At 45.8% G+C, this 72,089-nt stretch overlaps 2 pseudogenes across 2 annotated transcripts; both read right to left on the reverse strand.

The window, feature by feature from the left end:
- Window positions 1–23,495: 23,495 nt before the first annotated feature.
- On the reverse strand, window positions 23,496–25,605 carry LOC308676044 (homeobox protein Hox-B2-like; annotated as a pseudogene). Its single transcript has 2 exons — window positions 25,201–25,605; window positions 23,496–24,131 (listed from the first exon to the last, which is right to left on the reverse strand). The product of its transcript is annotated as a homeobox protein Hox-B2-like (transcript).
- Window positions 25,606–35,059: 9,454 nt separating this feature from the next.
- LOC308676845 (homeobox protein Hox-B3-like) lies at window positions 35,060–42,503 on the reverse strand (annotated as a pseudogene). The gene is made up of 3 exons: window positions 42,353–42,503; window positions 41,724–42,194; window positions 35,060–35,734 (listed from the first exon to the last, which is right to left on the reverse strand). The product of its transcript is annotated as a homeobox protein Hox-B3-like (transcript).
- Window positions 42,504–72,089: the final 29,586 nt, after the last annotated feature.

Here is a 72,089-nt window from a genome sequence, read left to right on the forward strand (position 1 = left end):
GGAACTCTGTTGCTGTGAACTGGGCCCCGTTATCCGAGACTATGACGTCCGGCAGCCCATGTGTTGCAAAAAGCCACCTAAGCACCTGGATGGTCCTAGCAGTAGTCATAGTTGATGTGGGAATTACTTCCAGCCATTTGGAGTAGCTGTCAACCACTATTAGAAATAGTTGCCCTTGGAAAGGGCCAACGAAGTCAGTATGGATCCTTGACCACGGTGTATGAGTCTCCTCCCATCTGTGGACTGGAGGCTACAGCATTTCTGTCCTGGACTGTTGACACGTGTAACACCCATGTACCTGGGCCTCAATAGCCTTATCTACAGTAACCCTTCATGGATTACTGCCTTGTCGTGGCGAAGGGGCTTGTGTAATTCAATGAAGCTATGAGCTATGCCGTGCAGGGCCACCCAAGATGGAAAGGTCATAGCAGAGAGTTCTGACCAAACGTGATCCACTGGAGAAGGAAATGGCAACCCACTCCAGTATCTTTGCCATGAAAACCCTATGGACAGTTCCAAAAGGCAAAACGATATGACGCTGGAAGATGAGTCCCTCAGGTCAGAAGGCGTCCAATATGCTACTGGGGAAGAGCAGAGGGCTAGTACTAGTAGCGCCAGAAAGAATGAAGCGACTGAGGACCCAGATTGTTGGGGGCAATTAAGCTGACTTTGTAATAATGCCGCTTGGGGTGTGTGTGTGAAAGCCCTAATAAGCAGGCATATACATAGAATGAAGGCTACTGCTAAGCTTGTAAGCCGCCCTTAGTCTTCAGAGAAGGGCAGGATATAAATGGAATTTAAAAAAAAAGCCGAAAGGACACTCAGCTGTGGATGTGTCTGGTGGTGAAAGGAAAGTCCGATGCTGTAAAGATTTTTTCTCCATAGGAACCTGAAATGTAAGATCCATGAATCAAGGAAAGCTGGACGTGGTCAAACAAGAGATGACAAGAGTGAACATCGACATCTTAGGTATCTTAGGAGGCGGTGGTGAGGCCCCTTCTCAAGAAGCCTGCCCTGGACCCAGCGATTTTAAACAACTATCGTCCTGTCTCCAACCTTCTCTTTTTGGCGAAGGTTGTGGAGAGCGTGGTGGCACATCAGCTTCCTCTGTTCCTGGAGGAAACTGATTATCTGGACCCGTACCAATTGGGTTTCAGGCCCGGGTACAGCACGGAGACGGCATTGGTCGCACTGGTGAATGATCTCTGACGGGCTCGGGACAGGGGTTGTTCCTCTGTCCTAGTCCTATTAGATCTCTCAGCGGCTTTCGATACCATCGACCATGGTATCCTATTGCGGCGTCTCAGGGGGTTCGGAGTGGGAGGCACTATTTTGCAGTGGTTCTCCTCCTATCTCCTGGGCCGTTCGCAATCAGTGTTGACGGGAGGGCAGAGGTCTGCCCGAGGCCTCTCGTTTGTGGAGTCCCTCAGGGGTCGGTTCTCTCTCCCCTCTTGTTCAACATCTATATGAAGCCATTGGGCGAGATCATTCGTGGTTTCGGGGTGGGGTATCATCAGTACGCTGATGATACCCAACTTTTTCTTTCCACCCCGAACCAACCCAGTGATACCCTCGCTGTGAGGCGGTCCAGGTCTGGATGGGGAGAAACAGGCTTCGTCTCAATCCTGCCAAGACTGAGTGGCTGTGCATACCGGCATCTTGGACTAACCAGTCTATTCCACCTTTAATGATGGGGGGTGAGGTGTAACCCCCCCGTCGATAGGGCTCGCAACTTGGGTGTCCTCCTGGACTCATGGCTCAGTTTTGAAGACCATATAGGAGCCGTGACCAGGGGGGCTTTTGCCCAGGTTCGCCTGGTGCGCCAGTTGCGGCCCTATCTGGACTGTGATGCCCTGCGCACAGTCACTCATGCACTCGTGACCTCCCGATTGGACTACTGCAACGCTCTCTACAGGGGGCTGCCCTTGGGGACCACCCGGAGGCTTCAGCTGGTGCAGAATGCAGACGCGCGGGTTGTGATGGGGGTTTCCCGATACTCCCATGTAACACCTCTACTCTGCAAACTGCATTGGCTTCCGGTTGCCCTCCGGGTGAGATTCAAGGTGCTGGTGATGACCTATAAAGCCCTAAATGGCTTGGGTCCAGGATATCTGAGGGAACACCTGCTGCCGGCATCAAGCTCCCTTCATCCTGTGCGCTCCCACAAGGAGGGTCTTCTCAGGGTACTGCCGATAAAAGATTGCCAGTGGACAATACCCAGGGTGAGGGCCTTCTCTGTGGGTGTGCCTGCCCTCTGGAATCAGCTGCCTGTAGAGCTTAGGACTGCCCCTGACCTTCGCTCATTCTGCCGGGACCTGAAGACATGGCTCTTTGAGCTCTCTGGCCTGGTCTGAGCATATTAATTGGGATTTTAACTGTTTTTAACTGGGGTTTTATTGCAAGGTCTATATAATTCTTTTAATTGAGTTTAAGTTTTGTAACTGTTATATCTTTTTTTTAAAAAACCTTGTGAACTGCCCTGAGTCCTACGGGAGAAGGGCGGTATATAAATTGATTGAATAAATAAATAAATAAATAAATAAATAAATAAATAAATAAATATCAGCAAACTAAAATGGACAGGAATGGGTGAATTTAATTCAGATGACCATCAGGTATACTACTGCGGACAAGAATCCCTCAGAAGAAATGGAATAGCCTTCATAGTCAATAAAAGAGTAGGAAAAGCAATATTGGGAAACAATCCTCAAAATGACAGAATGATCTCAGTTTGAATCCAAGGCAAACCATTCAATATCACAGTAGTCCAAGTCTATGCCCCAACCACCAGTGCTGAACAGGATTAAATTGACTGGTTCTATGGTGGTACCTTGCTCAATAGTAGTAACTGTGAGAGGGATATCGGAGTCCTAGTAGACAATCACTTCAATATGAGCCAGCAGTGTGCTGCAGCTGCCAAAAAAGCCAACACAGTGCTAGGCTGCATTAACAGAGGGATAGAATCAAGACCAAGTGAAGTACTAATACCACTTTACAATGCTTTGGTAAGGCCACACCTGGAATACTGCATCCAGTTTTGGTCACCACGATGTAAAAAAGATGTCGAGACTCTAGAAATGGTACAGAGAAGAGCAACAAAGATGATTGGGGGACTGGAGGCTAAAACATATAGGGAACGGTTGCTGGAATTGGGTATGTGTAGTTTAACGAAGAGAAGAGTGAGGGGTGACATGATAGCAGTGTTCCAATATCTCAGGGGCTGCCACAAAGAAGAGGGAGTCAAGCTATTCTCCAAAGCACCTGAAAGCAGGACAAGAAGCAATGGATCGAAACTAGACAAGGAGAGAAGCAACCTAGAAGTAAGGAGAAACTTCCTGACAGTTAGAACAATTAACCAGTGGAACAACCTGCCTCCAGAGGTGGTGAATGGTCCAACACTGGAGTTTTTTAAGAAGAGACTGGACAGTCATTTGCCTGAAATGGTATAGGGTTTCCTGCCTGAGCAGGGGGTTGGACTAGATGACCTCCAAGGTCCCTTCCAACTTCTTCTTCTTCTTCTTCTTCTTCTTCTTCTTCTTCTTCTTCTTCTTCTTCTTCTTCTTCTTCTTCTTCTTCTTCTTCTTCTTCTTCTTTGTTGTTGTTATTATATTATTATTATTATTATTATTATTATTATTATTATTATTATTATTATTATTATTATTATTATTATTATTATTATTATTATTGTTATTATTATTATTATTATTATTATGCCCTACAGCACCTTATAGAACTAACACCAAAAAATGATGTCCTTATCATCATGGGGGATTGGAATGCTAAAGTAGGAAGCCAAAAGATAACCGGAATAACAGGCAAGTTTGGCCTTGGAGTACAAAATGAAGCAGGGCACAGGCTGATAGAATTTTGTCAAAAGAATACGATGGTCATAGCAAACACTCTTTTCCAACAACCCAAGAGACGGCTCTACACATGGACATCACCAGACGGTCAACACAGAAATCAGATTGACTATATGCTCTGCAGCCAAAGATGGAGAAGCTCTATAGAGTCAGTAAAAACAAGACCAGGAGCTGACTGTGGCTCAGACCATGAGCTTCTCGTTGCAAAGTTTAGGCTTAAACTGAAGAAAGTAGGGAAAAGCACTAGGCCAGTCAGGTATGAATTAAATCATATCCCTGTTGAATATACAGTAGAGGTGACAAATACTGTAGATTTAAGGAATTAGATCTGATAGACAGAGTGCCTGAAGAACTATGGACAGAGGTTCGCAACATTGTACAACAGGTAGCAACCATAACCATCCCAAAGAAAAAGAAATGCAAGAAAGCAAAATGGCTGTCTGAGAAAGCTTTGCAAATAGCTGAGGAAAGGAGAGAAGCGAAAGGCAAGGGAGAAAAAGAAAGATATGCCCAATTAAATGCAGAATACCAGAGAAAAGCTAGAAGATATAAGAATGCCTTCTTAAATGAACAGTGCAAAGAAATAGAAGAAAACAATAGAATAGGGAGGACCAGAGATCTTTTCAAGAAAATTGGAGAGATGAAGGGAATGTTTAATGCAAAAATAGGCATGATAAAGGACCAAAATGGCAGGGACCTAACAGAGGCAGAAGAGATTAAGAAGAGGTGGCAAAATTACACAGAAGAACTATACAAGAATGAGCTTAACGTCCCAGATAATCACAATGAGGTGGTCACTGACCTCGAGCCAGACATCCTAGAATGTGCAGTGAAGTGGGCCTTAGAAAAGCTGAGCAACAACAAAGCTAGTGGAGGTGACAGTATTCCAGCTGAGCTATTCAAAATCTTAAAAGACGATGCAGTAAAAGTGCTACACTCAATTTGCCAGCAAATTTGGAAAACTCAACAGTGGCCACAGGATTGGAAAAGATCAGTTTACATTCCAATTCCAAAGAAAGGCAGTCCCAAAGAGTGTTCAAACTATCACACCATTGCACTCATTTCTCATGCTAGTAAAGTTATACTTAAAATCCTACAAGCTAGACTTCAGCAGTATGTAGATAGAGAACTACCAGAAGTACAGGCAGGATTTCGAAGAGGCAGAGGAACTAGAGATCAAATTGCCAACATATGCTGGATCATGGAGAAAGCTAGAGAGTTCCAGAAAAACATCTACTTCTGCTTCATTGACTATGCTAAAGCCTTTGATTGTGTGGATCATAACAAACTGTGGCAAGTCCTTAAAGAGATGGGTGTACCATACCATCTTATTTGTCTCTTGAGAAACCTATATGCGGGCCAAGAAGCAACAGTGAGAACTGGACACGGAACCACTGATTGGTTCAAAATTGGGAAAGGAGTCGGGCAAGGCTGTATACTGTCACCTTGCCTATTTAACTTATATGCAGAGCACATCATGAGAAAGGCAGGGCTAGATGAATCAAAAGTTGGAATTAAGATTGCCGGAAGAAATATCAACAACCTAAGATATGCAGATAATACCACTCTAATGGCAGAAAGTGAAGAAGAACTAAAGAGCCTCTTCTTGCGGGTGAAGAAGGAGAGTGCAAAACTTGGGTTGAAACTTAACATTAAGAAAACCAAGATCATGGCATCCGGCCCTCTCAATTCCTGGCAAATAGATGGGGAGGAAATGGAGGTAGTGACAGATTTTATTTTCCTGGGTTCCAAGATCACTGCAGATGGGGACTGTAGCCAAGAAATTAAAAGACACTTGCTCCTCGGGAGGAAAGCTATGGCAAATCTAGACAGCACACTAAAAAGCAGAGACATCACCCTGTCAACAAAAGTGCGTATAGTCAAGGCTATGGTCTTCCCAGTTGCAATGTATGGCAGTGAAAGCTGGACCATAAAAAAGGCTGAGCGCCAAAGAATTGAGGCCTTTGAACTCTGGTGCTGGAGAAGACTCCTGCGAGTCCCTTGGACTGCAAGGCGATCAAACCGGTCAGTCCTAGAGGAGATCAACCCTGACTGCTCTTTAGAAGGCCAGATCCTGAAGCTAAAACTCAAATACTTTGGCCACCTAATGAGAAGGAAGGACTCACTGGAGAAGAGCCTAATGCTGGGAAAGATTGAGGGCAATAGAAGAAGGGGACGACAGAGAATGAGGTGGCTGGATGGAGTCACTGAAGCAGTAGGCGTGAGCTTAAATGGACTCCAGAAGATGGTAGAGGACAGGAAGGCCTGGAGGAACGTTGTCCATAGGGTCGCGATGGGTCGGACACAACTTCGCAACTAACAACAACAACAGCAAACCCAGGCCACCAAAGGTAGCTCCGTGCCAATGCCTTCATTCGGACAATGCCCGGATGACCCTCATGGAGAGGCTGCAATACACGCTGCCTTAATGAAGTGGGGACAACGACCCTGCTCCCCCACAGGATGCACCCCTTATGAGCTGAAAGCTCATGTCTGCGAGTAAAATAACTCTGGAACTCAGGTCCACAGCTATTTTCTAGCCACCCTATGTGAACCCATGCCAGAACCCTGCTCAGAACTTTGTCTGCAGCAGTTTCTGCAGCCACATCCCCTGCATGTAGAGGGAACTCAGGCAAATCTTGGATTGACAAGATGTGAGAGGCTGGAGCCGGATCTGACTCCACATGAGGCAATGGTAACCTACCTAGGCCATCAGCATGGCCCATGTCCTTTCCAGGTTTAAATGTTAGCCTAAAGTTATAGGCAGACAGGAAAATGGACCACTTTAGCATTCTGGGTGAGAGGATTTGAGGGGTCTGTCTGTCAGTAGTGAACAGCCCCAATAATGGTTTGTGATCAGTGAATTTTGTGAATTCCCTGCCATTCAAGTAATCGTGGAATTTTTTCACCCTGGCCACGATGGCCAGAGCCTCTTTGTCAATTTGAGCGTAATTTTGCTCAGCAGCTGACAGGGTGCATGAGTAGTATGCAATTGGGACTTGAGTCCCATCTCTGGACAAATGGCTTAGAACAGCCCCCACCCCATAAGTTAAAGTTTAAGTTTAAGTTTATTATATTTGTATACCGCCCTTCTCCCGAAGGACTCAGGGCGGTGAACAGGGCACATATAAAATGCAAAATACAAAAGTTAAAAGAGAATTAAATAGGAGCCCAAGCTAAAACAATAAATAATGGTATAAAAAAAACCCCGCAATAAAACCCCCAACACATCCCCCATCAGGCCAGGCCGGCTTGTTCAAATAAATAGGTCTTCAGATCGCGTCGGAAGGAGCGAAGGTCAGGCGCTGTCCAGAGCTCAACCGGCAACTGATTCCATAAGTCCGGGGCGCCCACCGAGAAGGCCCTCCCCCTGGGGGCGACCAGCCGACATTCTCTGACCGGTGGCACCCTGAGGAGGCCCTCTCTGTGGGAGCGCACAGGGCGGAGGGAAGTTGACGCCTGTTCTGTACCAGCCTGCTACCGGCCCTGCAGAAAAGGCAGGGACAACCCCTTTTACAAGAAGGCAAGAGGCTGGAATTACGCCTGCCAAATTTATTGCTACAAAAACAAACAGAACAAGACACGAACCAAGAAACAGGAGCTTTTCAAGTGGTTGCCTTCAGCAAACCAGCCCTCCCACGCATTCCCCCTTAAATACAGTTCAGGGCATGGCTTCTCTCTGCCTCCTTCCGAGGAGCCCCATTGCCTTCCTCTGTTTACTCCTGATTGACTGCCTCCTGCGTCAGGCGTCCTTGAACAGGGCCAGCTGTGGGTCATCTTCATCCACGCTGTCAGGCTCACACAGCTGGGTCTGCGTTGTGACCAGGTGGGAGGGGCCTGGCTGAGGGCTCTGTGGAGCCTCAATATTATTCTCAGCAAGCTCTTCAACACCCCCCTCCTCCTCCTCCTCTGAGTCGTCCGACCCAACTGCCGAACCCACAGGCTGACCCTGAATCACAACACTATCCCGCACCGCAGGGCCCTTCCCCCGGGTCTGCCGATCCGGATGCGGTCGAGATGGAAATTGTTCATGAAAAGCGGTCACCAACGCAGGGGCATGAACGGCGGTCGCGTCTTCCCAGGTGAAGTCCTCTGGTCCGTAACCTTTCCATTCAATCAGGTACTGGAAATGACCTTTCAGCCAACGGGAATCCCTGATGCTGACGACCTCGTACTCAGGGGTGCTGCCTCCATCACGAGGTCCTGATGGGGGAGGTTCCGCTCAGCCGAGTGGACAGGCCGGTTGCTCGGGGACCAACAGAGACCGATGAAAGACTGGGTGCACGCGCAGGGAACGTGGCAGAGTTAAGCGATAGGCGACCGGATTGATGACAGCCTCGACTGGGAACGGTCCTAAATATCGGTGATCTAACTTTCTCACCGGCCGTGTTGACGGTAGGTTCCTGGTGGACAACCAGACCCGATCTCCCACCGATAGTGGAGGCGTATCCCGTCTTGACCGATCAGCAAACCTTTTGTAATCGGCCTTGGCCTTCTCTAACTGACATCGCACCAATCGATGGATCGCCTGTAACTCTGCCATGAAGTCGTTTGCTGCCGGCTCCGGTGAGTCCACGGGAGAAAGGGGGAAAAACCGGGGGTGATATCCCACATTGGCCAAGAACGGTGTCATCTGTGTGGAGGTGTGCTGCGAATTGTTAAATGCAAACTCAGCTATGGCCAGATAGTCCACCCAATTGTTTTGCTGCAGATTAACGTAGCAGCGCAGATATTGTTCCAGGATACCGATGACCTTCTCGGTTCCCCCGTCAGTTTGAGGATGATGCGCGGACGAGAGGCAAATCTTGATATCCAACGCATGCATCAACTCCTGCCAGAAGCGGGCTGTAAACTGGGCCCCCCTATCAGAGACCACTCTATCAGGGAGGCCGTGCAGCCGAAACACCTGCTGAATGAACATACGACTAGTGGCACGGGCTGACGGTAAGCCGCAACAGGGGATGAAGTGCGTCATCTTGGTCAGCATGTCCACCACCACATACACTGTCATAAAACCAGAGGATGGGGGTAAATCCGTCAGAAAGTCCATGGACACAGCCCCCCAGGGTCTTTTGGGTGTCGGCAAAGGCTGCAGTAATCCAGGCGGGGCCCCTGTCGCTGACTTGGCCTGCCTGCATGGGATGCAGGAGGTAACATAGGACTGGACGTCGTGTCAGACTCGGGGCCACCAGAAGGTACGGGAGACCAGGTTCAGGGTCTTGAACAGGCCAAAATGCCCCGCCGCCGGGTTATCGTGACACTGGCTGAGGATGAGTCCCCTGAGTGGCCCTCCCGGAATGTAGAACCGGTCACGATAATACAAGAGTCCATCCGTGACCATCCAAGGAGAATCTGGCCCCACCTCCTCCTTCCGCTGAGCCACCCACACCTACTGCTGCTGTGCCTCCCAGATCCGAGCCCGTATATCAACCGGCTCCCGCACCGCAGCAAAAGACTCGATGGGGATCACTGTCCTGGGCAGAAGCTTGTCTTCCGCTCGGGAATATTCGGGCTTCCTGGACAGAGCATCCGCTCTTTGATTGTGCCCACTAGGTATGTACCGAACCCAGAAGTCGAACCTCACAAAGAAAAGAGACCACCGGATCTGGCGTTGGTTCAAATTCCAAGCGGTCTGCAGGCTTTCCAAATTCTTATGGTCCGTCCGGACCTCGATTTGATGCCGCGCTCCCTCCAGATGATGCCTCCAGGCCTCGAACGCCACTTTGATGGCCAGCAGCTCCTTCTCCCAGATTGTATAATTGCGCTCCGAAGGGTTCAGTTTTCGTGAATGGTACGCGCAAGGGAAGAGGGTACCGCTGGGCATCATTAGCTGGAGTAACACCGCCCCAATGGCAATGTTGGAGGCGTCCGCCTCCACGACAAACGGCCGTTGCGGGTCAGGATGCTTCAAGATGGGCTCCTTCATGAAGGCTTCCTTCAAAGTGTGGAAAGCCCGTTGTTCTGGAGCCTTCCACTGAAACCGAGTCTTCTTTTGCAGGAGCTGGGTGAGGGGGGCTGTCAAAGCAGCAAACCGAGGGATGAAAGCTCGGTAATAGTTGGTGAACCCAAGAAGTCGCTGAACATGCTTCACATGACGTGGGGGTTGCCAACTCTGCAAAGACTCAACCTTACTCGGCTCCATGGCGATGCCCTCAGGAGAAATGCGGTGACCCAGGAAATCGATGGTCACCCAGTAGAACTGGCACTTCTCCAACTTGGCAAACAGCCGATGTTCTCGGAGTCACTGCAGGACCTGTTGGAGATGCTGATGGTGCACCTCACGCGACTTGGAGTAGATCAGGATGTCATCCAAGTAGATCACGACAAACTGATCCAACAAATCCCGGAAAATGTCGTTCATGAAATGCTGAAACACGGCGGGGGCGTTGGTCAGGCCAAACGGCATCACCGTGTACTCAAAATGTCCATAACGAGTACCAAATGCCGTCTTCCACTCATCACCCGGCTGAACCCTGACGAGGTTGTAAGCTCCACGCAGGTCCAGTTTCGTGAAGATCTTAGCCTCCCGGAGTCGGTCCAAGAGTTCGGGGATGAGGGGCAGCGGGTAACGATTGCGCACCGTGATGGTGTTGAGTTTCCTATAATCGCAGCAAAGCCGCAATTCGCCTGACTTCTTTTTGACGAAGAGCACGGGTGCAGACACTGGCGAGGACGAGGGCCGGATGAAACCGCGAGCCAAATTCTTCTCCAGAAAGTCCCGCAATGCAGCCAACTCGGGGTCCGACATGGAGTACAAACGCCCCACTGGGAGAGGCGCATCAGGGACTAAATCAATGGGGCAGTCATAGGGCCTGTGCGGGGGTAATTGATCCGCCTCTGTCTCGCTGAACACATCAGCAAAGTCGGACAGTTCGGGAGGCAAGGAAACCCCTGGGGAACCCTCCACCTGGCCGGCACAGATATGGCGGGAGTGGTCCACACACTGCAAGCTTGGGAAGGTGACCAAGTTCTGTGACCAATAGATCTGTGGGTCATGCGCCCGGAGCCACGCCAGTCCCAAGACCATGGGGAAATGCAGATCTGAGGTGATATAGAACTGTATGGCCTCCACATGGGAACCGATGGCCATACATAATGGTTGCGTGGCGGCCGTAATTGGCCCAGACAGGAGCACTCGACCATCGATAGTCTCCACTAACATGGGCGGTTCCACCGGGCACTGGGGAAAAGCCCATTTGGCCACAAATGCTGAGTCCATGAAATTTGTGGTGGCCCCAGAGTCAATTAAGGCATGGACTGGAATCCCCTCTGGCTTGCCAGGAAGGATCAGACGTGCCTCCAATATCAGATGCCGTGGAGGTCCACAGGCAGCATCGGAAAGACGTCGCTCAGTGTTGTTGTGGGACGCCCGATCTATCACACCGTCTAGATCGGGCTCGGGGCGTTTCCCGACAGAAAAGTAGGGGACTTTCTCGGGGCAGACTCGGTCACTGTTGCCCGCTGTCGCTTCTTTGGGCAAAAAGCAGCCAAATGTCCAGGGTCCCCGCAGTAAAAACACAACCCCTCCGATCGTCGTCTGTTCATTTCAGCCACCGATAGACGAGACCTGGCGGCACCCAGCTCCATTGGCTCCTCCCTTTGAACTGGGGTCTCACGCACAACAAGGGCTGCAGGGGTCTGTGGGGTGGCACGGCGACTCCTTCGCTGCTGCAACCGAGCATCGATCCGCAGGCAGAGATGGATCAGCCCATTCAGGTCTGAGGGAATATCCACACAGGCCAGCTCATCCAACATCTCCTCCGACAATCCATCCTGGAAGGCATCCACAAGCGCAGCCTCATTCCAGGCAGAATCCTGGCTAAGCAGCTGAAAATTGCTGATATAGCCCTGTAGGGGGCGTTGACCCTGCCTCAGAGCTTTCAGGCATCGAGTAGCAGTCTGCGTCTTTATAGGGTCCTCATACATCAGACGCATATGATCACAAAACCCCACAAAGTTGTCCAACAATGGACCAGGTTGAGCCAGCAGAGGCGTGCCCCAACGAGCTGCATCACCCAAAAGAAGGCTTAACACAAACCCCACCTTATCCCGGTCAGTGGGGAAATCAGCTGCTCTCACGCTGATAAAGAGCTGGCATTGTCCCAGGAAAGCAGGAAACAGTTCTGGATTGCCAGTAAATTTATCCAGCATCGCAACTTGGCATTTTCTCCTGGGTGGGGTTGATGGTGGGGGTGCAGCATTTACCTGAGCTTGCAATTGAGCCACCTGAGCTGCCAACAAAGTGAGTTGCTGGGCGAGCTGGGCATTCTCAGCACGTAGCTGCTCCATAATAATAGTAAGGGGTAGGAGGCTGAAGGCAAACTGTTCTGTACCAGCCTACTACCGGCCCTGCAGATAAGGCAGGGACAACCCCTTTACAAGAAGGCAAGAGGCTGGAACTAAGCCTGCCAAATTTATGGACACAAAAGCAAACAGAACAAGATACGAACCATGAAACAGGAGCTATTCAAACGGTTGCCTTCAGCAAACCAGCCCTCCCACGCATTCCCCTTTTAAAGAGTTCAGGGAGTGGCTTCTCTCTCCCTCCTTCCGAGCTGCCCCATTCCCTTCCTCTGTTTACTCCTGATTGACTGCCTCCTGCGTCGGGCGTCCTTGAACAGGGCCAGCTGTGGGTCATCTTCATCCACGCTGTCAGGCTCACACAGCTGGCTCTGCATCGTAACCAGGTGGGAGGGGCCTGGCTGAGGGCTCTCATCAGCAAGCTCTCCAACACCCTCAGCAACCTCTCCAACACCCCCCTCCTCCTCCTCTGAATCGTCCGACCCAACTGCCGAACCCACAGGCTGAACCTGAATCACAACAGGTGAGCTCTGTCTTCCACATCCGATTTTGCATTGCTGGGGGACCCTGGAAAGAGATGAAAGTCACCCTGTAGGGGTGACCAGCAAGGAAGGTGTTATGTATGCAGGCACCTGCATAGCAACAGCCACCAGGGGGCGTTGGCCTGAACGGTTTTGGCGGGAAACCCAGTTTTGGCGGGAAACCTAGGGCCAACCCCATTGGCTGTCCGCTTACCTGGCTAGGTATTTAAGGAGGCCAGGTAACCCTCATCCCTCAGTATGCTACCCCCCTTCCAATAAAGAGCTGAACTCGTACTCCGGCTGGCGTCTCTTTCTTGTGTCGGACCCACTACACAATAGTGGCGATAAAGGTGGGATTGCTGCCGACAAGGAGCTGAAGTCACTGGGGGAACGCTCCGCGAGCTGAAGGGAAAGGCATTTTCCTTCCTTCTTTCCCCCCACGACCCCCAGTAGACACCGGTCATCGCATCCGCGACCAAGATCGCACCAGCACCGCGATGGCAAGAGCCAGACAACCCCGTGAATTCGACACCCGCCACCCCGAGACATGGGCCCGTTACCTGGCTCACGCCGAACTGTACATGCGGTTCAATCAGATCTCGGAGGACGGCACGAAGGCGGCCACCCTGCTCTGCATCGGGGGACCAGAGCTCCTGGAGATCACCGCGACCCTGTTCGCCCAGGAGGCCATCAACACCGTCGCGTACCGGGACCTCATGGCCAGGCTCAACGTCCACTTCAAGCCCCGGCGCTCCAAAGTGGCCGCGCGGTCACAGTTCGAAAAGAGGGACGAGCGCCCTGACGAGTCCGGTGCCGAATTCCTAGCCGCTCTACGAGAAGCCGCCGTCGCCTGCAGGTTCTCGTACTTGGAGGAGCGGCTACGGGACTGGCTGATTTGTGGCCTATGAGACAGGTGGCTGCAAGAGCTCATGTTCGAGAGAGAGGAGGTTTCGCTCCAGGAAGCCGAGGACGCCATCCTGGCCCACGAAGCGGCCTGCGGGGCCGTCCAAGCAGTCCAGGAAACCCGGACCGGCAGCCAGGCGGCCAGCATCCACCGGCAAATCGCTACAGGCGAGGACGACCAGAGCATCGACCTCCTCCAGCGGAAGTCGACCCCCGACCAGCGAGCCAGACGCCCAGACAAGCCCAGGCCTCCCAGCAACGCCACCAACCCTCAGAGGTGCGCAGGGTGCGGTGGGAACCACGTGCGCAGCCTCTGTAAGTTCCGGTCAGCCACGTGTCGGGCCTGCAAGAAAACAGGCCACATAGCCGCGGTCTGTCGTAGCTGCCACTCCCGAGAGGAGATCCATGAGCTGCAACCGGAGGAATCACCGTTCGAAGGTACTGGGGCCTTGACCAAAACACGAATTGGCTATGTTGAGAGCCGGAGGGCCATTAACCACACGAGTAGCCGCCGGCTGCTCAAACCCAAAATTAGACTAACAATCTGCTTGCAAGGCGTCCCTTGCAGCATGGAGCTTGACTCCGGATCAGTGGTCTCGATCTTTTCGGACGAGACCCTTAACTACATAAATAGCCAGAGCAAGCAGCGGATTAAATTACGGCCTACAAATTTAAACCTGACCGATTTTCAGAACTCGCCGGTCAAGGTAAAGGGGAAGGCTACCGTCTCGGTGAGGTTTAAGGGTCGCGAAGAGCACTTGGAGGTTGTAGTGGTAGAGGGCCGGTGGGCCAGCCTGGTCGGCCTAGACTGGTTTGAGGCCCTGGGAATCGCCGTCTCCGGGATCCACCGGATCCAGGGGGACTCCGTCGAGGCCGTCTGCAAGGAGTTCGCAGACGTCTTCGACAGGACGCTAGGCAGGTACACAGGCCCCCCCATTTCGTTCAAGCTTAACTCGAACGTTCCTCCCGTTAGGGTCCGGCCGCGGCGAGTCCCCTTCGCGCTCAAACACAAAATAGAGCGCGAACTAGATAAGCTGGTGGCCCAGGGAATCTTAGAGCCCGTACATGGGGGGGGAGTGGGAAACCCCAATCGTCACCCCCCTCAAATCCAACGGGTAAATTAGGATCCGCGCCGACTACAAGTGTTCGGTGAACTGCGCCCTAAACCCGCACGCTTACCGGGTCCCCACGGTCAGCCACGTTCTCGCTTCCCTCCAAGGCGGCACCATCTTTGCAAGGCTCGATCTTGCGCAGGCGTACCAGCAACTCATGGTTACTAGGGCAACAGCTGACATTCAAACCATAGTAACACACAGGGGAGTGTTCCGGGTGAACAGGCTGCAGTTTGGGGTCAGTGTTGCTCCTGGCATTTTCCAGGAAGTTATGGAGAAGACACTTAGGGGCATCCCTGGAGTCTGCCCCTATTTTGATGACATCCTGATCGCAGGAGCATCAGCAGAAGAGCTGGCAGGTAGGCTCAGGGAGGTACTGTCCAGGCTGCGCACAGCAGGCCTAAAACTAAAGAGGGAGAAATGCAGCATAGGTGTTCCCTCCACAGAATTCTTGGGATTCAGGGTAGATGCCAAGGGAATCCACCCCACAGAGTCCAAGGTGAGGGCCATCAAACTAGCACCCACACCCAAGAACAAGGCAGAGCTACAGGCATTCCTGGGCCTGCTGAACTTCTACCACACATTCCTCCCACACAAGGCAGCCATTGCAGAGCCACTCCACAGGCTACTGGACAAACAGGCAGCATGGGTCTGGACTCCCGCCCACGACCAAAGCTTCAGGGGTTTAAAAGCACTACTGTCGGATAAGTCCACAGTAACCCATTTCATCAAGACAAAGCCCATATGCATCGCATGCGATGCATCCCCTTACAGTGTGGGCACAGTACTCAGCCACCTCGAGCCCAATGGGGCGCAAATTCCCATAGCATACTATTCTAGGACGTTGTCTGGAGCAGAAAGAAACTACGCCCAAATAGACAGAGAACCCCTGGCAATCGTGGCAGGAATCAAAAAATTCCATGATTATCTGTATGGCAGGGAATTCACTGTCTACACGGACAACAAACCACTCCTAGGCCTGTTCAGAACGGACAGGCAGACCCCCCCCAAATCCTGTCCCCCAGAATGCTCCGGTGGTCCATCTTCCTTGCCCACTCCACGCCAAGGACATTGCCAGCAACACAGCCACCGACAACATCATGAGCAGGGTACACTCATGGGTTTGCACAGGGTGGCAGGACAAGTCCCCGGGGCCTGAGTTCCAGGCCTATTTCACCAGGCGCAACGAGATCTCCACGCACAGGGGTTGCCTTCTCTGGGGAAGCAGGGTCATCATTCCCACCGCAGTACGGGGCAGGGTATTGGACTCCTTTCACGAGGGACACCCGGGGGTGGTTAGGATGAAGGCACTGGCCAGAAGCTACCTCTGGTGGCCAGGGCTGGACAAGGACATTGAGGAATGGGTCAAGGCCTGTTACACGTGCCAGAGATCCAGGCCAGAGATGCCACACGCACCCGTGCACAGGTGGGAGGCCACACACACACCCTGGTCTCGCATCCACATTGACTATGCAGGGCCATTTCAGGGCCAACTGTTCTTGGTAGTAGTGGACAGCCACTCCAAGTGGCTGGAGGTAGTCCCTGTTCCCAACATGACCTCGGGGAGGACAATCCAGGTGCTCAGAGCTCTCTTTGCCACACACGGTCTCCCCGAGGTAATTGTGTCTGATAACGGGCCTCAGTTTACCGCTAATGATTTCCAGGCGTTTTTGAAGGCGAACTGGATTAGGCACGCCACCTCCGCGCCCTTCCATCCATCGACCAACGGGCAAGCGGAACGGATGGTAAGGACGACCAAAGACGCACTCCGGCGCATCATTAGCGGAGACTGGCATCACAGACTGTCGAAATTCCTACTCGCCCAACATACTACACCATGCGTTGCTACCGGGAAGAGCCCAGCAGAACTGCGGTGGGGACGGCGTCTCATCACCAAGCTGGACTGTTTACACCCAGACCGAGTAGCAGCCGAGGCGGTTAGGCCACCATCACCACCATCATCATCATCATCTTCATCGCAATCATCACCAGCGCACAGAGTTCTCAACGTGGGGGACCTGGTCTGGGCGAGGAACTACGGGGCAGGGCATCCATGGGTTCCAGGGACAGTGGTGGAGAAAACTGGACCCCTCTCTTACATCGTGGGGGTGGAGGGGGACAGACACATAAGGCAACACATCGACCAGCTCAGAGGAAGGGTCCCTGAGCGCACCACACACGCCCAACAGGAGAACCACACCCCAGGAGAGGTCAGTCCAACCAGAAACAACACAGAGCAGGAACCAGAGGAGGAGGGCCTCCTGAACCCAGCTCTGTTCAACCCAGCACAAAGGCCCCAAGAACCAGCTGTCCAAGCCCAGGGCCAAGCCACACCCAGACGGTCCACCCGGCCCCACAGGACACCTGCCTACCTGGTGGACTATGTGTGCAAGTGACCTCCACACAGTTACATTGTTTTTTTTGTTGTTGACATACAGTGTACATAGTTGTAGCTAGTTGCAAATTGTTATCGTTGTTATGTGGTTCTTCTCTAAGTGGGGAGGGGTGTTAAGTATGCAGACATCTGCATAGCAACAGCCACCAGGGGGCGTTGGCCTGAACGGTTTTGGCGGGAAACCCAGTTTCGGCAGGAAACCTAGGGCCAACCCCATTGGCTGTCCGCTTACCTGGCTAGGTATTTAAGGAGGCCAGGTAACCCTCATCCCTCAGTACGCTACCCCCCTTCCAATAAAGAGCTGAACTCGTACTCCAGCTGGCGTCTCTTCCTTGCGTCGGACGCACTACACAATAGAAGGGATCCCCACTTGATCACAGGATGGCGGTAGCCCTTCCACCAGATCCGGTGCAGCCCTCCAAACCGGCGGACAAAACACCGGCCATAGAAATATGGCTTGTCACCAGGCTGCAGACAGCCAAAGTCAAACTTACTACCAGGCACCTACAAAGCAGCGTGGATGAGACTGGGTAAAATCTGAACCTCTCTTCAGTCCTAACTATCTTTTCCACCTGTATAAGCTGCCTAAAGTATTTTTTCCCCTGTGGAGAGAGGGAGGGGAAACTCTATCCCACTCTCTAATAGCGGCGACTGACTAGGGGAGTTTAAAATGTTGAAACAATAACCTGATTTTAATTGGATTTCTATCTTTCCAAAACTTGAGGACTAAAATATTTCCTATTTTTATTGAAAATTTGGGTTTTTATTTACAAAAAAGAAGTAAGATTGGAAAAAAGACTATAAAAATCTTGGTTGTTGTTGTTGTTTTTTAAATCCAAAACAGTATGGGCAACATCTTGTGGCTAAACCTGATATTACAACCTGTTATTCTCTGAAAGACTATAGATAAGATTTTTGTGACCTTGCCAATCAGCTATGAGAAGCCCAGCTGTGTTCTGTACTCAGTAATAAAATTATTTTCATTCTATGACTGTAAAGCTTTTAAACCACACCACTAAGAGAACATGGACGAAGATCAGAAACAGATTTTATTTATGTTGAAAGCAATTCATGAAACTATTCTTAAAGCCACTGATGAAATAAGAGGCTACAGAAAAGGACAAGATGTCAGCCTAGACATATGAACCCAAACTTTGATTACACCCAAAGAATTAACTACACAGAATATAATAGAAGTGGAGCAATTAAATACTATGATAGAAGACTCAACTGATCAACAAACACAGTTAATAGAAAACTCAGAAAAGGGATTGATAACTTTGAAAATGGAAATGACTTTCTATATAAACCAGAAGAAACCTGAGGATCAAGAAAAAGAACAGACCGAAGGGAAGATAAACATTTCAGGACAACTATGCCGGGAGAGAAAAATAGAGAGACAATTTGTTAGCTCCTTCAAAAAAATGCTGACTGGATGGCCTTTCTTACCTCAAACAATGTATATAATAACAGAGGGAGATCTATATGATGATTTAAAAACACAGATATGGAAGGCAAGTTGGCAAAGAAAGAAAGCTAGAATAAGGCTGAAGAAAATCGGGGCCTTGATTTATTAGTAAGGATTAAAATAGAATATACTCAATTTGACAAGATACGTACTTTGACCACTAGATTTTGTTATGAACTGAGATAAAGAAAACTTTGGTTATTTTAAAATTTGGAAGTATAAATATTAAAAGTTAAATATGAATATTGAATTGTTTATAAAGGTTGAATGTAAAGCTAATTAAGATATACATAAGCTAAAAATATATTGATAAATGTAATAAACATGTTTTTACTTAGCTGATATAATAAAAACTGTATTAGTTTAAATATGAGATAATAGACATTAAGAGAAAAAGAGAGGAATTATTTGATGCTGAAGCAAGAGAAAATTTGGTTATTAAATTTAAGACGTTTGGAAATTAATAGAAAATAAGAAAGTTATATCGTATTATTAATTAGTTGATGTAAGATGGTGAGAAATAGAATATATTCTAATAGATATGTATTCTGAATATTAGACTTTGTGATGTATTGTGATAATGGGAACTTTGGTTACTTAAAACTTGGAAACTAGAAATATTAAATGTTAAGTTAAATATTAATGGGAAATTAAAAATTGGGGAAAACTAATTAGGACATTGTCTATAAAGACTGAATGTTAAAATAATAATGATATGTATAAGCCAAAAATTATTGATAAATGTAAGAATGACATTTTTATTTAATTGATTTAATAAGAATTGTATTAGTTTAAACAGGAGACACTAAATTCTATGGGGAAAAGAGAGGGAAAATTTAATGTAACAGCTTGAGACTTGCACTAAAAATACTTCTATGTCATTGTATTATCCCTTAACCCAGCCACCACATGTCTTTTCAAGTACTTAAATGTAAAATTAGAAAATCAATAAAATATTTTTTAAAAAAAACATGGGGCGAAATCAACTGAATTCTTTGAATAAATTACAATAAATACTGATAAAACTGTTAATTTCCTTTTTTAAAAAAAGTGGTCAAATAGAGAAATAAGATGGAAGCTGTATACATTACTAAGCAATATTTGTGTATCCTTGTATGTTGTCACATAAAGATACCAGTTACACTCATATACTGTAGGTCCTTATTTTTATGCTCCCTTGGAAACAGTAGCTTATATACTTATGCTTGTCTGTATAAGACAGAAGTATAGAATCTTTTTTGAAATGGGAGCCACACTTAGCCTCTGAGTGACATATCAGGAGCCATTCTCCAAACAGTGAAAGGAGACAGGATGAAATAAAAAATGGTGCCAAGACAAAATGGAATCTAAATTGTTCATATGATTTATCCCTGTGTAATTCACCCTTTCTGCTGCAGCAATACTTTTATAGCAACTTTGGGAGTCCCTAAGTATGAGACCTATATGCTCGGGCTCCTATTCAGAGTCCAGTGGCAAACAATTGTCTTCACAGAGCTTCTCAAACTTCTCCAAAGTGAAAAGGGGAGGGGGGAAAGCTGCTTATATCAGGCCATCTCTACCTAGAGGACAAAGAAGATGGTAGGTTAGAAGCTTCCCACGCTGTAGGGAAGCTAAACTTCACAAACACTTCACATGTACAAGGTTTTAAAACTGATTCAGACTGGAAATTCTCTTTGCCCAAAAGCACCCAGAGAGACTTTTAGTAGCCACTTTCAGTTTCACCTACCTCAAGAATTGTTGCAATCTGCATGTGTTTGGAAACAGTCAGTTTTGAAGGGAGAAGAGTCAACACTGTTTGCCATAAGAGGACTGAAGGAAAGTTGGAATATAACAAAATAGGACATGGGGAGTTTACCAGTTATGCAAGCTCACAAAATGCATTTGGAGAATCAGTTTGATTTAAATGTTCCAATAGTATTGGGCCAAACTGCTGGATTAAACTGATTCTATTTGAATTGATTCAAATGTTTAAAATGCAATTACCCTGCATGGAAAATGCCTGAATTATTAGATTCAAATGCATCACTTTATTGGTATGATTTCTGACATGGATTAAAATGTTCACATATTCACATTACTGATGCTTCTAGAGTGCTAAAGAATAATGGGATCTGAAAAGAACACCCCACAATCTTTTGTATTGCTGAGAACTAGTGTTGGGGCCAAATCCTGTTACAGATGTGCCAGATTTATCTCCATTGAGTGAGAATCTTGTTTGCTCTTGTACTCAGCTGCTAAGATTTTCCCAGAGCAGGCAAACATCATGGTACTTGTTTCCATGGAAATGATCATCCCATGCATGAACAAAAACACAGATGTCATACTTAAATCCATACTTAATCCATACTAATGTAAAATAAAATAAAGACAGCAACCAGAGTAAGACTCTCTCTGTGTATGTCTCTCTATGTGAAAAGGTTGGTTTTAATAAGGTGCTGTTTACCTGGGAGATAAGTGAAATAAGACAAGTCTTCCTTTCTCACTGCTTACCTCTGCCCATCTATAGAATATATTTCAATTTGTTCAGAATAGAAAATATGAATTTATCCTGCTACTTACCAATAACCAGTGCAAAAGTACTTTATTGTATTTGCCTGGGGCATCAATTGTGCTTGAAAATAATTTAATTTAAAACTATTACCAATGTACAAGAAGAGGGCTTCAGAGAATGCACATCCAGGGATTTGTTCTTTCCTCCCATAAATGTGGACCCCATTCAATTAGGCTTTCTGGGGGAATTCTTTAAAAACATGCAAGAAAGGAGACGAAATATGTCTATTTTCCGCGAAGGGGAAATGCCTATCCGTCATACTCAAAATACAATTTAAGAAAGAAATGCTTAGATAAAGAGCTCATTGCATAATTATGTGATCTTGCTGAGCTACAATCTGATGGAGAATTTAGGATGTCAGAAGCTCCCACCTTGGTCAACCACAGCCTCCATTCCTAACTGCCCACGCTACCCCCGCAGTAAAAGAACAATTTCTGCCATCTATAATGGCTGCCTGGATCTGCAATGTAGCCCCCCCCCCAATCCTCCCGCGCAGACTGACATCCCTGCGCCATATTGAGTTTCCATTTCTCTTTCCCTCCACCTTCCGGCGTCGGTCCTTCGTCCTTCTCCCCCTATCTCGGGTCTCTGCGCATTACTTTGGCCATCCGTTGCGACTTGAATGCGTCCCCAAATTCTGCCATGTTAGGGAAAACACCCGTGATTTAACAAAGACATAACATGGTTTATTTGTGTGTACACGCCCGCCTGTGTGTGAGAGTATAACAATGTTTGTCACAGCGCTTCTGTTTCTTTTCTTCCCTAGGGCTTCTGTCGCATAATCCAGCAAATTTTCCTAAACGTAAAACATTTTTTAATCACTCTTTTGGCTCTGGTCTCGGAAATTTGGGCTTGTAAATAATAAAGTGAGTCCTGCTGGCGGAGTGGCATATTCAAGCCAGCCCTCCCCAAGAAAGAATATAGTCTTTTGTTTCGATTTGTTTTATCTTGAATTGATCGTGAGAAATCTTGATTCTTCACGGAAAGTGTTGAAAATCGTGGTTTTATGTAAATAATATTTCTTCTTTTCTCCCCTCCCTCTTTTGGTTCATTTACAACATCTTTGTCTTCCAGAATGTTTGCACATTTGAAAAGTTGACTTCAGAATTCAACAGTCGACACCATTCTCCTACTAGGATTTCCATTCTTCCATTTTCCTTTCATTCCGTTTCTTTTATGAATTAGAAATCCATAGACACAAAGCAAAGTTAGCAAAAATAGAATACAAAGATTCCAAACAACCAGGTAATATTGTTGCTGTGTTGATTATAATGGTGGTGATGATATACTTCCGTTTTAAGAAGAGTTTTACAAATATTGCCATTTTTCATTCTACCCTTTCTTTCTGATTTATGCTAAGTGTATTATAGAGGCATCAAACTGGTCTGGCTCCAGATATTTAAATTCTTCCCAAATCTAGAGGGGTGTGTGTGTGATCTCCAACTATTCAGCCTGCTTTTAAAATATTTTCTTTTACTTGTTACAAATATTCTAAAACATCTCTGATGTATTGTAATCTTACAGAATTAACTGATATGATCACAGTCTTTTTTTTTTACAAAAATCGCAGAAAATAAAATAAATTTTAAATTACAGGACAGTATAATTCTTTAAACCCTGTTAGGAATAAAATCTCAATGAACCGGGACAGGATAGGAACTTAAATTAGATTCTTTATTTCGATGCCTATAAAACAAGAATATGCATTTTAGAGACTATAAAGCCATTTATTTAATCTATGAAAATAAAGTACAAGAAATATTTTGCATTTTATTATTAAAGCATTTTAAACATTTAAATTAAAGCATTTAAATAAATAGTCTACTTTTAAATGGAAGGGGCAAAATCTTTATTTTTAAATTAAGACAACTAAATGTTGTTTTGGTTCCTGAGAATTTCGTTAGGACATTTTCTTGTCCTGCATTTGTTAGTGTCTACTTGGTAGAAATGGGGGCATAGGAGGAGAAAGAAACTGTTTTTTAAAAATGTTTCAAAGTCTAAACGAGATATTTTCTTGAGCTTAAAAAATAAAAACCTCCTTACATAATATTCTGTATTTTTAACACCTAGGGCACCAGCTTTACCCCAAACCACACATTTGCAGTAAAATCCAAATTTTATTGACCTATACCTTCCCTTTGGAAAAAAAATCTGACCGTAATTATTTAACGCGATAATTTCACTGAAGACATACACCTTTCTCTCCAAGGTTACCTTTTTCCCCATGTAGTACTATGAGAAAATGGGAGGGTGGTTAAAAAGCAGTGGTTTGAAATGACTGGGCTTAACTGGGGATGGTGTGTGCATACGCTTCTCTGTATTATTTATAGGGGCATATTACCCAAGGCAGATAATAAACGGGGAAAGGGCGCGAGAGGTTACTGGAAATTGAAATGGGGCAGATCCAACGCACACATCGTGCTGATAAAAAAGTTCAGGTCTTCTAGGGAGAAACTTACAGGGCTATCTGCGCAGCCCTGGAGGCTGGACGAAACCTCTCCTGAGGCCTGTGGGCAGGAATTCGCCGAAAAGGTGCTCGCGTCCAGCGGCAACAAAGGGGACCTATCATTTTCCGAGAATGCTTCGCCCGGAGAGGAGGCAGAGGAGGAGGACGAGGCGAAGGAGGTGGTGCGAGCGTCGGCGCTCCCTCTGGGCTCCACGGTCGGAGCTCTGCCCTAGCTAGGCGTTGGGTAAGGCTCTGGAGCCCTCCGAGCCTCTCTGCTGTGGTTGCTGGCTGGGTAGGGACAAGGCATCTTCCGCGCCCCTCCGCAGGAGGAGAGGCTGTCTTCGGCTTCCCCCTCTTCTTGGCTGTTGTCTTGGTCCCCTTCGCTGGGGTCTATGCTGTGCTGTGTTTGCCTCTTGTGCTTCATCCGACGATTCTGGAACCAGACCTTCACTTGCCTTTCAGTCAAGTCCAACAAAGCCGCGATCTCCACCCGGCGGGGTCTGCAGAAGTATTTGTTAAAATGGAACTCCTTCTCCAACTCCAGGAGCTGCGTGTTGGTATAAGCCGTCTGGAGGGGGAAGACAGCAGAATTATACAAAGTAACACCAACCGGCCGCTAAACGAAGGGTTCCGTCATCGTTTTTTTCTTGGGGGTGGGTGCGGGACTACGGGACGGGAAAGGGGAGGGGAGAGAGCCATTTTAAATGGCTTGAGCATCTTGCAAAGTTTTGTGGGGCACTCCCCGACCACCCGGATGCCTCTTCACCCAGGGACACACAGCGCAAAACGGCTCGGTCTTTCCACTTTGTCCAAGAACCAGAGAACAGTATAGAAACAGGACAAGGTTAATGCCAAATGCGTATAGGGACTGGGGGGAGTGCATTTTGGAAGAGCTCCCTGGCATTCAGCTATAGAGGAATCCACATTCAAGAGTGAGTGTTGGTTTGTTGTTGCTTATCCTTGCCTTTGTGTTGTGTCTTTCTATGTATGTCCTCTGTAAGAGGAGGATATTCCTTAACTAAGTGACCTAAAACCAACTCTGAGCAAGCAAAATAACATAAACCATGAATACCAAAAACAGAGAAAAAGGCAAGCTCGCCTTGAAAGTTGTATCTCCCTATCACCAACCTAAGAAATGAAAAGCCCCCAAAGCTAGCCTGTACTGTCCACTAGCCTGAACTAGAGAGGGGAAAGGGGAAAAAAGATTGGGTTTTCCCTCTGCCTTCTTTCTGTTCCTCACTCCACTACACTGGAAATAGAAGCAGAGTACTGTATACCACTCCCCATGCTTCCCAAAGCACCAGTAAGAGTCCAAACACAGTCACAGAGGAAGATGCCATATAACAGAGCTGAAAACATTGTAGAATAGGGGAGATAGAAGTGGAATTATTCACTTCTGAACATTGGCTGAGGCTGGAGAAGGAAGGAAGGAAGGAAGGAAGGAAGGAAGGAAGGAAGGAAGGAAGGAAGGAAGGAAGGAAGGAAGGAAGGAATCATCCATTCTAATCTTTCAGTAATTCAGATTAGAAATGGAAAATGGGTATTCCTTTGCCTCCTTTTCCAAGACCATGAGTTTTGAATAGCAGAAAATTTGTCTCTTCCCTCCACCCTGCCAGCCACCCAAATGTTCACTCTACCCCACCCCCTTTACTGTATACATACATACCTGCAAGACAAGTGTGGGAGGGGGGGACAGATCCAGGCACAGAACAGGTGGGAGACAAAGAGGCAGGGCCCTGGTGGGCTTTCATAAAAGATTTCTTCTTCATCCAGGGAAATTCTGCACCCAGGGCAGAAGGCTGGAGCATGGCTTTCTGGGCCTGCTTTAGCCTTGCTCTCTTTTGGCTAGGCGTAGGCTGGCTACTGGAACATGGATTCAAGCCAAGGAGGGTTTGTTCCAAAGGAAGAAGAATTAATGTTGGTGGTTTCTTGATTGATGAACTTTGAAATGTCTCCAGGACAGTGGGAAGGGACGTCAGACACTCTGCTAGCAATGGCTGGCTGTTTATGAAGCCTATTTCCCTCTCAAATTCAAAATTCATGGCTTTTTCCAGAGGCCCAGTGCAAAAGGGAGGGAGCAGGGGATGCGAATGGGTGGGGAAGGAGTGCTGGATCTTTCAGGTCCTTCCAATATTCTATATCCTTTTTAGTATAAGTATTATTTGCAATCTCCTCTCCCTCTTCTACCCACCTTTTTATTTTTTAATATCTTATATTGCTGATAAAACAGGCATATGGGGACCTTGCTCCATTAAACTGCTGAACAGGGATAAATTGCAGCCAATTCCTCATCATGTGACCTGGCTGGCCCACTAGCAGGGCCAACCTAGTTGAAAACAGAGGGTTGGGGTCCCCCCCCACCTCACCATCATGGCTAATAATAATAGCAACCATGACAATAATAACAGTAATACTCCCACTTGTCAGATTTTTGGAGATTTCTAGTGCTGATTACAAAAGCTAAATCCAGAGGAAGGTGCTCTTGAAGGTTTGACTGAAGAGACAATAGTGGGGGCTAAGCAGGTGGTAATGGTTACAGTTTACCTTTTAAGTTCATCTGGCAAATGGATTGAGTGGCAGGCCCAATCCAAAAGAATGAATGAAGGGGGGCAGGGGGGGATGGGGTTTTGAAAGAGAGGACAGACATCAGGTATACAGAAAAAATACCCCAGGGAAAATAAAGACACTTCTCATGTTCAACCAGCCACACTGAAATGGAATGAAACAAACTCATGAGAAACAGCTGTTTTGAAACTTATCTGGATTAAAAATATTCCAAACTGTTCAATTCAAATCAGTTTGAAAGGACTTTCAAAAGCTAACACATTCTAGAGCAACCGCTTAGAGACCTTGGAATGTTTAAGATGATGGGGAAAGAAGATATAACTTACTAAATAAAGATCTGTAAAAAGTTTCTTTAAGAATAAAGGGAAGAATTCTAACACTTTTTCCCTCCCCATAGTTTATCTCTTCTCCCCTCTCAAATGTATATTTTCTGGGATCATAGATTTAATTTTTAAAGCCCTTTTTCAAATATAAAAACTGGTTCTTAAGGATGTGTCTTAGAATGTTTCCAGGTATCCATCCCTCCCCCTTTTTAAAGTTGCCCACAAACTGAGTGAATAAAGAACAGAGTCTGAAGGGGAGAGGAAGGTGATCAATCTTTTCTCACCAAAGACTTCTGACAGCCCAGGCTTTGCTCACTACTTAAAGAATTTGAATGTTTATCAGAATATCTGAAAGATGATTTTTTTCCCACAGATTTGGACTTGATTGGTAAAGTTATAAAATAAAATATTTTGAAGGCTAGCAGGTGGGAAATTGAGATGGGGATAAGAGAGATAAAAAACAAAAGAGCATCTTAAAATCTAGAATGCTGTTTGCCATTTGTTTGTTCAAGTTGCATTTCTCTCTAGCCTCCACTATACTAGAAAATAGAGATGGAAATCTTCAGTAGAGGAAAGAGGCAAAACATAAAATCTTTGTCAGTTCAAACTTCCATGTGGGTGGCATGAAAACCTTAAATCTGAGAGAAATAGATGGCTTGTAAGGAAAAAAGAATTCCAAAAGCCTATGTGGGCAGAACTACAGGTGAAACTCGAAAAATTAGAATATCGTGCAAAAGTTCATTTATTTCAGTAATGCAACTTAAAAGGGGAAACTAATATATGAGATAGACTCATTACATGCAAAGCAAGATAGTTCAAGTCGTGATTTGTCATAATTGTGATGATTATGGCGTACAGCTCATGAAAACCCAAAATCCACAATCTCAGAAAATTAGAAAATTACATGCAATCAATAAAACAAGGAGTGTACATAGAACAATATCGGACCTCTGAAAAGTATAAGCATGCAATATTCTAATTTTTCGAGTTTCACCTGTAATTGTACAGGTGAAACTTGAAAAATTAGAATATCGTGCAAAAGTTCATTTATTTCAGTAATGCAACTTAAAAGGGGGAACTAATATATGAGATAGACTCATTACATGCAAAGCAAGATAGTGCAAGCCGTGATTTGTCATAATTGTGATGATTATGGCGTACAGCTCATGAAAACCCCAAATCCACAATCTCAGAAAATCAGAATATTGTGAAAAGGTGCAATATTCTAGCTCAAAGACTTCCGGTGGCTGCGCGGCGCCGGAGACAGCCTTCCCGGGCTGCCCGCGGCTCAGCTGAGTGATTTTCGCCCGAAACAGCGCCGATCAGCTGTTCGGGCGAATTTGAAGCCCCCTCCTCGGGAGAAGAGGAGGGGGTGAGGCCCCAGGTAGGGGTCGAGTTCTCCGGGGCCGCCTGAGCTTGCAGCTTGGGCGGCCGAAGGATCGAACTCCCCCGTAGCCTGGGTCGCTCCCAGCTGGCCAGCGCCTCTGCTCCTGACTTCATGGAGCAGAGCCAGGCGTCTGCGACCACCCCTGCCTGAAGGAAGGACTATGGAATAAAAAGAGCAGGCAGAGCGGTACAAGAGGAAAAGGTGAAGAGGATTATTTTATTCTACTCTCGAGCTTGATGGACTTTTTAAACTTTAAGTGAAAGTGCGTCACAATTGAAAGTAAAAGATGGCGGCTAAACCTCCCCCTAAAACTCTTCGGAGTGCTGGAACTTCTCCGGTGCAACAATCATCATTGCAGGCATTGCATCCTCCTGATGTATTGACATCGAAGGACTTACAAGATGCTCTTGAAAAACATACCCAGGTAATTTTGGAATCAATGGGTGATAAATTTGCACAGATGGAGGAGAAATTGAAGAAGTTGGAGGAGAGAATGGAGGAGAGGATGGAACAGAAGTTCAGGGTGATGAAGGTAGACATTTTGTCTTCAGTGTATAAAGTGGCTGAATGTGTGGAAGATTTGGATGAAAAAGTGGAAGATTTGACTCAAAAGAATGCCATATTAGAAGCAAAAGTATTGGAGAATGAAGATTTAAGAGACAAAATGGATAGAGAATTGAGTCTTGCTCAATATTTCCAGATGCAGTTTGCCATTAGAATCAGAGGTTTAAAGGAGAATATTAAGGAAGATCTAAAGCAGCTGGTTTCTGAGGCTCTCGAAGTGGTATTGAATCAGCCAGCATCTGAAATAAAAGGAGGCATGGATAAAGTGTTTCGTGTGAACTCATGGATTGCTAGACAGAGAAAGTTGCCTAGAGATGTGGTGGTTTATTTTGCAAAAAGGGAAATTAGAGATGAAGTTATACAAGCTGCCTATGATACTAAAGTCGTGATTGCTGATCAAGAAGTTCTGGTTCTAAAAGAAATTCCTCCAAAGATTTTAAGGAGAAGGAAGGATTTTACATTTCTTGTGCAAGAGCTCAAGCAACGAGATATAAGGTTCAGATGGGAGATCCCAGCTGGGTTGATGGTGATGCATGAAGGTAAAAGGTACCGTCTGGTTACTGTGATGCAAGCGCGTGATTTTTACAATAATGTTTTAAAAGCAACCCCATTAACACTTCTGGAAGCTGCAAAGAGATCTGGAGAAGGAGAACATCAAGAGGCTGAAGATGGACAGACAGAGGAGAATGGTGCTGGAGGAGATCAAGTTATAACACCTTTGGATGATCCCAGAGAACAGAGGGTGACGCGTGCTGCTTTAAAACGATCAAAAAAGATAAAAGAACAAGATCAGCAGAAGTCTATGGAACTTTCACAACGTACTTACAGCCAAGTAGTGGGAGGTGGGAAAAGATTTGGGTGAGGAATGTAAAATTTATACAAGTTTGAAATCTAAGAGAGAATTTTTACAAAATGTTTTATAGATGGTATTTAGATTTTAAAAAGCTAAGCATGTATCTGAATTATTAGCCTAAATGTTGGAGGTGCGGTGATGAAGACGTAATATATTTTCATATATGGTGGACTTGTAAAAAGGTTAAGGCTTTTTGGATAAAAGTCTGGTGGAATATACTAAGTTGATGTTGAATTTAATTACGGCAGCAAGACTTTTGATAGGTTAGTACTGGAAAGAGGAACTGCCGACCATAGAAGAGTGGACTTTAAAGGTTTCCGACCTGGTTGAAATGGCGAAGATTTCGGCCTAATTGAAAGATTATTTGCAGGAACGCTATATTATGGAAGGGAGAGAATGGCTTGAGTTTATCCAGAATAAGTATAGGGTTAAGAAGTTTTATATTTGAATAAGTCTTCTTTCTTTGTTTCTTTTTCTATATTAGTTTTTTTATATATATTTAATATTACTAAGGTTTGTTTTATCCTATATAAGCTAGAGAGTGATAGATTTTAGAGTTTATGGTTGTTAGTATATGGTTGTTTATGATTGTTTTTTTTTATATATACCTTGTATTTAGCTCTGGGAAGTGGGGGGGGAGGGGGGGAGGGGGGAGAGGAAGGGGGGGAGGGAGAAGGGTGGGGGAGGGGGGATTTTTTAAGGGAAAAATTGTATGTTAAAACTTTTCAATAAAAAAAAATATTCTAGGCTCAAAGTGTCCCACTCTAATCAGCTAATTAAGCCATAACACCTGCAAAGGGTTCCTGAGCCTTTAAATGGTCTCTCAGTCTGGTTCAGTAGGAATCACAATCATGGGGAAGACTGCTGACCTGACAGTTGTGCAGAAAACCATCATTGACACCCCCCATAAGGAGGGAAAGCCTCAAAAGGTAATTGCAAAAGAAGTTGGATGTTCCCAAAGTGCTGTATCAAAGCACATTAATAGAAAGTTATGTGGAAGGGAAAAGTGTGGAAGAAAAAGGTGCACAAGCAGCAGGGATGACCGCAGCCTGGAGAGGATTGTCAGGAAAAGGCCATTCAAAAGTGTTGGGGACTTTCACAAGGAGTGGACTGAGGCTGGAGTCAGTGCATCAAGAGCCACCACACACAGACGTATCCTGGACATGGGCTTCAAATGTCGTATTCCTCTTGTCAAGCCGCTCCTGAACAACAAACAACGTCAGAAGCGTCTTACCTGGGCTAAAGAAAAACAGACCTGGTCTGTTGCTCAGTGATCCAAAGTCCTCTTTTCTGATGAGAGCAACTTTGGCATCTCATTTGGAAACCAAGGACCCAGAGTCTGGAGGAAGAATGGAGAGGCACACACTGCAAGATGCTTGAAGTCCAGTGTGAAGTTTCCACTGTCTGTGTTGATTTGGGGAGCCATGTCATCTGCTGGTGTTGGTCCACTGTGCTTCATGAAGTCCAGGGTCAACGCAGCCGTCTACCAGGAGATTTTGGAGCACTTCATGCTTCCTTCCGCAGACGAGCTTTATGGGGATGCTGACTTCATTTTCCAGCAGGACTTGGCACCTGCCCACACTGCCAAAAGCACCAAAACCTGGTTCAATGACCGTGGGATTACTGTGCTTGATTGGTCAGCAAACTCGCCTGACCTGAACCCCATAGAGAATCTATGGGGCATTGCCAAGAGAAAGATGAGAGACATGAGACCGAACAATGCAGAAGAGCTGAAGGCCGCTATTGAAGCATCCTGGTCTTCCATAACACCTCAGCAGTGCCACAGGCTGATAGCTTCCGTGCCAGGCCGCATTGAGGCAGTAATTGCTGCAAAAGGGGCCCAAACCAAGTACTGAGTACGTATGCATGCTTATACTTTTCAGAGGCCCGATAATGTTCTAGCTACACTCCTTGTTTTATTGATTGCATGTAATATTCTAATTTTCTGAGATTGTGGATTTGGGGTTTTCATGAGCTGTACGCCATAATCATCACAATTATGACAAATCACGGCTTGAACTATCTTGCTTTGTATGTAATGAGTCTATCTCATATATTAGTTTCCCCTTTTAAGTTGCATTACTGAAATAAATGAACTTTTGCACGATATTCTAATTTTTCGAGTTTCACCTGTACAGCCTGATTTCATGCCTTCAGTAGAACTAAACACATTATTTTAAGTACAAAGATAACTACTGGCCTTTTCCCTAAATTACAATAAGTAAAAAAGAATCGGGAGAACAGGAAGAATAGAGAAGAAAATTTGGTTCTACAATGTTGAAGAAAAGACACCATAGTCCTTTATAACAAGTCATTATTAAAAAGAAAGGTACAATTTTCTTATAAATACATAAATGTTGGGGATAATGCAACAAAAGGAAAAATAGTTTAAAACAGGCTATAACATCTCCATTGTATTCCAATGTGTGTCCTTTAAAAGTTGGTACTGTATATATAGCCATTAAAATGTAAACTCTAAGTGCAAGAAAGAATGTTAGGCCAAAGAAGAGGTGCCAGTAAAGAAGTCCCCTCTCCAAAGGATCTTTTACTTCATTTTCATTTGGAGGACATAACAGTTTCTGATTAAATATAACCTGTGTTCATGTTCAAGAAAAGTTATGCAAACAAAAACAAAGACATATTAGATGTGAGAGTCCCCCAGCCTTTAACCAACCTTGGGGTTGGATTTTATAAATGGATTCTAACTTTTAATCTGTATTAATTTATTACGGGCACTGTTTAATTACTTTTTAATAATTTTTAATTTTTGTATCTTGTTTTTATGTATTGCCCTGTTCACCGCCCTGAGTCCTTCGGGAGAAGGGCGGTATACAAATTAAATTAATAATAATAATAATAATAATAATAATAATAATAATAATAATAATAATAATAATAACCTTAAAACAAAAATAGTAAAGAAGGGTAAGCAATCATTTTGATAGGTAGGACAATTAGGAGGTCTCTATTTTTCTCCTTCCAGATGTTAGATTTTTTTTATTTGTATAAAGGTAAAGGTAAAGGTTCCCCCGCACATGCGTGCTAGTCGTTTCCGACTCTAGGGGCCGGTGCTCATCTCCGTTTCAAAGCCGAAGAGCCAGCGCTTGTCCGAGGACATCTCCGTGGTCATGTGGCCGGCATGACTAGACGCCAAAGGCGCACGGAACGCTGTTACCTTCCCACCGTAGTGGTCCCTATTTTTCTACTTGCATTTTTACGTGCTTTCGAACTGCTAGGTTGGCAGAAGCTGGGACGAGTAACAGGCGCTCACTCTGTTACGCGGCACTCGGGATTCGACCCGCCAAACTGCCGACCTTCCGATCGACAAGCTCAGCGTCCTAACCCACTGAGCCACCGCGTCCCTTCTTTATTTGTATAAGCAATTACAATTATGCTGTTAAATTTAATTGGCAAAGGAACCACTCCACTGCCCAATTCTGAAAAAAAACCTGATGGAATTAAAGAGGGAGGGGAATATAATCTGTAAGAATGTATTTTTGCAGATAATGGAGAGTTGGGCTGGTGAAGGAAACTGGCGGGGGGGGGTTGCGGGGTGCGTACGGGTGAAGATACACTGGGAATGGAAAAAGACAGTTTTCCATTCAATACTTTAGATTTCTCTTTCTCCTTTGTAAAATAAACCTTTAAGAATTGTGATAGATTAGTACTTAGCTAAGGGAGAAGGAAGTAGATATAAGAAATATTGAGGTGCATTCAAGATCCACACCAAGCTTTTTGTGCATGTTGTATTATTTTTTTTAAAAAAAGTAACAGAAATAGATTAGAAATCAATGGATTTCTAAGGTTCAGAAAAACCAGGACATTTTTTTACATTTAAAACATTTGTGTCAAAACCTCAGGACAAATACATGTATGAAATGCAAATCTGAAATAGATTCTCAAAAGGAATTTTAAAAAGGGGTGAAATTCACATCCCCCTTTCCCCTTATCAAAATGGGTTTCACCAAATCCCTGTGTGTAAGTGTGTCTTTGTAAATGTATGTTCCTGTGTGGCTGATTGTCTCCAAACAGCTACTGTATATACCCCATTTATGATTGTAAACAAAAGTATTTGCATACTTCTAAGAAAAGAAAATACTTGAAATGAATGGAAATAAATTCTACAGCTAGACAACTTTCAGCAGAGAATTCCCTTGCACAAACTGGATTGAAATAAATGGCAGCTTAAGTTGTTTGTTTTGGGGAGATTGTGTCCATCAATCAGTGGTTTCAGCAGGTCTTTTTAATGGGGCAATCTTACATACATCCAAACACTTCCTATCAAATTGAAGACTTAATGAATGTATCAATAACCAATCTACAGTGATACCTTGGTACTCAAATGCTTTGAAACTCATCAGATTTGGTACTCAACACATTTTTAACCAAACATTTTGTCCCAGTACTCAGTACTCATTGTTTATTTGGTACCTGATGCACAAGCTAGAAATTGTCAGTGTTTGCTGCTTTGTGACACACTACATTATTCCTTATGGGAAAAATTTGTTTGGTACTCATTGTTTTTGGTACTCATTGTACCTCCTGGAACCAATGAATAATGAGTACTGAGGTACCACTGTATATTTAAGGAAATCTTCTGTTGAATATAAATAGGCTGCAGTTTTGTGGTCTGTGTAGGACACATAGACATGATTGGAAAATTTGCTCCTAATCTCATTAAGAATGCTTACTGCCTGCATGATTGGGAATGTGACCTGTGAATAGACAGAATGGTGACTCCTTTTGCCATTCAGATTATTTCCATGGAATTCCCCTTGACAAAGATTTACTTGGGAGTAATTAAGATTCTAGCAGTTATGAAAAAGGGGTGGTACAACAGTGGTAGGCATCTGTTACCATCTAGCAAATCCAGACTGCATCTCCCACAAAACTTATTTATTAGCTGACCAGGGCTGATGGAAGTCAAAGTCCAAAACTGTAAAAGGCATGGAGTTACCCTCCTATAGTATATATAGTGAGTTGGGACAGTTCTTCAGCTTGTCTTTAGACTGCAACAATGCTTCCATATTTACAATACACCTCCACCTTGCCTGTGGAGAGTTAGTATCTCATGAAAATGGTCTGCTTCATTCAAAACGTTACCTTGAGCTGTTAAAACATGGCTCCCACATGTATATTCACAAAACTGGCAAGAGTTGTGGGTCCAAGAAAGCACAAGTTTACTCTGCACCCTTGTCTGCACCCTTGTCTATTCCCTTGGACTAGAACACAAAAGATGGAGCATGTTTAAGATGCATTTCTTAAAGTTCTCACACTAAGGAAAATGGAAGTTGATTCCCACAATCATATTGACTTTTTTGCACTTTTGGGTTGCAGAAGACTGGCCATCCCTAGCCTGGGCTTACAACAGAGCCTTCTAAAGCTCAACTAGGGGCTCAGGAGCCCTAGGGTTTGTTTGTTATAATCCAAGGATTTTTATCTCAACCACATGAAGGGCCCTGGGTTGTCAGCTGCCTTCACCTTTCGTTTAGAGAGGAATATATAGGAATACTTCCTCTCCAAAGAGCATGACCTAGCGATAAGCCTCCTAAGCTCTCTTTCACCCTAGGGAAGCCACCCCAATCAATCTGGCAGGAATGGCAAGACACAGCATGAATGAACTGTGCCCCTTAAACAACAGATTTGGAGTTTCAAAAAGGATCTCAACACAAATATTTGTTGACCATTCTCTTTTGCAAAGGAAGAGCCCATGGTTTCAAACAACCAGTCTGTCCACTGACCCACTAATCCCATGTCTGCCTCCCTTCTCTATTAACTCCCCACCAAGTCTACCCTGCTTCTCATCACAGATGCGTCAGCTTGGGTGCCTCTTAGATTCTACCCTGAGTAGAAGCATGGTGAGAAGAAAGGTCTGTATAGGTTGGATTATCCTTGCAAGGCCGATGGTGCTGGATGGAGCCCATCTGAGAATCCATGTAGTTGCCACCTACATAGACTGGGCTTCCTTGCATATTGGTGGGGGCATAGTTGCCACCCCCATTACCCTGTAAGACATGAGAATTGTACTTGGGTGCTGTGTTGGTGTACTTCTGTTGGCTGAGGTATCCTTTGATGGGGTTTTGGTAGGCAGTGGGCATGGCATAGGCATTCTGGTGAAATTTGTGGAAGGAGGGCGGAGATGGTGCTTCATAGTTTGAAGTCATGGGGTGCAGGGCATTCAGGAGGCCTGCAGTGGCCTGCAGGGCTTGGGGCGGGCTCCCTGAGGGGGAAGGCTCCCTGGAGGATGTCCCAATGCCTTTTGACTTCTGATCCTTTTTGTATTTCATCCTCCGATTCTGGAACCAGATCTTGATCTGCCGCTCACTGAGGTTTAACAGGTTGGCCATCTCCACTCGACGTGGCCTGCAAAGGTAGCGGTTGAAATGGAACCAGCTCAACCAGCTGGCCACTGGTGTAAGCTGTGCGGGCCCTCTTAGAAGCTGAGGAGCCTGGAGGGCTTTTCTCACCACTGCAGCTTTCTGGAAAGGAGGTCCGGAAATGAAATCAAAGATAATTACTTACATGCAGAAAATTGAATGCACAGGCTTCTTAATAAATCCTCTGATGGGTGAGAAGGCTACACCCTCCCCCAGTTCCCACTACATAATTGTGTCATTTATTAAGAGTTCTATTCTCCAAAGCTGCCCCGTTTTATGAAAAATTGATCATATCATGCAGAGAAGATATCCAGGGCTATTTATTTGAGAGACCATTTCAGAGGAAATTAACAAGTTGGCAAGGCAAAATCAATCAAGTACCTGCCCTGCCCATGGCCCATTAAGACTGCTAGTCTGAATGAGTCAACAAAAGTGGGTACCTGCCTGCTTTGAGAAGTTTAACTCATAAGTCAACTTCCAGCGTATGCACACACAGACACACCCTCTGCACTTTTGAAAGGCACATGCCCATTGCAAGCCCCCATTTATTCCAAGGGAGGGCTGCATAGGAGAACTTCTTGTGGGATTGAGTCCAAGCATTTTTATAATAAAAAGTGCAAAAGATGTATTTAGGAAAGGACAGCAAGCTTTCTATACAGATCCAAATGCTGGTATTTACTGTATTTTGTGCTTTAAAGTAAATGGAAATAGTCTGGGTGGGGGGTTTAAGGAGCTGGGAATTGTTCCCCAACCCTTCAGTCCTGACTTGCAAGAAAAATCAACTGTTAAGCAAACAACTGTACTGCCTCAAACCTCTGTGTTAGAGGTTTGAGGCAATACAACTGGATTAATCATTTGAAACTGCAATTGGGGAAACCATTAGTAATAAATAGCTCCCCCCCTTGTAGAAATCACCCCACCATAGAAGCAAGTGCAATATGGAAACTGTCTTTTTTCAAATGATTTCTACATCTACAATCTGAAATGAGACTAAACCATTGTATTACTCAAGAATCTATTACCCACTTCAACCATACATCTATCCTCTGCCTTATTTGGGAGAGTTTTAAATTGTAACAAACTTACACTCAAAGATATGTTTGTACATTAACAGTTGTACAGAGATGTGTTACAGCTGGGTGAAACACACACAATTTGAAGTCATAGTTAGTATCTATTAAATAAATGTGTAATTTTCCCACCACTGTTGTAAGGTGCAATAAAATTCTTGTGTTCTTGCAGTGAGAAGAGATGTAAAGAAAATGTAAGAGTTTCAAGAAAATGTTTTAATGTGGGACAAATAGTATTTGAGTGTGCAGTTAATACAGATTTGGTGGACACTGCTAAGAGTTCACATGCCTGTCAGGGCCAGGTGGTTTGCGAACTTGCCTTTACAAAATTCTTTCCTAAAAATTGTACTTTTCAGTGAAGGAGAGCTTTTCCATTTAGTTCTGAATCATAGGCATGTGTGAAACTGAATCTAATTTATACACTTGTTATTCTAGGCTATGATCCCATTAGTATTTACTCAATGCAACATGCACAGACTACTCAAGAATCCAAAGAAGCTGTGAATATGCAAGAGGAACTACTAAATGAAAACCTGGATATAATCTGTCCCAAGGGCTTCCAAACCTTTTGTTTTCACTGGCACATTTGAAATTTTAGAACATGATGTGGAATGCTCTCCTAGAATGTCTGCTTGGGAATTTATTATTTCCCCAAATGACTGTCATGGGGGAAAACAAAACACAGATTTATCAGAATGCTACCCTCCATTCATTGTGGATGTTTCCCTGTAGGGTGCTTCCTACTTACCTTTGTTTGCTGTTGTCCTTACTCTGGGCAAGTGGACATGCATCCAGAAATAGTACTGGGCTACAGCCACCTATCATTTTTATTTTCTTAAAAAACAAAAACAAAACAACCTAATGGAGTCCACTGGGGCCCAAAGGCATTGGTGTTAATAAAGGTGATGCTGGAGGATGGTACTTTGCTCATGCAGCATGCCAATTTTCAATTCATTTTTAATTGAAAGGTTTTTTAAATGTGATGTGATGCCTCCAGGCAAATAGATGCCACACTGGGATTCTACCTATTGCCTTTTAGTAGGACCATATTAACATGTTCAAACATATTAATCTGGCTACTCTCTTAATTCTAGCATGAATTTAGCTCTGTACCTTTTGCACAATAACACATTCATGCAAATTATTCATCCAAATTGAACTGTGTCATAGTGCTCAACTTTGAATAGTGCTGCTGATTCAAAATCACTTGGTATAGAGAATTGGCTATAAGAAGTTTATTCCTCAAATTAAACTCTTTATATTAAGAAAGGAACCTCACTGACATCAAAGGAATATATACCTAAAAGAGAATTGTAACCTTAGTATATTTAGAAATTAGTTCTAATAATATTATTCTCGCTTGCTTCCATTTGAATTTAGGATCTTGACACCAACTTGCTTAGAAATGAATCTGGAGCCATTGACATGTGTGGCTATTACAAATTTTGTCCCCTATAAAACCTGCTATCCCTAATAATTATATAGTGTAAATATCAAGCAAAACAAACAAACCAACCAAACAAACCTATTTCCCTACCAGACATGACTTGGACTAAATGACTACATTATATATGGACAAAACCCATTTTGTATGGTATTAGAAGGTGGAGATTGGGAAACAGTAGCCTTCATGCCTGCAACAAATTAAACAATCTCTGTTGGATACTGTATTAGTGAGCATCCATGATAAACCAATGGCATATAAAATAGAGTATAGCACACAACTCAGGATTTGATGAAAGTACATTTTGCCAGCTGTAAAAAACAGACATTATAAATTGGAGACCATAACTCATGATGCCTAGACTGTCTGGTTTTAAGAAAGCATGTTCTACAGGTGAAATTCGAAAAATTAGAATATCGTGCAAAAGTTCATTTATTTCAGTAATGCAACTTAAAAGGGGAAACTAATATATGAGATAAACTCATTACATGCAAAGCAAGATAGTTCAAGCTGTGATTTGTCATAATTGTGATGATTATGGCATACAGCTCATGAAAACCCCAAATCCACAATCTCAGAAAATTAGAATATTACATGCAATCAATAAAACAAGGAGTGTACATAGAACAATATCGGACCTCTGAAAAGTATAAGCATGCATATGTACTCAGTACTTGGTTTGGGCCCCTTTTGCAGCAATTACTGCCTCAATGCGGCCTGGCATGGAAGCTATCAGCCTGTGGCACTGCTGAGGTGTTATGGAAGACCAGGATGCTTCAATAGCGGCCTTCAGCTCTTCTGCATTGTTCGGTCTCATGTCTCTCATCTTTCTCTTGGCAATGCCCCATAGATTCTCTATGGGGTTCAGGTCAGGTGAGTTTGCTGGCCAATCAAGCACAGTAATCCCACGGTCATTGAACCAGGTTTTGGTGCTTTTGGCAGTGTGGGCAGGTGCCAAGTCCTGCTGGAAAATGAAGTCAGCATCCCCATAAAGCTCGTCTGCGGAAGGAAGCATGAAGTGCTCCAAAATCTCCTGGTAGACAGCTGCGTTGACCCTGGACTTAATGAAGCACAGTGGACCAACACCAGCAGATGACATGGCTCCCCAAATCAACACAGACTGTGGAAACTTCACACTGGACTTCAAGCATCTTGCAGTGTGTGCCTCTCTATTCTTCCTCCAGACTCTGGGTCCTTGGTTTCCAAATGAGATGCAAACGTTGCTCTCATCAGAAAAGAGGACTTTGGACCACTGAGCAACAGACCAGGTCTGTTTTTCTTTAGCCCAGGTAAGACGCTTCTGACGTTGTTTGTTGTTCAGGAGCGGCTTGACAAGAGGAATATGACATTTGAAGCCCATGTCCAGGATCTGTCTGTGTGTGGTGGCTCTTGATGCACTGACTCCAGCCTCAGTCCACTCCTTGTGAAAGTCCTCAACACTTTTGAATGGCCTTTTCCTGACAATCCTCTCCAGGCTGCGGTCATTCCTGCTGCTTGTGCACCTTTTTCTTCCACACCTTTCCCTTCCACATAACTTTCTATTAATGTGCTTTGATACAGCACTTTGGGAACATCCAACTTCTTTTGCAATTACCTTTTGAGGCTTTCCCTCCTTATGGAGAGTGTCAATGATGGTTTTCTGCACAACTGTCAGGTCAGCAGTCTTCCCCATGATTGTGATTCCTACTGAACCAGACTGAGAGACCATTTAAAGGCTCAGGAAGCCTTTGCAGGTTTTATGGTTTAATTAGCTGATTAGAGTGGGACACTTTGAGCCTAGAATATTGCACCTTTTCACAATATTCTAATTTTCTGAGATTGTGGATTTGGGGTTTTCATGAGCTGTAAGCCATAATCATCACAATTATGACAAATCACGGCTTGCACTATCTTGCTTTGCATGTAATGAGTCTATCTCATATATTAGTTTCCCCTTTTAAGTTGCATTACTAAAATAAATGAACTTTTGCACGATATTCTAATTTTTCGAGTTTCACCTGTAGATCCAGCACACTGAGGAAGGAGATGACAGGGTTCAATGGTGGAAGGGTGTATAGAAGTAGTTTGGAGAGTCATCAGGAATGCTCCTGCAGTTAAACAAAACCAGCAAGCCTCCTTGTCATGAGACAAAGAGGACTGCAAATTTTCTGATTCAATTGTGTTTTACCTTTAGAGAGGAGGTTTATTTTTTTCTTTTAATAGGGAGTACAAGTAGTCTTTAACTTATAGCCATTTGTTTAGTGACCGTTCAAAGTTACAAGGGCACTGAAAAAGTTACTTATGACCATTTTTCACACAACCCTTGCAGCATCCCTGTGCCTATGTGATCATAATTTGGACGCTTGACAACTGTCATGTATTTATGACAGTTGCAGTGTCCTGGGTTCATGTGACCACCTTTTGCAACCTTCTGACAACCAAAGTCAATGGGGAAGCCAGATTCACTTAAGTGTGTTACTAACTTAAAAACTTAAAAAACTGCAGTGATTCACTTATCAACTGTGGCAAGAAAGTTTGTAGAATGGGGCAAAATTCATTTTACAATTGTCTTGGTTAGCAACAGAAATTTGGGGCTCAATTGTGGTTGTAAGTGGAGGACTACCTGTATTACAAAATGTTGTTCTCACCTATAGAAACCTACATTGTGCCCAACAGCTGGGACTATTGGAAGTTCACTTTATGGACATCAAAAAGGGAAGTGCTTTGAGTCCCAATTTTACTAGTGGCAGAACCTCTGCATGGGTGTAGGTGTGAGAGACAGAACATTACTCCAGTGTAAGTAGCTGATACTGATCATCATGTGTGATTAGTATTAAAGGAATGGAGGTAGGAGGGATGTTGTTAATATAAGGAATTGAAGTGAAGAACCTGTTCCTCCTCCATTGCCAACTTTATTTTATTCATTTGTTTATTTGTTTATTTAATTTATTGGCCACCCATTTTACCATAGGGTAACTCTGGGTGGCTTACAGTTACATCTAAGTCAAAGTTTAAACTTTTGCCCTGCTGCTTTCATGCACAATTCACAAATTCTACCCACACCTTGTTGTATTCTCCTTCTGGCACTCTCAGCTCTTTTTCTGGGAAAGATTCCCCTCTTTGTTGCAAGCCACCTCTCACTTCTGTAACAAGCTTTTCCATCGTGTTCAAATTTCCAAGCAGGTCCTTTTTCTGAGCTATCTTGATCATCCATTTTCTTCTAATCCAGATATGTGGAACAGGAACACACACACCTCATCACCCTGAGCCAGCATAGCTCTGCTGGCTCCAATGAATGTGGATTGTTGTTCCACCCAGGTTGCTGCCCTAAGTTAAATGATGTTCTTCGAGGGCCAAGTGGGCTGGGTTCCCAGTCTAGAACCTTCAGACAAGGGAGGGGAAAACATGTCACTGCAAACAGTGCCTGGCACTGCCCACCCTTCAGCAGGAGAATATTGCACTAGCTTGTACTCATCCACCACATCTTTCCTACACCCCACACCCAGCTGTCTAACCAAACTGAGCCTGCTTGTGTGCATGCAGAGAGCACTGTAGGTGCATGGGGAAGTGTGGGGCTATTTCCAAAAGCAGAAAATACCTGCACAGGGGGAGCTGTTTTTCTGCCTGGCGTTTTGCCTCGACTCTTTCATCCAGGGGAAAATCAGCTTGGTGAGGGCTGCATTGCTAGAGGCCAGGCTGGATTTGCTGGGGACACTTTTGACCGCCCCCGATTGGCTATGGTTATTACTGCCGCGGGTGGTGTTGGATGTGATACTGCCGCTGCCGGTGGTGATGGGGTTGGTGGGTGGCGAGACGGGCGGGGGCGGGTGATGCTCCTGAGGCAAGCTGGAGCACAGGCAGCTCTCATTCAGGTCCTTCGCCTTGGCCAGCGGGGCCGCTTTGTCCAGAGACTGGAGGGTGCAGGCAGGCCGCTGGTGATCGCTCTCCACGTGAGCCACGGGCTGGAAGGGTTGCAGAGAAGGGCCCTCGTAACCGAAGCCGTTAGCCCCCGGGTAGAAGTAAGTCCCAAAGAGCGGGGAGGTGTCGTAGTAGCTGGCCTTCTGAATGGCTGGGGTTCACCGAGGCGCTGTCTTGCTGCTACCAGGCTCCGGTTAGCCCTCTCGTGGAAGGACATTGGCACCCCCAGGGTCACGTGACGAGGGGCCCTTCCCTTCCCTTCCCCCGGTGCCTTTTGGAAGCTGACCTGAAAGGTTAGAAGGCACACACAATGATATGGCTCGGCCTCTGAATACATCTTGGCAGCTGAAAAGCGCGTGACATGAATAGGGCGCGGGCTACGGAGGAAAGCGGGCAGCAGATGCCGCAGCCGCCAACAGCTTTTTGCCGGGTGTTCTGGACTCACCTCGCCCCTCTCCATTGGGCCAGGATTTCTAGATATATACATATAATACACATACACAGAGAGAGGGGAGGCTGCGTGCCGGCGAACTGTTCACGAAATCAATTCCTCAATAGCTTTTCCCTTTTCTGTTGTTCGAGAGTTTAATTCCTTTTGTCCGTCCGCTTGTTTCTTTTGACTACACCATTACCTATATATAGTTCTTTTAGACAGAGAGATCGCTGCCGCAGGATTCCTTTTAGACCATTCAGCCCAATTCTCCAAGAACTCTGCCGTGGATAGTCCAACTACCTCTGTATAAACCAGTCTTTACACATACGCGCGCACAATTTCTCCAGTTACAAGGACGAAGTATTTTATTTCCACGCCCCAAAGAAGTGAATCGATCTCAACCTCGCTACCGCTTATTTAAGGGACTGAATGAATACGAAGAAAACGGGGACGGGAGGAGGCTTGAAAGTTAAAATTCCGGAAATCTGTGGAACTAACTTCCAGATAAACTATGTCTGAGTTGGAAGGTCACTTGGAAAATCTATTCGGAATGAATTTTAGTAGTATTTGCATATTTGTAACAACCACAGTCAGGCACCCGCATGGAAATGCCAAGCGTTCCGCACCCGAATTCGTATTGCAAAATCAAAGTATATTTTTCCAATTCAGGATTAAGGAGCTTTGGAAAAACAAACCTAAGTATAAATTGAATAAAATTGTATTTAACGGTACCTTTAAATGCTTCTGAGGTTCAACATTTAACACAATGAAAATGTTTTTTTACGCTTCTGAAATATTTCGAGATTTCATTAATCTTTCAAAACAGGAAGGAGCTCAAATTCTTTGATGTTGGTTCTTTTGATGCTGTTTTAGCAATTCTGATTGCAGTTTGGAATTGGCTGTGCAAAGGCCCTCTTCCCTGTAGTCCTTAAAATTCTGCCTTGTTGCCGCTCAAGGTGTGAGCCTGCCCTACCTATCTCTTTCCTAAAGCCCAGCTACAGCCCAGTTTTCATCTGCTCTTTGAACAAAACAAATCCTGTTTTTCTCATAAAACCATTTGGTCCCTTGCTTTTCTTTCCCTTTTACTTTTATGTCGGGTTAATTTATTTCAGATAAGAGACTATATCCTTCTCAAAGAAATGGGACTTATTTCACTGCTAGTGAAAATTTTATAAATATAATAAAAGCTCTAATGTATTTCATGGGCCAAACCATGAATCTGGAAAGGAATTCTCTTTATCTCTCTTCAGCCCTTCTGTGTTTCATTTCATTCCAGATGGCTACATTCTATTTTCCTTCCTTTCAAGCATAAAAAATAGTATTGAAAGCCACCACTCAGTTCTGCCCATTGTTGGGGGATGGGCAAATATACCAACCTTACATACACTGATTCAGTTCAAAATCTACAGTATATCTCACCCCTTCCTCTTCACGTTTGTGATTCTCTGCCCTGGCCTTGAAACTGTAGCAATTGCTTTCTAGGCAACTAAAATCTTCCATGGCCCAGCGTTTCTGGAAAGAATTAGGGCAGCTGCCCTGCCTCAATTCAGCATCCAGGAAATATTTATTAGCAAACACCATCATTTAGTGCTCTCCCCCAAATGGTTTGAAGAGGAAAGAAAAAGGAAGTTTCATGAAGGTGGAAGGCTGATCACTCTAAGTCAGCCATTATCTTCTCTCTAGACCCACCCGGTTTTAGACTTTTAGGGAGCACTGGAGGGCCAGGGAGAAATAGGCATCAAAGGGTTTTTGCTGTTGCCTTTTGTTGGGTTCAATTAAGCTGCATCTTTAAGATATTAATCTCCTTTCTACCCAAAAAGGAACCCAAAGTAGTCTATGCACTCAGTAGCTAACATTTAAGTCCCTTTTTATACCTCATCTTTCAACACTTTCCAAATGTCGGCCATTTGTCTTAGTTGAAGAGGAAGAGGGGTGGAATCATAAATGATTGACTCCAAGGGATTGCTGTGGTAATTAAACACATGCACACAAAAACAGAAGAAAATACCATTTGAATAATGAATAAGAAATCATCATGTGTTTGCAATTAGTCGTTGAAATGTCAACCACAGCCCTGAAGTTGGTTCTTGCCCACTTAGAAGTTTCATTTTTATTCCTAAGTTTATTTCAGAATAAATGCCTCTTTTCTTAGGCGCTTTAGGTGTTTTTTTAACATAGTTTACCAAACTGAAGAATCCTAAAGCTTGTGATGAAATTGAAGGAAGGCTGTAAGGTCGATATGGAAAAAAATCATAACCGTTTTCCCATTAACCTCCATAATGGGGTGGGGAAAATCCTAATTATATTGCAGAATAAAACTAAGCAGCTTTTTTTGTTGAAAGCTTGTTTTCCCAAAGCAAACGGTAATCCAGGTCCTTGGGCAGGACTCAATAGGTGGACAAAAATGCCAAATCTAGTCTGAACATCTGGGTGTGTGATGAATAACAATAACAATAACAACAGTTCTTAGGTCCTTGGTTAGGACCTGAACTGTAAAGTTTTTACCAGTCCCAGACTGTGAATCGAAATGAAGATTAAATAATTATATGTATATGTATAAGTATAGAACAACATAACAATTCAAAGCAAAATGCTACTATATTCATTAAAGCCAAGATGGATGGATGGATGGATGGATGGATGGATGGAAGGAAGAAGGGAAAGAAGGAAGGATTCTAGTGAAAAAGGGAAGGATAAAGAGAAGGAAAATAAAGGAATGAGAAAAGAGAGCAAAAGGGGGTAGAAGAAAAAGGGAGGGACGGGAAGCAGGGGGAAGAAGAGAGAGAGAGTGTGTGAACTCTTGTGAACTCTTCATGAACCGCGCGTTGCGAGTCATACAGCTATAAATCATGCAGACACGGTCTCCGCCATTCACAACTGATAGCCTATTTCGGTCCACCTTACCTTAGCCTCTGACGAGAGCAGCGCAACGAACAGACATAATATATTTTCGCAGCCAGAAAGCAACACAATCAATAAGCAAGGAGAGCTCCCCCCATTCCTCTCAGTTAAAAAAAAATGTTCAAGGAATCTCTAGAGGGAGAAATCCGGTCATAACGCCAGAGGGAGGGGGGATCTCTCTATAGAAGCTCTGGTGGAGGGATGCTCTGGTCCTTCCTTCCTCCTTCCCTCCCTCCCTCTCTCTCTCTCCCCCCCCCCCGTTTGGGGAGGAGGGGGAAGGTGAGGGAGAATTTACAAGATTCTCCACCGCCTTCCAAAGATGTTGAGGGAATCCTTGGATTCTGACTGCCCTGCACTTTTGGCATGGTACTCCCTGTTCACGGTTAACAATGGCCTCTGGCTTTACAGTAGAAGGCAAGAGAGGAGAAAAAAAAGGGGACAGACACTAAGACCGACAGACAGGGTACCAAGGAGGGGAAAACAGAAAGAATCGCTGAAATCAAACCCTCAACTAGGCAATGCGTAGACTGAGGTTTAAACATAATACTAATATTAGCACTAATTCTAATACTAATAACCTGCTTGCCATTTAAAGGGGAGAACGAGAGGGGGGAGGAATAAGGAGATGGTACTGTAAAGAGACTTTGTATCTTGCAAGTGGGGAGGGGATTGTGTGTGTGTGTGTTTGCGCGCACAGCGCCTGTGCTTTGGAGAGCTTGGCCAATGTTGCTTTCTGACAGTGTCAGTTAAGGAAAAAGCAATATGCAAATGGAGATATGGTGGACATAGAGGCCTAGCAAGAGAACTGGAGTTGTATTGATCTACATGCTTCTCAACTACATGTCAAGTTATGCTAATAAATCATCACAAAGAGAACTAAACCCACTCCACCACCTCCTTGTCATCCTATTCTCTTTCTTCCTCTTCTTCCTCTTTTTCTCTCCTCCTGAGAATTATTTCAGTACAGCTACAGAAAAGGCCTTTCAAAATTCTGTTACCTCATCTGGTGCAAACTAGACACCATATATAGAGAATATGACATCATTATGGTGGCTACCCTTCAAGAGAAGGTAACAGAAACTTGGCAAAATGAAGTTGTGTGTGTTTTAGTGCAAATTTAAACATTCAAGGGGGTAGGAACTAGAAGGAAAGTCAAGCAAAGTTCATATATTAACCCAGAATTGTTGTAATTGGCTCTTTGTATGCTTTGGCAATGTGTGAACAGGAAAGAGGGTTAGGAAAGAAAATGGTACATTTCTGGCAACCAATCACATTACTTTTTGAATATGGAAAGGTACAAAACCATTTGTTTGTTGGGAGTTACTTCTAAGTTGTGTAATTGCAATGGGGATGCATGAAACAATTTGACATGGGAAAAGTAAAGGGAAAGATGGAGATGATAGATAGATAGATAGATAGATAGATAGATAGATAGATAGATAGATAGATAGATAGATAGATAGATAGATAGGAGAGATAGATAGATAGATAGATAGATAGATAGATAGATAGATAGAGTCAAAGTAACTCAAGATTTATTACCCAGTTCCTGTCCAAAAGGAGCTTTACTTGCAAAGACAAAAGGTTTGCACCAGTTTCTGCTGCTGTCAGGAAAGGGAGTTGCCATTACAAACAGAGTGGGAGGAAAAAGTTGAGGTTTCTGTGCATTTGGGTGCCTGTAAGCAAGTCAAAATGAGAGATCTATTGTTACCTCTTCCCCAATCTTTTTCTCAGCCCTACCTTTTGGGGTGCTTAATTGCTGAATTGACAAGAACTGGCATTGAGAAAAGGAAGAAGCACTGGAATTGGCTGGTTTATTTCTTCAGACACTCTTGCTATCAAAAAAACATCATATCTCACTCAGTGCATTTTTATGATACTTTTGCAGGGAGAAACTTTTTCATCTGAGCACTTTGTCAAATCCAACTTTACCTTTGACCTGCACCAAATGGTTCCAGAAATTACAGATGAACTTCTTGGTCTTCCACTTGGATAATAATAGCTATTGGTGTGCAGGCTTTCTTAAAGAGCTAAGAAAAGAAAACATGGGTGTTTCTTGTAATATTACACTTTTTTTATTTGCACTACCATCAAAAGACTGGCTACCAAACATCTTTTTTTTCATCTACAAGATTATTTTTAACTACCATGAATGGTAAGCTAACTTTTACAGGATAAAATCTACACTTTAGTTTAGTTTCTCTGCTTAAGTAACAAGATTGGGGGACAGTTGCAAAACAAAAAACAAAAAACCCAAGATTTAACATTTGGAATTTGTACTTCTTCCTCTATTTATCTGTAGTTTGGTCTACCAGGTCAGTTTTTTCTTTTAAGATTTAAGTACACTTTTCTTGGACTAAACCATACTGAATGCAGTAGGTCATGGTTCTGAATAAATATGCATAGGAATAGCTGTGTAAGTTACTTAGCAATCCTGCAAAAACTTACCTGGGAATCCTAAAAAACCTCCTTGGCATTTTCTTCTGAGGGAACAGACTCAAAGCAAGCTAAGGGCAATGAACCTGCCTCTACAAAGTGAAAGATTACACACTTGTGGTGGTGCTGGCAATATAGCTTGGGGTGTGTCAGATAGGTCACAAATGTACTATTAAAAACTCAGGTGAGTGATCCAGAAGATATAAAGAAAAAGAACAAATTGAAAAATGAGGGGCCTGTTTAAAGAGAGAGGGAAGGAAAGAGGGAAGGGGCAAATGTGGGTGGAGGAACCTTTACTTTAAAATAGATGCGTTTGTGGTAGGAGTGAAAATATACTCCAAATAGAAACAGAGTCCTCTCTCTCTTCTCAGCCCCATTATTTGCGATTCATTGTTATAACCACCATTAATGCAATAGTGTACAGTACTTGAAGCAGCCAGTTCACTTTGCGAGATTTAGTCCTGGAACCTGCTAATTTTGAAAAAAGCAGCACGTCTCTGAATTAGTTCATCTCCAACCACCCAAATACTGATTTTTGAGACTTTTTATCCAAACACTTTTTATGTACACTGGACTGCCCATTTCTCAATTTTAATGGTACAGCAGTTACCCAGATCACTTATTTTCGTTGAGAAAAAAAAACCCCTTAACATATACTTTCCTGGGCACCAAAGCGCGGCTTCGTCCCGTTTACATTAAGTACAAAAAGACACAAGGCAGGCTTGTGTGTGTGTGTTAGGTTCTTAACAGTTCGCGTTTGTTGTTGCTTTTCGGCATTGAAGCTGAGAGAACATCTTCGAACAGAAGAAAGAGGAATTAAGTAAACCCTCACCCGTGAATTAAAGTCCCTACAGGAAGCTTGGTAGATTTTCTAAGGGTAAAGTGGACTGCGCTTCTTGACCCTTCGTGATAGGGAGGGAACCCTTCAGATAAAATATTAGCTGGGGCTCTCGTTCTCTATTTAAAGACTACCTGAGAACAGACCTATAATTTCACCGCGGTATGCCCAGATCTAAAAGGACATTTATTTGGTGTGTAAGAGAAAATGATGTCGCCAAACAATGAGCCCAGAATTAGTGGGAGGTGAATAACGAGAGACCTATCTCTGAAACGGGGAGAAAGTTTCGTTTGGGAAAGGAGAGATCGTTTTAAACTATTTTCGTTAGGGGAAACATTCCTTGGTTTTAATAACTTCGTTTCCCGTTCTGAATGTTATTATTAATCTGTAATAAAAAACGTCCGCTAATCACCCACCCACAGTCCCCGGCTCAGCATCCCCCTATGTCACACAACCTCAAGAATGTAAATTACGACCGGGAGGCCTCGTACACCTTCTTCTCGGTTCTGCTGTCTCTGGCAGCAATCTGAGCGTCATTCCGGGCGCTCCTTGTTGTTACTCCGGCCCGTTTGAACTGCCACCGAGTTGGCATCAGTCCAGGGTTACCAGATCCTCGTGGGTTCTCCGTTTCTGGCTTCCAGTTGAAATAATTCGTTCTATAAATAAGACTATCGGCTATTATTTTTCAAAGTGCTTCTAGACTCTTAAAAATTCAACAGGTTACATCTGAAATATTGCAATGCTAATAATGATTCTGTGCTACCAGATCTCATCATTTGTTAAAGCAACTCAAGAAAACTGAAGATTAAAAAACTATTATTTTGTTACTCCAGATCATTTCTTCAGCCTTTGGCAATTTGATGTCTGACAGAAATGTTGAATACACCTCCCACTCTTGGACATCTTGAATGTGGCTGATTGGATGTGTAGTTCCACATATTTGTAAGGCACCGGTTTGGGGAAAGTTGATCCACACATTCAGCTGTAGAATCAGGCATCCAATTATTGCCTCTATCTTTTAACTAAACCATGAAATATAGATGTTCACCTCATCCAGATGGCTTCAGGAGTGGTTCAGTGGGGATGGACTGGACCCTTTTCAAAGTAAATTGGGGAATTATTTTATTTTAACCTTTAAATCACAGCTGCTGGATAAGGAAGCACAGAGGACGAGCTATATTGATCTACCTATACCCTCTTAATGTATACAACATCCATTGTCCCAGCATCTGTGATCAGTGTTTGTTGGAAGTCAGGAATGCTGTAAACCAAGCATCTGGGGAGGGAGCAGGGAGAGGCACCAGGTCTGGAAAGGTTGGACAGGCATGCTGCCTGGAGCTTTTCGGAGTAGCAATAGAATACATTTCAGATGGAACTGTCTTAAGACAGTAAACCTACAGCATAAGCCTCTGGATGATGGGGAAAAGAAACCCTATGCCTAATACACTAAAGTTTTGGAACTCTTGTGTTACTCACTCATTCATTGCAAAAGAGTTGCTATTCAGAATCCACCCATTAAATGCCATATAAGTTACTGATGAGGAAATGCAGTAAAAAAAATAATAACTGGTGCTTCCTCATTCAGTTTTGCAGTGGTTCTTCATATCTGTGCAGGAACCAGGAATATGTTCCTTCAGAACTTGGACCCTAGTTCTCACCAGTTCCAGCCAGCTGGTGATAAGGCATGCTGGGAGTTGTAGTTCTCCAATATCTAGAATACTACAAATTCCTTATCTCTGATTTAGGAGTGGCCCTTGTCTTCTTTTCCTCAACATAATTTATTCCCAATGGCATGTAAGTGGGGCAGTTTATTGTTTTATTTATTAGTGCAATTAGTGTGGGAATTGCTGTAATGTTACCTATTTGTTGCATCATATCCCAACTTTCTTCTATGATATGTTTCATTTGCTGGAAGTAGATTGTGTCTCAGTTAATTATAAATATAGGGCTTATATTTATAATTAACCTTAGCATTAATCTTAGTTGGAGAAAACCCTTGAAAATCAATCAGACTTAAACAGTTACTGATTTAAATTCAGAATTACAGACTAACAGAATATCAGAGTTGGAAGGGACCTTGGAGGTCTTCTAGTCCAACCCTGCTCAAGCATGCTCTACACCATTTTGGACAAACGACTGTCCACTCTCAAGTGATGGAGCACTCACAACTTCTGAAGGCAAGCAGTTCCCCTTATTAATTGCTCTGACAGCAAATTCAATGAATGTATTGTGAATCTTAGTAAATCTCAATCCCATCTATCCATCAACCCTGTATGGAAAGATAATATGTGTCTATATTTCTAATTTTAAAATGTTTCATTACTGAAACAGTGTTTCAAATTTAACTTTTAGGAACATTCCTCACCATGGTATCTTCCATGTTGAACTCTCTTTGCAGGGTGCCAGACTGTGAAGGGTGATTATCAAGGAAGTACAGGTGAAACTCGAAAAATTAGAATATCATGCAAAAGTTCATTTATTTCAGTAATGCAACTTAAAAGGGGAAACTAATATATGAGATAGACTCATTAAATGCAAAGCAAGATAGTTCAAGCCGTGATTTGTCATAATTGTGATGATTATGGTGTACAGCTCATGAAAACCCCAAATCCACAATCTCAGGAAATTAGAATATTGTGAAAAGGTGCAATATTCTAGGCTCAAAGTGTCCCACTCTAATCAGCTAATTAAGCCATAACACCTGCAAAGGGTTCCTGAGCCTTTAAATGGTCTCTCAGTCTGGTTCAGTAGGAATCACAATCATGACAGTTGTGCAGAAAACCATCATTGACACCCTCCATAAGGAGGGAAAGCCTCAAAAGGTAATTGCAAAAGAAGTTGGATGTTCCCAAAGTGCTGTATCAAAGCACATTAATAGAAAGTTATGTGGAAGGGAAAAGTGTGGAAGAAAAAGGTGCACAAGCAGCAGGGATGACCGCAGCCTGGAGAGGATTGTCAGGAAAAGGCCATTCAAGAGTCAGTGCATCAAGAGCCACCACACACAGACGGGTCCTGGACATGGGCTTCAAATGTCGTATTCCTCTTGTCAAGCCACTCCTGAACAACAAACAACGTCATAAGCGTCTTACCTGGGCTAAAGAAAAATAGACCTGGTCTGTTGCTCAGTGGTCCAAAGTCCTCTTTTCTGATGAGAGCAACTTTTGCATCTCATTTGGAAACCAAGGACCCAGAGTCTGGAGGAAGAATGGAGAGGCACACACTGCAAGATGCTTGAAGTCCAGTGTGAAGTTTCCACAGTCTGTGTTGATTTGGGGAGCCATGTCATCTGCTGGTGTTGGTCCACTGTGCTTCATTAAGTCCAGGGTCAACGCAGCTGTCTACCAGGAGATTTTGGAGCACTTCATGCTTCCTTCCGCAGATGAGCTTTATGGGGATGCTGACTTCATTTTCCAGCAGGACTTGGCACCTGCCCACACTGCCAAAAGCACCAAAACCTGGTTTAATGACCGTGGGATTACTGTGCTTGATTGGCCAGCAAACTTGCCTGACCTGAACCCCATAGAGAATCTATGGGGCATTGCCAAGAGAAAGATGAGAGACATGAGACCAAACAATGCAGAAGAGCTGAAGGCCGCTATTGAAGCATCCTGGTCTTCCATAACACCTCAGCAGTGCCACAGGCCATGCCACGCCGCATTGAGGCAGTAATTGCTGCAAAAGGGGCCCAAACCAAGTACTGAATACATATGCATGCTTATACTTTTCAGAGGTCTGATATTGTTCTATGTACACTCCTTGTTTTATTGATTGCATGTAATATTCTAATTTTCTGAGATTGTGGATTTGGGGTTTTCATGAGCTGTACGCCATAATCATCACAATTATGACAAATCACAGCTTGAACTATCTTGCTTTGCATGTAATGAGTCTATCTCATATATTAGTTTCCCCTTTTAAGTTGCATTACTGAAATAAATGAACTTTTGCACGATATTCTAATTTTTTGAGTTTCACCTGTACAAGTAAAATACTTTGGCTTCCACTTTTGTTGGCTGCTGTGAAATAAGATGCAGCAGTATTTGGGGGAAAAAAAGAGGGAAGAGGGAAATGCCAAAGGGGGATGTCTCATTTTGCAGTGCAGCATGCTGGGTTGCCTTGTCAACAAAACCAATAAAAAGGGGGGAGACACAACATGGAAAATGGGGCTCTATCCTTGTATGCCACAGTAGCATTCATTTCCTCCCCCCAGCCTATTTAGTTGGTGTGAAATATCTCCGCCTTTAGAGGTGCTTTCTACCTTAAGTAAAGTTCTTCTGAAATCTCAGGGAGAAGGTTCATCTCAACACCCACTCAGAATCTGTTAAGAACAAGGAAAGTACAATAATGGAAGCATTAATGGAAGAGAACATTTACTTTGGAGCTCTTCTAGTGTTTTGAGATTCACCTAAACATCCTTTCCCTTAAACCTTCTGTCACGTCAAGGAAAAATCTGCTCATCTAACCAAGATTGCAATACAGCCTGCTTATAGAAACCCAAAATATCCTTTTGAATTGAATGTGATTTACCTCCAAGTAAATATATTGAGAGATGTGACCTGACACATGTATCTGGTAAGGATTTAACGAAGCTAGAACAGTGAACTCCACACTCTTGGAGTCTAAAATGTCAGCTAGGTTTGAAGAGCAACCCACTGCATTTGTGCAAGGAACTAAGACATTCATTTCTGTGGTATCTCTTTCCAGCTAAGCATTGAGCTTTCTTAACATGATCTCCTCCAGTTGTGTTAGACCAGACATGTCAAACTTGTGATGGGCTGGCAGTTTGACACCCCTGTGTTAGACTACAATTCCCATCAAGCCACAGGAAGTAATGCAGTGCTGTCTGATGATTATAGGAGTTGTAATCCAACATTTTTGGAGGACTGCAGGGTGGCCAAGGCTGGTATGTAAGAATTTTCACATAGCCAGACAGACCAGTATGTTCAGGGCTGGGTGGCTCAGTAAGCATCAAGCACATGAGACAGATGATAGCTAGATGATAGCAAGATAGCTAGAGCTAGCTAGCTAGCTAGCTAGCGAGGAGGGAGGGAGGGATACACACCACATGAGAGCAGTGGTGGGAGTCAGCTGGTTCGCATCACTTTGGCAGAACCGGTAGCGGCATCCACACAGAGAACTGGTTGTTGACATATTTGAATCCCACCACTGCATGAGAGGGATTCACCACAGAATTGCTGAAGAGGATAACAGCCAAAATGATTTACCGTACTATTAAACTTTCAGATTTCTGTTTTCTTAGTCACATACTCAAAATATACCTGCTTTATTAACAAGCAAATGTGAAAGGAATTGGATATGACTATTTTTAACAACAGTATATGTACATTGTGCAGCTTAGAATGGAAAGAGCTGTCTAAAATCCAATGGACAGAATTGCGGGTACTAATCTCAGCAAAAGAATGTTTAATCCTAATAGAATGGAAATGGAGATACATTCAAACTATAATTCTCTAAAGACATAAGTTTGAACTTGAAATCCCTTTACTTCTTGGGAAGAAAGTGGATTGTCTGACCCCACATGATGGAATTATGCCTAGAGAATGTAAGAGGAAAGGCCTTTCAGATAGGCAAGCATTTTACTTCACAGTTTGGTTATTCTTAAATTGCTAGTTGGCAAAATAGGCAAGAGTTGAGTCAATGACATACAGAGATAGACAGAATATCTGTTATCTATTATTTATTTTAGCTTTACATGAACTTGTTCCCAGACACCTACAAAACTATATATATCATAACAATTTAACCAGTCATATAATTGATTACTGCCAGGTGGAGGTAGTCCCCACAGCTTTAAACCTTTCTGAGGCCAAAACATTGATGCAAATTCTTTACCGGGCACAAACAGAAATTTATTTTGAAGAAAGAATTTCTGGAAACCATAGAAACAAAATTACTGTGATCAATTTTAGCTGCACCTAGAGGGACATCAAATGCCCAGCTGAAAATTGAGACAGGAATGCCTCAAATTCAGGTTAGGTCCTAGAAGGTAACTTACTGGTTGGAAATTCAATTCTTCCCAGAAGGCTTGACCCCTTTAGTCCTGATAGATAACTTCTCTCCCTGGAAACAGGTGATAGAGCACAAGCTGGCCTTCTATGGGTTTTCCCCACTGTTCTTAATCTCCCTAGGCTATGATCAAGCCAAGCAAGTGGTTACCAGTAGAATAAGAGACATGGAGTACCATCTAGAACTTAATAGGATATACAGTATCTCCACAGCAGAAATAAGATTAAATGGGGTGTGTGGGAACCAGCAAGGTATCTGAAAGACCTGACCTTTCCTAAATGTAGAATAGCATTTTTAAAGCCAGATTTAATATCCTCCCCTTAGCACTCCTGCAAGGCAGCTATGATAAAACCCCAATAGCTTAATGTACTGTACATGTGGCAGTGGGGAGGTTGAAGACATCTCACATGTCTTCAGGGACATCAGATCAACATACTTTCTCCCTCTATTAGAGAGATTTCTAGGGAGAGCAGATAATTTCTATGTGAACCATCTTCTCCAGGACTCAAATCCAGCCAAATTTTGTGCAGCTGCAGTGATAATAAGACAACACTGGTTAAAGAACTAAAGACCTCTATTTTCATCAACATCTTGCTTAGTTATTTTTAATAATTTTCAGATGACATACATTTTAGTGTATAGTTTTATTATATTAGATTTGTTAGTGTTAGGTAAATAAACATGTTTTTATTGTAATAAAGGAGTTCAGAGTATACCATATTTTATTTTATAGTTGTCAATATATAATTGCACCCATTTTCCTCTGTTGATCCTGATTGTAATTGTTGTCTTTTATTCCCTCTTTATTATTTTAACTTGCTGGTCACTGACCAAATAAATACATGGGGCTGCCCTTGAGGACCACTCGGAGGCTTCAACTGGTGCAGAATGCAGCCGCGAGAGTCGTGTTGGGGGGTCTCCCAATACTCCCATGTTACACCTCTGCTCCGTGAGCTGCATTGGCTTCCAGTTGCCTTCCGGGTGAGATTCAAGGTGCTGGTAATGACCTTTAAAGCCCTACATGGCATGGGTCCGGAGTACCTTAGGGAGCACCTGCAGCCGGCATCAACTTCCCTCCGCCCAGTGCGCTCCCACAGAGAGGGGCTCCTCAGGGTGCCACCGGTCAGAGAGTGCCGACTGGTGACCCCCAGGGGGAGGGCGTTCTCTGTGGGTGCGCCTGATCTGTGGAACCGTTTACCGGTTGAGCTCTGGATGGCTCCCGACCTTCACTCCTTCCGACGTGATCTAAAGACCTATTTGTTTGAACAAGCCGGCCTGGTCTGATGGGTTTGGGTTTTATCACTGTTTTTATGTAATTTATTTGTTGTATTGGGCATTATGGTTTAATCTCTTCTTAATTTTTGTATTTCTGTATTTTAGTATTTATTGCCCTGTTCACCGCCCTGAGTCCTTCGGGAGAAGGGCGGTATACAAATTAAATTAAAAAAAATAGATTACTGTTGTACAGACTTTGTCTGTTTTATGCTGTTCCCTGTTCAGTGTCTCTGGTCTGGGAACTGCTCAGAAACAGCAGCAAAGAATGTTATGGTTTCTCTACTTCATATAATGTAGAGGGAATGGCTGAAAGGATGAGGTAGAATGAGTGGAGGTAGGGAAAACGCAGAGAAACACACCTACTGTTGTATGCTTATAACTTAACTGGCCTTCAGCTCTTTATTGCTTCATTTCTGATTCCATAACTCAGTTTTTGTTGTGTAGTGGGTCCGACACAAGGAAGAGATGCCAGCCGGAGTACGAGTTCAGCTCTTTATTGTGGGGGGGTTCGTACTGAAGAACAAGGGCTACCTGGCCTCCTTATATACCTCACCAGGTAGGCGGCTAGCCAATGGGGTTGGCCCTAGGTTTCCCAGCGAAACTGGGTTTCCCACCAACCGTCCAGACCAACGCCCCCTGGTGGCTGCTGCTATGCAGAGGCTATACCTGGATACATAACACCCCTCCCCCCTTAGAGAAGAACCACTTGGAACTATAACACATGCATAACTATTTACAACACAACATAATAATAATTTTATTTGTATACCGCCCTTCTCCCGAAAGACTCAGGGCGGTGAACAGGGCAAACATATAAAAATACAAGAATACAAACATTAAAAGAGATTAAACAGGTGCCCAGAAACTAAGAACAATGAATTAAAATACATTAAAACAATATTAAAATCTAAACCCATCACCCATCAGGCCAGGCCGGCTTGTTCGAACAAGTAGGTCTTCAGATCGCGTCGGAAGGAGCGAAGGTCGGCCGCCATCCGGAGCTCAACCAGCAAACGGTTCCACAATTCCGGCGTGCCCACAGAGAAGGACCTCCCCCTGGGGGCCACCAGGCGACATTCTCTGACCGGTGGCACCCTGAGGAGGCCCTCTCTGTGGGAGCGCACAGGGCGGAGGGAAGTTGATGCCGGCAGCAGGTGATCCCTAAGGTACTCCGGACCCATGCCATGTAGGGCTTTAAAGAGCATTACCATCACCTTGAATCTAACCTGGAAGACAACTGGAAGCCAATGCAGCTCACGGAGCAGAGGTGTAACATGGGAGTATCGGGAGACTCCCAACACAACTCTCGCGGCTCCATTCTGTACCAGCTGGAGCCTCCGAGTGGTCCTCAAGGGCAGCCCCATGTAGAGAGCGTTGCAGTAGTCTAAACGAGAGGTCACGAGCGCATGAGTGACCATACGTAGGGCATCCCGGTCTAGATAGGGCCGCAACTGGCGCACCAGGCGAACCTGGGCGAAGGGCCCCCTAGTCACAGCTACTATGTGATCTTCTAAAGAGAGCTGTGAATCTAGGAGGACTCCCAAGTTGCGAGCCCTATCTACGGGGGGTAATAACTCACCCCCCCATAGAAAGAGATGGGATATTCTGAATATCCCGAGATGCCGATACGCACAGCCACTCACTCTTGTCAGGGTTGAGTCGAAGCCTGTTCCTCCCCATCCAGACCCGAACCGCCTCCAGGCAACGGGACATCACGTCGAGGGCATCACTGGGGTGGTTTGGGGTTGAAATAAAAAGCTGGGTATCATCAGCTTACTGATGATACCCAACTCCAAAACCACGAATGATCTCACCCAGCGGTTTCATATAGATGTTGAACAGGAAAGGCGAGAGGACCGACCCCTGAGGAACTCCACAAGCGAGAGGCCTCGAGGTCGACCTCTGCCCTCCTGCCAACACCAACTGCGAACGTCCCAGGAGATAGGAGGAGAACCACTGAAGAACTGTGCCTTTCACTCCCAGTCCCCTGAGACGCTGCAGCAGGATACCATGGTCGATGGTATCGAAAGCCGCTGAGAGGTCTAATAGGACTAGGACAGAGGAATATCCCCTGTCCCGGGCCCTCCAGAGATCATTCACCAGAGCGACCAATGCCGTCTCCGTGCTATACCCGGGCCTGAAACCCGATTGGTACGGGTCTAGATAATCCGCTTCATCCAGAACCAGAGGGAGCTGATGCGCCACCACACTCTCAACAACCTTCGCAAGAAAGCGAAGGTTGGAGACTGGCCGAAAATTATTTAACACAGCTGGGTCCAAGGCAGGCTTCTTGAGGAGAGGTCTCACCACCGCCTCCTTCAAGACGGCGGGGAAATTACCCTCACTCAAAGATGCAGCCATAACAGCCTGGAACCAGCCTCGTGTCCCCTCCCGGGCCGCATAAACCAGCCAGGAAGGGCACGGGTCCAATAAACATGTGGTGGAGCTCAGCCTCCCCATAATCCTGTCCACTTCCTCCGGAGTCACAGGATCGAACTCCTCCCAGATAACATCGACAAGACCACCCGTGTCCTGATCGTCAGACTCTGCCCAGTCGAAGTCCAAACCGGTCCGAATCCGAGCGATTTTGTCCGACAGATGTTGACTAAACTCCTCGGCACGGCCCTGCAAGGGTTCCTCCCTCACCTCTTGATTAAGGAGGGAGCGGGTCACCCTAAACAGGGCGGCCGGGCGATTATCTGCAGACGTGATAAGGGTAGCGAAGTGATTAGACCTCGCCACCCATATCGCCACGAGATAAGACCTAATACAGGTTCTTAGTCGCAATCGGTCGGATTCAGATCGGCTGGACCTCCAATGGCTCTCTAGGCCCCGTCTCCGATGCTTCATCTCCCGGAGCTCCGCGGAGAACCATGGAGCCCGCTGGGATCTGCGCCGGGTCAGGTGCTGCAAGGGTACAACTCGGTCAAGTGCCTCCGTGGCTGCCCTTTCCCAGGCTTCCACTAAGGCATCTGCTGAGCTGTGAGCAAAGGAGGCAGGTGGGGACCCCAGCGCTGCCTGGAACCTCTCAGGGTCCATTAAGCGCCTGGGGCGGAACCATCTAGTTGGCTCAACACACCCACGGAGGGGAGTGGCAAAACGGAAGACCAGCCGCAGGAGATGATGATCAGTCCATGACAGGGGCATAACAATTGGGGAGCCCCCACCAAGATCATCTAACATGATGAATACTTGTGCGTGAGTGTCACTTGCACACATAGTCTGCTAGGTATGCAGGTGTCCTGTGGGGCCTGGTGGACCATCTGGGTGTGGCGACTCCCTGGCCCATCCTGTCTGGCTCACGAAGTTCTTGCACTGGGTCAGGTCCGGCTGCCAGGTTCCTGCCACCAATGATGCCCTGCTGCTGCAGGGCTGGTTGTAGGAGGCCATCTTCCTCCGGTTCAGGGTTTCTGTGGTTTGCAGTTGGTCTGGCCTCTTCTGGGGTGTGATTGTCAGGTTGGGCGGGTGTGGTGCACTCAGGGACCCTTCCTCTGAGCTGGTCTATATGACGCCTGATGTGTCGATCCCCCTCCACCCCTACAATGTAGGATAGAGGCCTCGTTTTGTCAACCACTGTCCCTGGAATCCATGTGTGTCCTGCCCCATAGTTCCTTGCCCAAACCAGGTCCTCCACGTTGAGTACCCTATGTGATGTGGGCCTGTCTGTCTCTGCTGCCACACGGTCAGGGTGCAAACGGTCAAACTTGGTGATGAGGCGCCGTCCCCATCGTAGTTCTGCTGGGTATCAGCCCCCCGTCCGACGAGGCAAAAGAATGCGACCGGAACGATAGCTGGTTCTTCTGAGCAACGTTTATTCCGCTCCATAAACATTCACCCGAAGACAAATGAAGTCAGCATTGGTTGCACAGCACAACCAACGCTGCTAAATAGCCGGCGAGGCCGACACCCATCACCACGCCCAAACAAGCCAACAATTTACACCCCCTACTTAAGCACCACCACCCCTGGCCTCCACCCTTTGGACCCTGCTCTCCATGTGGACCTCCGTTCCGTACCGCAGGTACGTACCCTCCCTGTCCCCGACCCAGCACCACTGCAGACAGTAAGCTACCCCCCAGCCAGCGCAACCCCCCTCACAGCCCCGAGTCCTTACACCCCATCACCCCCCACAGGTCCCCGAACCGCCGCGGCCTGCACAGCCTGGGCTGTCGTCTGGCGCCGCTTGCCCCGCAGCTCCTCGGCAAGGCCGGCAGGAGGCGGCCTTCGTGCTGATGATGCAGGCAGAGCCTCGGAGCGAGCCGTCTGCTGGGGAGGGTTTCCAGGGGGATACTGCGCAGGTGCGCTTTCCCCCGGCCCGCCGGAAGTTGTCCGGGCCGAACCTGGCCCGCCGGAAGGCCCCGGTGGCTGCTGGGACGTCCCGGTGACCGCGCTCTTCCCCGGGCTGCCGGAGAGCCTCGGAGGCGGAAGGGCTGGATGCGGGTGTCTGCGGCTCTTCCCCGGGCCGCCGGAGAGCCTCGGAGGCGGAAGGGCCAGTTGTGGGCATCGGCGGCTGGTCACGAGGCCTGTCGTGGGCGTCTGCTGGCCCACTGGTGAGTCGTCCTGGGGCCTCGCCGGGTGTCGGGCCTGCCGGGCCCGACATGCCACCCCCCCTACCAAGGGTCCTCCTGCAGGGGTAGAAGACAAAGGTAAACGGCCGTCCACCCCACGCATACCTTCATCCCTCCACCCCCTTGGCCTGCCGGGGTGGGCATGGTGGAATGCCCGGACTAGGCGAGGCGCGTGGACATCCTTTCCCGGCACCCATGAGGCCTCCTCCACCGGGTACCCCTTCCACCGGAGAAGGTATTGTATGGCACCCCTCCGCACCCTGGAATCCAGGACTTTTTGCACCTCGTAATGGTCAGCAGAGACGGGCCCGGGACCCCCCTCCCCTGCTGCCGCGGTGGCCGCTGGGGCGGGCTTTAACAAGCTACTATGAAATACTGGTTGGATTTTACCCAGGAACTTCGGTAAGCGTAACCGCACTGTTACCGGGTTAACCACCTGAACCACCCGAAACGGCACTCCGTGTAAACGGTAGATCTGTGTGACGAACAACCACGCCAGCCGCCGGGCCGATGGCAATCTCTTGCAAGGGATGAAGTGTGCTTGCTTGGAGAACAAGTCGACCACTGTCCAAATGACGGTGTGCCCCTTGCTCTCCGGTAGATCAACAATAAAATCCATGGCTATGTCTTGCCATGGCCGGGTGGGGTCAGCCACTTGCTACAGTAAGCCCAAAGGTTTCCTGACCTGGGGTTTTGCGGTAGCACAGACGTGGCATCGCCGCACATAGTCCTCGATGGTGTTCTTCATACGTGGCCACCAGAATTGTCGGGTCTTTACGAACCCAAAATGCCCCGCCTGCCTGGCGTCGTGGCAGCGGTAAAGGACCCGTGCCCGCATAGACTTGGGTACGTACATCCGCGTCCCGTGCCACGCCAGGCCTTCCCACATGGTCAAAAGTCCCGGGTTGTTCTGTAACCAATCGTCCTCCTGGAGGGCCCTTTGGAGTGCCTGGCACAGTCCTTCCTCTTCCACCCGCCCTACATCTCCTGTCCAGACCCCCCCCTGTCCCTGCCAGCACGAGCGCCTACACCACCTCCTCCCTCTTGCTGTCAAATTGCGGCATGCGAGACAAAGCATCCGCTAGGAAGTTCCTTCCCCCCAGCACGTATTTCAGAGCAAACCGGAAGCGACGGAAGTACAACGCCCACCGGACGTGTTTGGGCAACAACCGTCGAGGGGTCTGCAGGGCCTCCAAGTTCTTATGGTCTGTCCACACCTCAAACGGGTGGGAGGCCCCTTCCAGGTGGTGCCGCCAAGTCTCCAGGGCCCAACGAACCGCGAATGCCTCCTTCTCCCACACTGTTGTGATTCAGGGTCAGCCTGTGGGTTCGGCAGTTGGGTTGGATGACTCAGAGGAGGAGGAGGAGGGGGGTGTTGAAGAGCTTGATGAGAGTCCTCAGCCAGGCCACTCTCATTTGGTCACGACGCAGACCCAGCTGCGTGGATGAAGATGACCCACAGCTGGCCCTGTTCAAGGACGCCCGACGCAGGAGGCAGTCAATCAGGAGTAAACAGAGGAAGGCAATGGGGCTCCTCGGAAGGAGGCAGAGAGAAGCCACGCCCTGAAGTGTATTTAAGGGGGAATGCGTGGGAGGGCTGGTTTGCTGAAGGCAACCGCTTGTAAAGCTTCTGTTTCTTGGTTTGTGTCTTGTTTTGTTTTTGTAGCAATAAATTTGGCAGGCGTAATTCCAGCCTCTTGCCTTCTTGTAAAAGGGGTTGTCCCTGCCTTTTCTGCAGGGCCGGTAGCAGGCTGGTACAGAACACTACTTAAGCACCACCACCCCTGGCCTCCACCCTTTGGACCCTTCTCTCCATGTGGACCTCCGTCCCGTACCGCAGGTACGTACCCTCCCTGTCCCCGACCCACCACCACTGCAGACGGTAAGCTACCCCCCAGCCAGGGCAACCCCCCTCACAGCCCCGAGTCCTTACACCCACATCACCCCCCACAGGTCCCCGAAATGCCGCGGCCTCCACAGCCTGGGCCGTCGTCTGGCGCCGCTTGCCCCGCAACTCCTCGGCAAGGCCGGCAGCAGGCGACCTTCGTGCTGATAACGCAGGCAAAGCCTCGAAGCGAGCCGTCTGCTGGGGAGGGTTTCCAGGGGGATACTGCGCAGGTGCGCTTTCCCCCGGCCCGCCGGAAGTCGTCCGGGCCGAACCCGGCCCGCCAGAAGGCCCTGGTGGCTGCTGGGTCGTCCTGGCACCTGCGCTCTTCCCCAGGCCGCCGGTAAGCCTTGGAGGCGGAAGAGCCAGATGCGGGCATCTGCGGCTCTTCCCCGGCCCACCGGAAGGCCCCGGTGGCTGCTGGGACGTCCCGGCGGCCGCGCTCTAGCCTGGGCTGCCGGAGAGCCTTGGAGGCGGAAGGGTTAGATGCGGGCATCTGCGGCTCTTCCCCGGGCCGCCGGAGAGCCTCTGAGGTCACGAGGCCTGTCGCGGGCGTCTGCCGGCCCACTGGTGAGTCGTCCCGGGGCTTCGCTGGGTGTCGGGCCTGCAACGCACGATGTGGTGTGTTGGGCGAGCAGAAATTTTGCCAGTCTGTGATGCCAGTCCCCGGAGTGCGTCCTTGGTCGTCCTTACCATCTGTTCAGCTTGCCCGTTAGTCGATGGGTGGAAGGGCGTGGAGGTGGCGTGTCTAATCCAATTCGCCTTCAAGAACGCCTGGAAATCATTAGCCATAAACTGAGGCCCGTTATCTGATACAATGATGTCGGGGAGGCCGTGTGTGGCAAAGAGAGCTCTGAGCACCTGGATTGTCCTAGCCGAGGTCATGTTGGGAACAGGGACTACCTCCAGCCTCTTGGAGTGGCTGTCCACTACCACTAAGAACAGTTGGCCCTGAAATGGCCCTGCATAGTCAATGTGGATGCGGGACCAGGGTGTGTGTGTGGCCTCCCACCTGTGTACTGGTGCGTGGGGCATTTCTGGCCTGGATCTCTGGCACGTGTAACAGGCCTTGACCCGTTCCTCAATGTCCTTGTTCAGCCCTGGCCACCAGAGGTAGCTTCTGGCCAGTGCCTTCATCCTAACCACCCCCGGGTGTCCTTCATGTAAGGATTCCAATACCCTGCCCCGGACTGCGGTGGGGATAATGACCCTGCTTCCCCAGAGGAGGCAACCCCTGTGCATTGAGAGCTCGTGACGCCTGGTGAAATAGGCCTGGAACTCAGGCTCCGGGGACTTGTCCTGCCACCCTGTGCAAACCCATGAGTGTACCCTGCTCATGATGTTGTCAGTGTCTGTGTTGCTGGCAATGTCATTGGCATGAACTGGGCATTCTGGTAATTCCTGCAGAGCTAGGATCTGCGTTGCTGGTGCCGGTTCTGGTTCAGTGGTGTCAAGGGGTAGCCTACATAAGCTGTCTGCGTGGCCCATCTCCTTCCCGGGCTTGTGCACCAGCTTGCAATTGTAAGCTGCAAGGAAGATGGACCACCGGAGCATTCTGGGGGACAGAATTTGGGGCGTCTGCTTGTCCGTTGTGAACAGGCCCAGGAGTGGTTTGTGGTCCGTGTAGACAGTGAACTCCCTGCCATACAGATAATCGTGGAACTTTTTAATTCCTGCCACGATTGCCAGCGCTTCCCTATCAATTTGGGCGTAGTTCCTTTCTGCTCCAGACAGCGTCCTGGAATAGTAGGCAATGGGAATTTGGGCCCCATTAGGCTCAAGGTGACTGAGAACAGCGCCCACGCCATAAGGGGATGCATCGCACGCAATGCATATGGGCTTTGTTTCTATGAAGTGTGTTACTGTGGACTTGTCAGACAGTAGTGCCTTTAATGCTCTAAAGCTTTGCTCATGGACGGAAGTCCAGGCCCATGCTGCCTTTTTATCCAGTAGCCTGTGAAGTGGCTCTGCAATGGCTGCCTTGTGTGGGAGGAATGTATGATAGAAATTTAGCAGACCCAGGAATGCCTGTAGCTCTGCCTTGTTCTTGGGTGTGGGTGCCAGTTTGATTGCCCTCACCTTGGACTCTGTGGGGTGGATTCCCTTGGCATCTACCCTGAATCCCAAGAATTCTGTGGAGGGAACACCTATGCTGCATTTCTCCCTCTTTAGTTTGAGGCCAGCTGTGCGCAGCCTGGATAGTACCTCCCTCAGCCTACCTGCCAGCTCTTCTGCTGATGCTCCTGCAATCAGGACGTCATCAAAATAAGGGCAGACTCCTGGGATGCCCCTGAGTGTTTTCTCCATAATTTCCTGGAAAATGCCAGGAGCTACGCTGATCCCAAACTACAGCCTGTTCACCCAGAACGCTCCCCTGTGTGTTACTATAGTCTGAATGTCAGCTGTTGCCCTAGTAACCGTGAGTTGCTGGTACGCCTGCGCAAGATCGAGCCTTGCAAAAATGGCGCTGCCTTGGAGGGAAGCGAGAACGTGGCTGACCGTGGGGACCGGGTAAGCGTGCAGGTTTAGGGCGCGGTTCACCGAGCACTTGTAGTCGGTGCAGATCCTTATCTCCCCGTTGGATTTGAGTGGGGTGACGATTGGGGTTTCCCACTCCCCCCATCTACGGGCTCTAAGATTCCCTGGGCCACCAGCTTATCCAGCTCGCACTCGATTTTGTGTTTGAGCGCAAAGGGGACTCGCCGCGGCCGGACCCTAACGGGGGGAACGTTCGGGTTTAGCTTGAACGAGATGGGGGGCCCTGTGTACCTGCCCAGCGTCCCATCGAAGATGTCTGCGAACTCTTTGCAGACAGCCTCAACGGAGTCTCCCTGGATCCGGTGGATCCCGCAGACTGTGATTCCCAGGGCCTCAAACCAGTCTAGACTGACTAGGCTGGCTCTCCGGCCCTCTACCACTACAACCTCCAGGTGCTCTTCGCGACCCTTAAACCCCACCGAAACGGTAGCCTCCCCCCTTACCTTGACCGGTGAATTCTGGAAATCGGTCAGGGTTAAATTTGTAGGCCGTAATTTAATCCGCTGCTTGCTTCGGCTATTGATATAGTTAAGGTTCTCGTCCGAAATGACGGAGACCACTGATCTGGAGTCAAGCTCCATGCTGCAAGGAATGCCCTGTCACTGCACGTTTTTTTTTGTTCGTCAGAAAGTTCATTTCTAACTGTACATTTTTCCCTGCTCTCTGCACCTGTTGTGATAACTTATCTGGTAACCATAGTGAATCCCATATGACTAGTAATGTTATGGTTTCAGTCTGTTTAGTGCGCATGTCTAGAAAAAGTTCCCAGAGTTATTTCTTTATTGTGATTCACTTTGCTGCTACTGTCTGTTACGTTAGGATGTAGTTAGCTAGCTCTTTTTATAATATATATTTAGTTTATATATTTTAGTTTTTATATTTTTGTAATTAAAGGTATTTAGTAAGATTATGCGTCGTGTTTTATTTCCTTCCTGCATGCATATCATGCATTCTCTGAAGCACGGTCCTTCGCCCTCTACAAAGGTGATTTTTACCTTGACATTTTTGGTATCGAGGATGGTTTGATTTATGTTTTTAGAGATGCATGTTTCTGCGGCTGTTATCAGTTAGTTAGTGCTAGCGAGGCAGCGGTGATTAACTGCTGAAACATGTCAGGAAGGAAGCCACGGCTGAAAAGGAGTTTGTCTGTTGGGCATCTCCCTTCAACTTTAAGAACTCCGATAGCTTTGGCCACACGTCTTGGAGAAGACGCACCTGCTCCTGTCGATGATGCAAGGTCAGTCACTCCTTTTTCTACTTTTCCAAGCTCCCTGGCAGCTGCTTTTGGAAATGTTCACACTCCAGGGGCTCAAGATGAATTTCAAAGGCTTGGAGCGAAACCTAAAGTTCAGCCGAAGAAAATTCCTTCTGCTCCTTCAAGCCCCAAGCAAACTATGCAAGATAGGGCTATGCAAGGCTACTGTGAACAAATTGGGGTTTTTGAAAGGCGTTTGCAGCAGGCAAAGAAATATGTGTCAATGGTTCAGCAATATGAGAGGAATTATGAGCATGAACCGGCCATATTGCCACACCCACAAGGAGAAGCCATATTGCCTCCTTCTTCCCCAAAGCCAAAGTCACGCCCATCATTGAGTGTCATGCAAGACGAATGGGAACCGGAGGCTCCTATGTCACATGATCATGGGCTGTCCCAAAGGACATACAGAGCCACAGTGATGCCTGAAGCAAATGTTATAGCACCATCTACTGGTGAAGCTGCATTAAGACATGAATTGGAGCTCTCACTTTCGCAACTGTCTATGGAGGAGTCTTTGCTCAGAGATACAAGTTTTCTGCCGTTATCTGAGGCTCCAGTCCCTGATGGTGCTAGGATTCCTGTTACTATTGCTTCTCCTGTTAATATTGCTTCTATGCAAGTCCCTCTACCTGGCAGAGCACAGCCATATTTAGCCCACATGCAATTGCCACCGGGTTCTTATATGCGAAGGCCAGTGTCATCTGCAGGTTATGCTAATGCACCAGCCCCAGCGCCAGCGCCTCCTGCTGGCCAGGGTGGAATAGCAGCTCAAAGACAGTCACAGCCAGCACCAAGACTACTGGCAGCTTCAATGCAACTGCCGCATGTCCAGGCACAGACGCCACTGGTGCCCCCTGCAGGTTATGGACGGATTGCACAACCTGCACAGCCAGTACCTCAATTGTATATTCCTCATCAAACACCTTCCATTGTACCACTGGCTGGTGATTCAAAATTAAAGAAGTCAGGACAGAATTACAGGGCATGGGTCAGTGAGGTTGGACTTTTGCTACGCAGAGAAGGTACTCACATGATGGTGTTTAATCCTCCTGCCCAGCCATGGACTCCTGACATATGGGACTTGGATAATAGAGCATGCACAACATTATTGATGTCAATGGACACTGAATTGCAGCTCACGTTTTCACAAGATGCAACTGCCCAACAAATTTGGACTCAGTTAGAGACATGTTATCGGCCTACATCAATTGAGTCTACATGTTTACTTTTGTCTGAGTTCCATGGTTCCAGATTAAATCCTGGTGAACATATTGGAGCACATTTGACTAAAATGAAAGGTATTAGAAAAGAACTGGGTGAAAAAGGCTATCCTATTGATGATTTTCAAATGATCAGCATTATCATCAATTCTTTGAATCATGAGTGGAAAGATGCTATTTCCAAGATTAATCAAGTGCCTATTGCTCAACGCACAGTGGATCATGTATGCAGGATTTTAGCCGAAGAAGAGGCACTTATGCAAGCTGCGCCACATTTAAGGGAACCACCTGCATCAAGAGCTTCAGCGAGGCGTGCCTTCCGTGGAAGGACCTACGTTCCAAGGATGCCAAGATGCTACATCTGCAATCGTGTGGGACATGCCACCCGGGATTGTCCCCGAGTTCCAGCGCCCGTCACGTACCAGCCCAGAGGAACAGATTCCAGAGGAGGCAGAGGTAGAGGCGGACGACAAGGTCGTGGTCGTGGTTCCAGGCGTGATCCACAAGCTCCACTTGTCACATTGGTTGTGACCAACGATCCACAGCCTCAACCAGAGTACGACAGACGACTTCTTTGGACTTTGGACAGTGGAGCAGCATTACATGTTACCTACAGAAAAGAGCTTTACACAGAGATGCACGAGCCTGAACCTGAACTTCGTGAACTTTACTCTTTTTCCAATCATCCTGTTCAGGTCATGGGAAAAGGAACTGTTTATATTGAAGAGCTCGGTGCTCTCATTCCAAATGTTTACTATGTTCCGTCTGCCAGTAGTAATTTGCTTAGTCAGAGTCATTTGTCTAGGTTTTCTCATTTTCAGGTCCACCATCTTGAAAAAGCAAGTTATATAGTCAAAGACGGAGATATTGTTGCTGAAACCATGTTGATTGGTGGTGTTTATTATTTAAAACCAAAGTCTAAGCAGCAAGAGCAGGCAAGTATACACGTTCAAAAAAGCACAGGCCCAGAGAGAGACGTCCCAGAGAGAGATCCTGTTGCTACTCCAAAGGTTCCTAATAATGATAAAAATACAAAAAAGACACAGGTTGCTCACAGCAAGCCTGGGGTTCCTAATAAAAATGCTAATGTTGAGAATTCACTAACAGGTAAACCTTTGCATTCCAGGTGTACCCATAAGTGGCACAGAAGATTGGGTCATGCCAGTTTCCGTGTTCTGAAGAAGATGCCAGAGTTCGCAAGAGGTTTGGATCTAAAGGGGTGTAAGGTGTTCTTGGACTGTGCTGTCTGCAAGAAAGCCAAATCCAAGGCAGCAGCAATTCCAAAACGCGCTACACGCCTGTCAACACGCATTTTTGATTTGGTACACACTGACATAGTTGGTCCTTTTGCACCAACACTTGGTGGTAAAAGATATTTCTTGACAATCGTTGATAATTATTCTAGATATGGATATGTATATCCTATGAAAGAAAAATCTGAGACCTTTCAGATCTTTAAAGACTTTGCTAGTCTTGTCTATACCCAATTCGAGGTCAACATTGCCAGAATCCAGAGTGATCGCGGTGCTGAATTCATGTCTCAGCGTTTCCAGGACTGGATGCGTGAGAATGGGATAGTACATCAGACATCTGCTCCATATACTCCAGCTGAAAATGGGGTGGCAGAACGCAGAAATGGAGTTCTGCAAACCATGATGTGTTGCCTCCTTGAAGATGCTAACCTCAGTCTTCCATACTGGGGTGAAGCTATCAAATATGCTAACCATATCATCAACCGCACTTGGAGTAGTGTGATAAATCAGACCCCTTATTTCATGTTGTATGGACACAAGCCTGATCTCTCACATCTCCATGTTTTTGGTTCCTATGCTATGGTCAATATTCCTTTAGCCCAAAGAAAGAAAGGGGGTCCTGCAGCAAAAAGGATGAGATTTATGGGCATTGATGATAATTCAAAATGGAGCAAATACATTGACTCTCATCATGTTATTGTGGTTTCACAATCTGCTACTTTTGAGGAAGATGCTGACTGGTCCAGGATTCATTCTAACGATCCTGGAGTTTATTTTCCTAGAGATGATGTTGCTGATGCCACACAACCTGATGATCAAGATTCACAGGATAATGTTCCTTCCACGAGTTCTTCTCAACCTACTGTTCCGTCTTCGCAAGCCGCCGATGTTGCTGCTGGCGACGATGATGAAGACGAGGACGACACGGAAGAAGAATGGACGGTTGACCCGAGACGTTCCAAGAGGACCACAAAGGGAATCCCTCCAAAACGGTATTTGTGGCAAGTAACAAAAACACCTGTACATTTGATTTGTAATGTTACACTTCCACCTGAGAAGTTCACACAGATCAAACATCTTCCTGAATCAGAACAAGATAAATGGTTTCAGGCAATGCAGGCTGAAATGGACAGTCTAAAGAAACTTCAAGTGTTTACGCCTGCAAGCCCTCCAGCAAACAAGAAAGTTATTGGTACTCGATGGGTCTACAGGATCAAAAAGAAGCCGAATGGTGAGTCGTTGTACAAGGCCAGACTTGTAGCCCAGGGTTTCGCTCAACAGTATCCTGAGGACTATACAAATACTTATTCACCCACAGTGCGGACTGAAAGTGTGAAAATTGCATTAGCCACTGCAACTATCCTTGGCCTAGAGGTTTTCCAGTTCGATGTTGAAACGGCTTATCTACACGCTGATCTTGACGAGGACATCTACGTGAAAGGTCCTCCAGGTTTCAGACAGCAAGAAGGGGATACCTGGTTTCTACACAAAAGTCTTTATGGTCTGAAACAGTCTGGTTTAATGTGGTACTTATGTCTTTCTGACAAACTAAATTCAATGGGCTTTATTAAGTCCGAAACAGATGAATGCGTGTTTACTAAAAGATCCGGTAATAGGTATGAGATAATTCTTGTTTATGTCGATGATATTGTTTATATTGGTCCAAATAAGCAGATGAGTGAGGTTTTTGCTAAAGCTTTACAAAAGTTTTTCACATTGAAGTCTTTAGGGTGTATTAACACTTATTTAGGTGTTCAAATTGCCAAAACTCAGAAGGGGTTTAGTTTCACACAAGAAGAGAAGATTGAACAACTGTTACATCACTGTAACATGGAGGACGCTAAGCCTGTGAGTATACCCATGCAAACTGACTTTCACATTTTGGCACATGAACCAAGTCCTGAGTTCGAAGATCAAACACTATATCACTCAGTCATTGGGTCGCTGCTGTATATTAGTAGTTGGACTAGACCCGACATTGCACTTAGTGTTAATCTTTTATCACGACACGTAGCCAAGGCAAAACAGTTTCATTGGACATGTGTTAAAAAGTTATTGAGGTATCTAAAACACACCAAAGACATGAAGTTGTTGTTGGAACCCACACATACTAACTATGCAGAGTTATGTTGTTTTGCAGATTCAGATTGGGCGAGTGATAAGAAGTCACGGAAAAGTACATCAGGTTACATGATGTTCTTAAATGGATGTCCTGTTTACTGGCATGTGCGTAAACAGAATCTTGTTTCTTGTTCCTCTACAGAAGCTGAGTATGCTTGTGTGTCTGATGCATGCAATTCTTTAACCTGGTTTGATGCTTTAGTCACAGATATCTGGACACATCCGATTCGACCGATCACAGTGATGGAAGATAATGAATCTGTGGTTTATATTTCTGAAACACGTTTTATAGGTTCAAGGTCCAGACACATTGACATCCGATATCAAAACATAAGGCAACTGGTTAAACAAGGTTTTGTGACATTACAGTATGTGCCTACACGTGATCAAATTGCTGACATGCTGAACAAACCACTTCCTACAGCCCAGCATGAGTATCTGCGTGAGAAGATGTGCCTTACTTGAGTCTTCACTTTGCTGACGAAAGAAGGGGAATGTCACTGCACGTTTTTTTTTGTTCGTCAGAAAGTTCATTTCTAACTGTACATTTTTCCCTGCTCTCTGCACCTGTTGTGATAACTTATCTGGTAACCATAGTGAATCCCATATGACTAGTAATGTTATGGTTTCAGTCTGTTTAGTGCGCATGTCTAGAAAAAGTTCCCAGAGTTATTTCTTTATTGTGATTCACTTTGCTGCTACTGTCTGTTACGTTAGGATGTAGTTAGCTAGCTCTTTTTATAATATATATTTAGTTTATATATTTTAGTTTTTATATTTTTGTAATTAAAGGTATTTAGTAAGATTATGCGTCGTGTTTTATTTCCTTCCTGCATGCATATCATGCATTCTCTGAAGCACGGTCCTTCGCCCTCTACAAAGGTGATTTTTACCTTGACATGCCCTGCAAGCGGATTGTTAATCTAATTTTTGGTTGCAGCAGCCGGCGGCTACCCATATGGTGGATGGCCAGCTGGCTCTCAACGTAGCCAATTCGTAATTTGGTTGGGACCCCAGTACCTTCGAACGGCGATTCCTCCGGGCTCAGCTCGTGGATTTCTTCTCGGGGGCGGCGGCTATGACAGACCGCGGGTATGTGGCCCGTTTTCTTGCAGGCCCGACACGTGGCCGACCGGAACTTGCAGAGGCTGCGCACGTGGTTCCTGCCGCAGCCTACCTACTTCTGTGAATTGAGGTTGTTGTTCGCCGGTTTGGGCTTGTCTGGGTGTCCGCCTCGGTGGTCGGTGGTCGACCTCCGTCGGAGTAGGTCGATGCTCTGCTCGTCCTCGGCTG

This window comes from Vipera berus (assembly GCF_964194415.1).
Source record: "Vipera berus genome assembly, chromosome: W".
In the NCBI taxonomy this organism is placed as follows: domain Eukaryota; kingdom Metazoa; phylum Chordata; class Lepidosauria; order Squamata; family Viperidae; genus Vipera; species Vipera berus.